The sequence below is a fragment of the Ailuropoda melanoleuca genome, chromosome 6 (assembly GCF_002007445.2).
Source record: "Ailuropoda melanoleuca isolate Jingjing chromosome 6, ASM200744v2, whole genome shotgun sequence".
In the NCBI taxonomy this organism is placed as follows: Eukaryota; Metazoa; Chordata; class Mammalia; order Carnivora; family Ursidae; genus Ailuropoda; species Ailuropoda melanoleuca.
In genome coordinates, this window is record NC_048223.1 from 53,198,156 (window position 1) to 53,264,614 (window position 66,459).

The following is a 66,459-nucleotide window of genomic DNA, read 5'->3' on the forward strand; positions in this document are numbered from 1 at the left end:
CTTTGTGTATGGTGTGAGAGAGTGGTCAAGTTTCATTCTTTTGCATGTAGCTGACCAATTTTCCCAGCACCATTTATTGAAGAGACAGTCTTTTTCCACTGGAAGTTTTTTCCTGCTTTATAAAAGATTAGTTGCCCAAAGAGCCGAGGATCCATTTCTGGGTTGTCTATTCTGTTCCTTTGGTCTATGTGTCTGTTTTTGTGCCAGTACCATGTGGTCTTTGTGATCACAGCTTTGTAGTACAGCTTGAAATCCGGCATTGTGATGCCCCCAGCTTTGTTTTTCCTTTTCAACAATTCCTTGGCAATTCGGGGCCTTTTCTGGTTCCACACAAATTCAAGGGCTGTTTGTTCCAGTTCTTTGAAAAATGTCATTGGTATTTTGATCGGGATAGCATTGAAAGTGTAGATTGCTCTGGGTAGCATGGACATTTTAACTATGTTAATTCTTCTGATCCATGAGCATAGAATATTTTTCCATCTTTTTGTGTCTTCTTCAATGTCTTTCGAGAGTGATTTGTAGTTTCTAGAATATAGATCCTTTACGTCTCTGGTTAAGTTAATTCCGAGATAACGTATGATTTTTGGTGCTATTGATCTTCTCAATAGATGCAGAAAAAGCATTTGAAAAAATACAGCATCCTTTCCTGATTAAAACACTTCAGAGTGTAGGGATAGAGGGTACATTCCTCAAGTTCATAAAAACCATCTATGAAAAGCCTACGGCGAATGGCATTCTCAATGGGGAAAAGCTGGAAGCCTTTCCCTTAAGATCAGGAACACGACAAGGATGCCTACTCTCAACATTATTATTCAACATAGTACTAGAAGTCCTTGCAACATTAATCAGACAACAAAAAGGGATAAAAGGTATCCAAATCGGCAAAGAAGAAGTCAAAATGTCTCTCTTTGCAGATGACATGATACTCTATATGGAAAACCTAAAAGAATCCATTCCCAAACTATTAGAAGTTACAGAGCAATTCAGTAATGTGGCGGGATACAAAATCAATGCTCAGAATCAGTTGCATTTCTATACACGAACAATGAGACTGAAGAAAGAGAAATTAGGGAATCCATCCCATTTACAATGGGTATTGGTTTTTAAAAAGGCAGTAACTTGGTGTGCCTGGGTGGCTCAGTTGGTTGAGCTCTTGACTGTGGGTTTTGGCTCAGGGCATGATCTCAGGGTTGTGGGATCAAGTCCCACATCAGGCTCCACGCTCATCAGGGAGTCTGCTTGAGATTCTTTCTCTCCCTCTGCCCCTCCCCACACACCTTCTCTTGTTCTCTAAAATAAATAAATAAATCTAAAAGAGAACGAAAAGAAAAGAAAAGAAAAGAAAAGAAAAGAAAGGAAAGAGGAAAGAGAAGGAAGAAAAGAAAGAAAGAAAGAAAGAAAGAAAGAAAGAAAGAAAGAAAGAAAGAAAAGAAAGAAAAGAAAGAAAAGAAAGAAAAGAAAGACAAAGTGCCTGATACGACTTCAGTCCTCTTTAATTTTAAGATTTGCTCTGTGGCCTAACATACGATCTGGCCTAGAGAATGTTCCATGTGCACCTCCAAGGATGGTGTATTTTGCTGCCGTTGGGCGGAATGTTCTCCAAACGTCTAAGTTCTTCTGATCTGAAGTGTTGTTCAAGTCCGGTGTTTCCTCTTTCGTGTTCTGTCTGGATGATCTATCCGCTGCTGAAAGGGGTACGGAAGTCCCTTGCTCTTACTTGTAGCTGTCTATCCCCCTGCAGGGCTATTAATATTTGCTTTATATATTTAGGTGCTCCCGGGTTGGGCGCATAAGCATTTACAAAGGTCCTATCCTATTCTTGGACTGACTGCTCTGTCATTACGTAATGACTGTCTTCCGCTCTGACTTGAAGTCTACTTCGTCCGACGTAAGTACAGCCAGCACTGCTTCCTTTGGTTTCCACAGAGCTACCCGTGCATGGCCTCCCTTTCAGTGTGTGTGTCCCGAAAGCTGGAGGCAGCGTGTGTTCTCTACATCCATTCAGCCCTTCTCTGTCTTTCAACTGGAGAATTCGGTTCATTTACATGGGATAGTTATAAACTTTCTATGGTTTTGTCCATTGTTTTCTGCCTGTTTTATAATCCCTTTGCTTCCTTCCCATTCCTTTGCTCTCTTCCTCTGTGATTTCATGCTTCTCTGTAGTAGTGGTATGCTTGTATTCTTTTCTCTTTACCGTTTTGTGTATTTAGTATAGGTTTTTTCTTTGTGGTTACCATGAGGCTTAAATAAAACATCTTATATCGATAATAGATTATTTTAGGTATATAATTTAAGTTTGAAAGCATACCTTTTACTCCTTCGCTTACATAGTTGGCTATCTTCCTGAATAAATTGCCCTTTGTTACCATAAATGTCTTAGCATGGCCAACTCTAGCATTGGTGAAGGGGTGGTATGGATGGAATATTCCAAAGTGTTCCATCCTCTTACGGGTTCAGGAGTGGAGAGCAAGCTTTTCTGCTTGCCGTACACTTTATCAGCCACTGACATCTCCTGGAGCTTCTATATGACAGGGTGGGAATATGTTTCATCTTAGAGAGAGAATCTTTACCAATAAGTGCTTAAAAGTGTAGTCTGTTGGGGGGGCGCCTGGGGGGCATAGCGGTTAAGCGTCTGCCTTCGGCTCAGGGCGTGATCCCGGCGTTCTGGGATCGAGCCCCACATCAGGCTCCTCCGCTATGAGCCTGCTTCTTCCTTTCTCACTCCCCCTGTTTGTGTTCCCTCTCTCACTGGCTGTCTCTATCTCTGTCGAATAAATAAATAAAATCTTTTTTAAAAAAAAAGTGTAGTCTGTTGGGGCCCTGGGTGGCTCAGTCAGTAAAGCATCTGCCTTTGGCTCAGGTCATGATCTCAGGGTCCTGGGATCGATTCCCGTGTCAGGCTCCCTGCTCAGCGGGGAGTCTGCTTCTCCCTGTACCTCTGCCTTTCCCCCTGCTTGTGCTCTCTCTCTCTCAAATGAATAAATAAAATCTTTTTTAAAAACGTAGTGTGGTAAGATCCCTCTGGTTTGCTGATATGTCAACCGGCATCACCACCATAAGAAAAAAAAAAGAAAGATAGTGTGATCAAACTGGCAAGGTGGTTCCTGGTTTTGCTGCAGCAAAAACGTCTAAAGTCACCTGCCCTTCTCTAGGCTCACTGAGAAGTTGGGTGAATACCCTCCATTAATCCTTAGAGTGTCCACCCATTACTTCCAGGCACCTATGTCTACAGATACATTCTACTGATCTGAAACTCGTGCCTGCCTTCCTCTCTCCAAATGCCCTCACTGGGCAATCAGCACAGTTAACTAATGCGGAAACACAGAAATGCCTTTATTGTCCCTTGATTGCTTAACAGTTACAAACATATTTGTTCAGTGATCATTTTTGTCACTTGTCCTTGATATTTATTTTCTCATAATTGCTACCCTGAGTTATGATCTGTAGTCCCTCAAACAGGGCAGCTAGACTCACCAGGTGAAGCCAAATTGGAAAACCCTAGAACGGAGACAAAAGATTGGCATTGCGGTGCTCTAGCCAGGGACCAAGAGAATGGAAAAGACTGCCATGAATAGAGGCCCACCCATAAAAGGATATCTAGATAGACAGCAACCCCCCTCCTTGCCTTGCCTTGGGTCGATTCCCTCGCCTCTGTGTCTCTCGCTATGGAGCATCTCAGATGTGATCACACTGGGGCAGCAACGGCTTAGCTAGGTGTTGCTGGAGAGACAAAGAACCTAGAGCAGAGCACGGGCAGCAGCGTGTGTGGACGGTGCTGGTCCACGGGAAACTCCAAATAAAGTCAGATAAAGTCAGTGGCTCCTCAGGGAGCAAAATGTATTTTGAGTAGTTAAAGGACTTCCCTTTATTCTGATTTTATGTTTCTTCCTTCTTCAGTAATGATAAAAATGCTTCTTTCTTTTTCTCTTTAATACGGTATTGGTAAGCATAGGTGGTTGGTATCTTTGGGGATACATTTTCTCCCATGAGATGGCAACCCTATTTGGCACATAACTTTTTTCTGATATTGTGCTAGTCCATGAAATTAGTATCCTTCAAAACTAACCAAGTGACACAAAGGAGTAGCCCTGTGAAGGGTCGTCGGATGGCTGAATCAACCTTGCCCAGAATGTGAGGACTGAGCCCTGACTTCTAATGGAGCACGACAAGAGGTCCCAGTTCCTCTCCTCCCATGCACCCCACCCCACGTTGCCTTGCATGTCTGCCCATGCCGTGGAAGGCATGTGCTCCGTGGATTCTTGCACAGACCACAGCTATAGGAGGTGAAGCTGGGAAGCAAGAGGGAGGGTACCTCCTCTTCTGTCTAGAAAAACTCAGGGTGTGGATTAGTCTGGGCTCTCCAGAGAGGCAGAACTAGTAGGAGATAGATGCATAGACATATAAGCTGCTGGGTGAAGTCAGGCCCCACCACCGAGGCTGCAGAGAGGTAGCAAGCATCTGCTAAAGGTAGTTGTTCCAGGTTCTTCGCCATGTTTGCTGGCCAAGAAGTAGACGATTCTGAGAAACATAATAGAGGAAATTCAGTCAGCCAACTCGAGAGCTCAGGCCTCACTAAGGTCTTTTTCTTCAGCTTCCACTTGAGGGTTAAGACAGGATGGGCTCCAGGATGGAGAACTCTTGACTGTCCTGTCATCAGCTCGGCCTTGCACTGGAGCCATCAGCCTTGCTCACATCAAGAGTAGGCAGGTACAAATAGTGGACTCACCACGTTTGACCTCAGCTGGGTTTTCTGTGACCTTGTGTATTTGTCAACAGCAAAACCAAACTGGATCTTCAGCCATATTCCCATTTCTTGCGAGGGACATATTTTATATAATTGGACATATTTTTTGGTGTTCCTCACTGAGAATTTTAACCCTCTTTTTTATTCTTTCTACAATAATTTCTAAACATACTTATTTTTACCTACTTTTTTCTTTACTTTCCTGTAATATAAAGGTTAAAATAAAGATTCTCACCTACTCCAGGTTTAAAATATGTGTGTGTGTGTATGTGTGTATATATATACATACACACATACACACACACACATAGTGAAAAAGAGAGATTTACTATCAGGAACTGGCTGACAGGATGACGGAAGCTGAGGATCATAATCACAGTCCGCTGTCCACAAGCTACAAACCCAGCAGAGAGCCAACCGTGTAATTCTAGTCAGAGTCCAAAGGCCCGAGAACTGGAGGGATAACGCCACAAGCTCCAGTCCCAGTGTGACTGGGCACCAGGAAGGCCGACGGTAGAAGCTCCAGTCTAAGGAGAGAGAAGACAATGTCCAGCGCACACAGACAGACAGACAGACAGACTGCACACGCCCTCTGCCTTCGCTTCTACTCAGACACTCAGCAGACGCGGTGAGGCCCATCCACACGGGGAGGGCAGTCCGCTCTCACTCTGTCCCCCGAGTCGGCTGCTCATCTCTCCTGGGGACACCGTCACACCCCCCGAGCTAATGCGTCACCAACCGCAGGGAACCCCACGGCCTGGCAAGCTGACGCACGAACAACGTGTCGCCGCGGCCCAGGGTGCAACGCCCGGCAACACAGTGACCCTGTTTATTTTCTCCACAGTGAGGTCAACAAGGATTCTCTGGAGAAAGCCCTTCCACAGCTGAAATGCCATTTCACGTGGAACTTACTGAAACCAGATGGCGTCTCGGGTGATCTAGAAGACAGAGTGTGTCACCAGATTGCATTCTTAGACACGCGGTCCAGAGCGATGGCGTACAACCTCTTGGCCTACATACAACACGTGAACGGCCGCGGCGAGGCGGCGCTGGAGCACCTGCGGCGGGCGGAGGCGTTGATCCAGCGGGAGCACGCCGAGCAGGCGGGAACCCACAGTCTGGTCACCCTGGGGTAACTACGCCTGGGTCTACTATCACCTGGGCAGACTCGCAGACGCTCAGAGGTATGTCGACAAGGTGAGACGCGTCTGCGAGAAGTTTTCAAACCCATACAGTATCGAGTGTCCCGAGCTTGACTGCGAAGAAGGGTGGACACGGCTGAAGTGTGGAGCAAAGCACAATGAAAGGGCCAAGGTGTGTTTTGAGAAAGCTCTAGAAGAGAAGCCCAACCACCCAGAATTCTCTTCCGGACTGGCCATTGCCACGTACTGTCTGGATAATAAACCACAGAAGCCATTCTCCATGGACGCTCTGAAGCAGGCCCTTGAGCTGAATCCCGACAATCAGTACGTCAAAGTGCTCTTGGCCCTGAAATTGCAGAAGATGAATGAAGAGGATAATGGGGAGCGGCTGGTTCTAGAGGCCCTGGGGAACACGCCTTGCCAAACAGATGTCCTTCGCAATGCAGCCACATTTTACCAAAAAAAAGGTGATCTAGACAAAGCTATTGAACTGTTTCTAAGGGCGTCCAAGTCCACTCCAAACAATGGTTACCTCTACCACCAGATTGCGTGCTGCTACAGGGCAAAAGTCAAACAAATTCAGAACGCAGGGGAATCTGAAGCTAGTAGGAGTGGAGAGAAGATTGGAGAGCTAAAGCAGTGTGCTATTGACTACGTGATTAAAGCTATTGACAAGGGCGTAGATCCGCTGTATGCCTATTCTGATGAGCTCCTGGAAACAGAAGACTATTATCAGATAGCTTGCAGTAAGGAGCTCCCCAGCACCCAGAGGCAACAACCCCACCAGCACTATGGCGACTTTCCGGGGCATCATGGGAAGTCTGAAGACACTGCTACCCAACGTGATTTGGAGGGTCTGCCCACAAGCACAAAATCAACAGAGGCAGGAAAGATGAAATACCCACCACAGAACAGAGCTGGAAATCAGCTTCCACAAAATGCACCGAATTCTTGGTATCTCCAAGGATTAGTCCACAAGCTGAATGGAGAACTGCAGCAGGCAGCCGAATGTTATGAGAAAGAGCTGGGCTACCTCTTACAGAACAGCCCCACAGGCATAGGCAGCCTTTTCCTGCCGCCATCTGAGCTTGAAGAAGGCGGTGAGGCAGCGGGCCGGGGCCCGCACAACCCCGCTCCCAGAGCTCCCGGAGCCCTGAGCTGAAAGGCAGGGGAGGGAAAGGAGCACAGTCAGGGAACCTGGGACGCCCCGGGACTGCTTTAGGACACTTTGTAGAACTGCTTCCTAGTATCTGTCTCCCCTTTCCATCTCAGCCGCATACACCCCTCTAGTCGGTGGGCCTTCCGATGACATGACCCGTGGACACAGGGCTTGGGGCCTGCGTGATGCTAAGTCTTAGCTGCGCTCCGTTCTTCAGATGTCCCCCATCTCTGCCCTTCTTACCGAGGCTCATAGCTGGCCGCTGCCTGCCAACAGCTCTCCCGGCCTCTGCCCCATTGCTATCTAGCCTTCTGGACCCCCTGAAAGACTAACCCCCTTTGGACTAACCCTGGAATGTTGCTTATGTCTTCCTCTTGGCTTCAGCCATGTGTTTATATGCATGCTCAATTGCGAGACTCCAATAAATGTGTGTTCTGGATAGAAATGCTACAATAAATTTGAAAATTTCGACTCAGGATTGAAGTAATTGTGTGGTTTGCATGTGTGACTAAGAGTGATAACCATTCCCCAGGCGTCTTTTCGGGCCTTTGTCTAGGGACAGTGGGTAAATGACAGAGCCACACCGTACTATTCTCCACATGCCCCGGCAGCTCCAAGGAGGAGCCAGCCTGCCCTCGACTCCTGTTCCAGGCCAGGGGCCTTGGCTGAGCCCAGGGCCCGGTCAGCAGCTGCTGCGTCTGAGCAGAAATACCTGGGCGGTGGCCTCCCTGACTGTGTATCAGAGGCACCAGGACGAGGCTGGTCGGAGGCAAAGATCTTCACCCTCCTAAGAGAATGCAAATATTCTAGTAGTCACCTCCCAGCTGGGGAGACCCACAGTGTCGTCCACCATGCAGCAACCGTCCACCTCTCCTCACCCCGCTTACAAGGCTCGCGTTCGTATGCTTTCCCAGTGGTATCATCTGATTGTGTGTGTGCAGGGGAAGATTGTTATGTGCCAGTTCTCAGACAAGACAGAGGGCCTGGCATTCCCATCTCCTATATGAGTGGAGAGTCAGAAACTTGACCCTTTCCTCGTACAGAAGGGGAATTCTGGGAAGGTGCTTCATAAGCTACTTTGGCTATAAAAGCAGCAATGCCCCCCAGCCCTGAACTGTCTGCTGGCTCCCGGAAGGCTGGGGGAGCAGCTGAGTGCCCAGAAGTGAACTGTTGATTCCTGGCCAGCCTTGGCCTAGAGTGGCACCGTCTCTCGTGTCCGGTTCCAGAGGAGTTGCTGGGCCCGCATAAAGAATATTACCATGGAAACCAACATTGACAGCTGGAAGAGCATGGGGTTGGGGGCGAGGTGGGGACTGGCTACAGCTACAGCTGGGGGGGCATATATGTGAGGAACGGGCTATCTAGAAGCAAACACACGTGCTCAAGGACACAGAGGTTTTAAATAGTAGTCGCGATCAGGGAGATCAGAGGTTTTGCCAACGGGGGTACCTGGTCCATCCCCAGGGGTTGCACACAGCTGACTCCCAGAAGGATTCTGGACTTCATCCAGGCTATCCCTCCAGGCTCAGAGTCCCGTCCACCTTCCAGATGGTGTTGAGGCTCCCAGAATTGCTATTGACCGGTCCTGACCTACATGGCGTACGCTGTGATTTCTTTTGCTGCCCAGGCAATTTTACTGAAAAGACGCCTCTGCACCTACAGTGTACCGTTGTCTGAGGGAACGTCCCCCGCACTTCCTGGTGGGGCCCTGACCTCACACAACGCGGCCTCCAGAGACCCAGGGGGTGTCGCATAAATTGCTGGTTTTCATGGACCTCCACTCCTCCTTACTACCTGGGACCATACCCAACCTTACCCAACTAGTAAGCTGGAGGGGACATAGAGCTCCGAGACCTACCCCATTTTACCAGCCAGGCAGAAGGGCGGGTTCACCTGGTGGCCACACAGCATGTCCCAGCAGATCCCAGGGCTGTCCACAAAAGAGACGATTGGAGGAGCGGGGGTCTGTCTCCCCAAGGCAAACCATGGACTCCTCCCCTCAAGCTTAGCCACTCAGTGCCTGGAATGAATGAGGCTCTCAAAAAATTTTGAGGAATATAGGAACACGTTGTCTCCACTGAGAACTGTGACACTGCCATTATTACCAGCTCAGGGTCACACCTTTCAAGACAACTTCTCCGAATCCTAGGAGAGGGTGCTGGGAAGATAAGACGGTAAGTGTCCCAAGCTACAAAACAGTAACAATAAAACAATAGCAGGCTTATGTCCTGGCCTCTGAACCACGTTCCAGGATCTGTGCTAAGCCCATTGCTAGCATCTAAAAACCAATGTGGAAGGTATGAGGCTCAGAAAGGTTTGCTAGCTTGCCCGAGGCCACACAGCTCGGAAGAGGTATGACTGGCACTCAAGCCCGTAACTGTATGAAACCAAACCACCCTGCTCCCGTGCATTTCTGTGCGTCCTGCCGTGCTATCTCCTGATTCTGTTGGCACAGGCCAAGAGGCTTCAGGCTCTGCCGCAAGGGCAGCTCAGAGCCCCGGAGTTGTGGATTTCTACTAGAATCTTCTCCTGTCATTTTCTCCACTTACTCCAAACTCCCCTCCCTCACACTGACTCCTGTGTGTGATTCCTGAGCGTTCTGGCTCTCCATCTTCCTCCTCCTTCCCACTGTGTTTGGCAATCTAGTGTCAGGTTTTTAAATTCACCCTGATATGGCAAATTCACAGGACCGTGACAGCAGTAATGGTCCTCAAGCTACATGCAAGGGATTCAGAATTCTGTCCGTGCAGGGCTGCAGCAGCCCCTCCAGGACCCCCAGCAGCTGACACAGGGAGCTCTATTTTGTAAGTCAGGGCTGGACAGCAAAGAGCCCTTAAACTCATGGCGAAGACGAGCCTCGGAATTGAAGCTTTTCCTCTGCGGTTCATTTTCGGTTCATTCTCATAGGAAATTGGGAAGGGTGGAGAGAGAGCCACACTCAGCAGTCTTGGCCTGTCTTCACTGTCCTTTGCTCCACTGGATGGAGCTACCATTCCCTAACAGGCTGCTACATCGCGGTTTCCAATGAGAATCCTGGGAAGTTGTCATCAGGAGTCCCCAAGACACCCCCCTAGGTCTGATGACTCACTAGAAGGACTCACAGGACTCAACATACAATCCTGCTCACGCATTAGACTTACTACCATGGCACAGGGAGAGTGCACGGGGTGAAGGCAAGGGGAACCCAGGCACACATTCTCCAGAGTTCTGTCCCAGTAGAATCCTACAGGATGTGCTTAATTCCTCCAGCATCGAGTATGACCACACAACTGAAGCTAGTTGGAGCCTCAGTGCCCAAGGGTTTTAGTGGGGACTCATCACACAGGCAGCCTCTGCTTAGCACATAGCAAAATTCCAGACTCCCAGGAGAAAAGCAGGTGTCGGCATTAACCACACTGTTTGCACAAACATTCTGGGCACGGTAAACCAAACTAATCAGCTAGGGAATGGTGGGAACATTCCCCAAATCCAAGTTCCCAGATGCCAGCCAAGGGCACACTTTGCAAGCAGGCCTTTCTGAGGATCTCAGTCTAAGGCCTGCTCTGTTAACCCTTTCCTGCAGTTCATCCCCCTGGTGTTTGCATGCCACCACGGACTCCACAGGCAGCAGGCACCACAGTACCTACCCCTCTATCCTTCCTTTCCCCAAACAGCGCTTTCACCATGTTTCAGTGAGTGAGGGTCCTTCAAGCGTGGAGGGAGGGGACCCACGAGCCCCCTCAGGTTTGCCAATACGCTAAAAGGACTCACATACTCAGCATGCCGTCAGAATCGCAGGTAAGTTTTAGGATAGCATAAGGGAGGAAAACAAATCTTTTTCCCCCTCACTCCCAGGTTGTCCAGCAGGGGCCCTGCCAATTAGGCTGACGAAAGAAAGATTGGCAAGAGAAAAACAGCTATTTATTAACTGGGACATCCACCCACACACGGGGGAGCTCAGGGATGTGTCACTCAAAGTGGTGGATGGAAGTAGGGCTTGTATAGTGCAGGGGAGCAAAATCTTTCTCCCTCTAATCCACATTCAGTGGCTGGGCCCATGGATCCAACTGATTAGAGCCAGGTGAACAAGAGGAAAAACAGTTTTAATTACAGACATACACGCAGACGAGTTCACGAGGAGGACGTGGCTTCCAGAGCTGTCAGATGATTCAGGCTTGTAGACCCCCATTCAGTGTTGCTGAGTCACTGGCAGACCTAATCCCCTTCAGCTGGTATTCAAACTGGGCAGAATGCATTTGCTGACATCATCATGTCAGTGGATTTTCCTTTTTTTTTTTTTTTAAGATTTTATTTATTTATTTGACAGAGATAGAGACAGCCAGCGAGAGAGGGAACAAGCAGGGGGAGTGGGAGAGGAAGAAGCAGGCTCATAGCAGAGGAGCCTGACGTGGGGGCTCGATCCCATAACGCTGGGATCACGCCCTGAGCCGAAGGCAGACGCTTAACCGCTGTGCCACCCAGGCGCCCCTCCTTTTTTTTTTAATTTTGTTTATTTATTTGAGAGAGAGAAAGAGAGCACACAAGCCTGGGGCAGGGGCCAGAGGGACAAGCAGACTCCTCGCTGAGCGTGGAGCCGGACTCAGGGCCCTGAGATCATGACCTGACCCAAATCAGACGCTTACCCACCCAGGCGCCCCTCGGTGAACTTTTCTAAGGCTTCCTGGTCTAGTGCGGTGTCTCCTGCCTCTGTGACCACGTGGAGCCCAGAGAGGCCAGAGGGAACTGAAGTGGGATGTTATAGTAGCAGCACCAAGCACCTGACCATCTGGAAGGACGTCGACCGTGTTGAACTTGACCTGAGCCCTGTGCTACTGGACAAACGCTATGGTCGAAAACTCTGCCCGCCCCCCAACTTTGGTGTCTGAGAATGTGGAGAGTTAAGCTAAGCTGCTCCAGGGCATTGCTGCCTCAGTATCCGTTTTGTCTTGCCAAGCAGCCTGAGGGGCGTCTTGCCCTGACATTAGGGTTCGTGTGCAAGCGCACGCCCTGGATAATAGCCTGCAGACTTATGAGCAAATGTAGCTTCCTGGTATTTGTCCCCGGCAGCCCGCCCTGCCTTAGCGACAGTCTCCCCCTCCCTCTCCCAGGCCTCCCCTTCTGCCCCCATCCCCTTAGATATGCCTCTGGGGAGCTTACCAAAACCCCACTCTTTTTGGTTTGAAGGGACCCATCCATCTGTAGGCCCAGAACCCCAAAGCATTTCACTCACGACCCACGATAAAGGCCTCCCGCCATGCCTCTCTCTGCCTGCAGTCTGCCTTGACCTCCCCATCATGTGGCTTCGGGACCTGTGAGGGATAAACTTGTCCAGTTCAACTTCTCTTGTGGTTTTTTGGTTAAACCACGAAGAAACACCCTATCCTGTATTACTTAGATAAAACTCGCCAGGGGCCCCTCGTTTATCCTCTGATGAGGCCAGACACAGACCCTCCAAATTCCCATTTATGTGTCTCATAAATGATCAGCTGAATTATTTGTCCCCATGATCAATCAGAACAAAATGCCTATAAATATAACTTGGCCAAATCGCTCTCTTTCCCCACAAGAGCCTGAAATTTGACTCCCCGCTGAGGTTTAACAAATATTGGAAGACCAAACAAGGCCTCTCCAAGCTTGGCTGACAACAAGGAAAGATTTCCTGATCTCGCCGCCCTCTCCCCTCCTCCCCAACACCTAGTTCCCAGCCTTGTTTATACCTCTACTTAAAGGAAAAGCCCTCTTCTGACTAATCTTTTAGACATTTGCAGTTCTTAAGACCAGAACTGTCTCCCTATTGCCATAATCACTTTCGCTTATCCTTAGGTTTTTTTTCCAGTTGATAAACTCAATTTTTAGAGCACTTTTAGACATGTGCAAAAATGCATGGGACATACAGAGTTCTAATACACCTCATCCCTCCTACAGATTCCCCTATTATGAACATCGGCATTCGTGTGTATATTAGCTCCAGCTGACGAGCCAATATTGACACATTACTCCTAACTGAAGTCCGTGGTTTACATTAGCATTCTTTGTAGTGAGCACAACAGCACGTATCTACCATTACTTTATCAGCAGAAGAGTTTTGTTGCCCTAAAAATGCCCTGTGCCCCAACTATACCACTTCCCCTAAAGCCTTGGCAAGCACTGATCTTTTTATTCTTCCTACAGTTCAGCCTCTTCCAGAAGGTCACGAAGTTGGATTCATACAGGATATAGCCTTTCTCGGATGCTTCTTTCACGTAGCAATGTGCATTTAATGTTCCTTCGTGCCCTCTTCGCAGCTTCATAGCACATCTGTTTTAACTGCTGAATAGTATTCCGTTGTGTGAATGTACCACAGTTTGCTCATCCCCTCACCCGCTGAGTCTTGATCACTTCCAATTTCGGCACCAACAGGGGTGCCCGATCAGCCAACTCACTGAGAGGAGATGGGCATGATCCAGCCTTGCACTTCTGCCTCTGTGAGTCCAATCCCCAGGTGGTATTTTGCCTGTCCTAGGAACAGTAAGAGGCTAGATCTGACCTACAGTCCGTGGAACAACTGATGACCTTGGGGGGGGGGGCGGGACCAGTGCCAAGACACCTGAAACAAACACATGCCTGGCTGGACACTACAGATGTTATCCACGTATTGGGGCACCTGTCATATGACATGTTCAATTTCTGGAATACCAATCGGGTGGTCAGCAAACACTTGCATGGTCACATATTCCTCATATCTGCTTCTGCAGGTTTTCTATGACTTGAGATACAAGTGCTGGTTTGGCGGTCCCAGGCTAAAGCCTTCTGGAAGACTTGGCATGGGCAGCCAGCATCCTGCACCTTTGCATAGCCTCAGAAACCTCCCCTCCAGAGCCAGGTGTGGTCACAGCACACATTCTTGGAAGTGTTCTCTGAGTAGGGAATCAGGGGACTATGATTCTGCAAAACACTTCAGTTGAAAGATGAGTTAACCCAAGAAGGTTTTTCAGGAAGAGAGAAAGAACCCTTCTTCTGTGGTTACAAAGCAACCAACATCAACTGCTCTTGTTACAATTAAATACTTATGAATCTGTCTCTCTGCCTAGATGGCAAGCCACCCGAGAAGAGGAAATATGTCATATCCATGTCCCAACAGACATGTAACTAATGATCACTCGTGGTTTGCAGACTTTTGAAATACATAAGGAGCTCATGGCAGTGAAGGCTGCCTTGGACATGCCAACAACCTGTTTGAACCACAGGCTCCCTAAACACCTATGGGCTTCCCAGAGCCTGGAAATGACATGAGTAGTGGAACTTGTGCTTTCCAGCCCAATTTAGATTTCTAAATTTCAACCACAACTGAAAATAGCTTCACCTCTTCTCATTTCTCTTAGTAGACACGGACCGCCTCCAAGTCCCAAGATATTTCAGACAAGTTTAAAACTCTTTGCCTCCTAGAACCTGATAACTTATCTCGTGTAAAAGCATGGCATGCTTATTGTAAAAGCATGCCACACAAGGTCTTGAGCCTAGTTCAAGTTTGTAAATGCCTGAAAATTGACATTGACAAAGCCAACTGAAATGAATGCTTGACAAGTAAAAATAAAGACACAAAAATTCAATTATACCTACAATACGAGAGAGTCCGCCAGAAATCTAAATTATGGTAGATCAAAGCCAGCCATTGAGACCTCTAACAGGGTATGAAAATTGGTGTACCTTTCAGAAAAGAGGAGTTCATGGTGGCTGAGTGTTTTCTCTTAAGGACGTGATGGCATGTATTTGCAAACGTGAGTATCTCCAAGGCAAACATCAGAGGTCAGAGGTGTATAGAGGTCAAAGCGCTTTGAACTACATTGCTTTAGCATGTTGTGTGAATTATTAAGGTGCACGTGGAGATGCCAAGCCGGGGGAAATGAAGCTACTGGCTCAGAGCCTCAAAGAAAGACAGGAAGGTCCCGGCAGTGAGTCCCTGACCACTCTGCCAGAGCGCTTCCACCTGAAAAGGACCTAGGGATCATCTAAGAAAGTCCTTCTCCAACTTTAACATACCAGCAAATCACCTGAACGTTAGCAGGGCTCTAGTTTAGTAGGTCTGTGGAGGGCCCGAGATTCCGGACTTGCTCAGCTTTAGTGGATGCCGCTACAGCTGCTGCACGGACCACGCTGAGAAGCCAAAGTCTTGCTCAGTGCTTTTTAGCCACAATTACTGGACAACACAATTACCTTGGAGTTCCTTCCTGCATTCCTCCCTTAATGAATGAATCAATCAGTCAGTGATAATTCTGATGCCTGGGCCTCCTTCACAGACATTCTGATTCATTGGACTAGAGATCAGCTCAGGTGTCAGTACTCGTTTTTATTTTTCAAAGATTCCCAGGGAACTTTCCGCTTTGCAGCCAGGGTTGCAAACCACTGTCCAAGGCTAACCTTTTTATTTAACCAATGAAGCAACTTGTAGAGTTTTTTTTTTTTTTAAAGATTTTATTTATTTGAGAAAGAGAGAGCACAAGTGGGGTGAAGGGCAGAGGGAGAAGCAGACTTCCTGCTGAGCAAGGAGTCCAACACAGGGCTCGATCCCAGAACCCTGAGATCATGACCTGAGCCAAAGGCAGACGCTTAACCGACTGAGCCACCCAGACACCCCTCATAGAGTTTAAATGAAATTGAATTCACCCTGGGGTGCCTAGGTGGCTCGGTCATTAAGTGTCTGCCTTCAGCTCAGGTCATGATCCCAGCATTCTGGGATCGAGGCCCGCATCAGGCTCCCTGCTCAGCTGGAAGCCTGTTTCTCCCACTCCCCCTGCTTGCGTTCCCTCTCTTGCTGGCTGTCTCTCTGTCAAATAAATAAATAAAAGCTTAAAAAGAAAAGAAAAGAAATTGAATTCACCCAGCCTGTCAGTCAAACCCAGAATCAGTCCTGGAATTCTGATATTGAACTCGTAGCTCAATGACTGAGTTTTGTACCTTCAGGCAGGAACCCTGTCCAGTAGAAAGGAGTTTTCCTCTCTTATTTCCATTGCTCTTTTTAATATGTGAATACACATGGGTGCACACACACACGTAGACACACTCATACACTTTATTGTCTGTTTCCTCTCTCCCTGATGCTGCTCTGTCCTGTGTAGTTGGTGGGTCTGTTTATCCCAAGGAGACACTGGGCAAGATTCTGCAAACCTGATCAGCTGAGCCAGAGCCCCACAGAACCAGGACTGCTGCCAGATTCACAGCAATCATGGGGCACACCAGCACTTCTCTGTCTTTCTGACATGTTGTCCTAGATGCCAATAGGTGAAGGAAACTAAGGGGCACAGACTTCCAGTTATACAATAAATAAGTCAAGGGATGTGAAGTACAGCATAGGAAATAGAGTCAATAATATTTTAAAAGCTTTGTATGGTGACAAGTGGACACTATCATGGGTGATTATTTCATAATGTATATAAATGTCAAGTGACGATGTTTTACACCTGAAACTAATACAATATTGCCTGTCAACTATACTTCAATAAAAATAATGTTTACACATAAAAGTTTATGCACAAAAATTCCAAAGCCATACAGCTGTCAGTACAAACAGCTCTTCTAAACTTCATGTCCATACCAGCTTACATTTCCATGCCTTTCAGAGTTGGTTTAGGGCTGGTGACTTGCAGAAAGTAAAACTCAACTGGTCTGCTAGAAACCTCCCATCTGATACAGAAGTAGAAGCAAAGAGCTGAAAGGGAGTGATCCGCCTTCCAAAACCTCGTCTCCCCCACACAGGTCAGCCCTTTCCAGGGAAAGGCTGGAGGCCAACTGCCCCAGAGACCTTGCCAGGCTCTGTGTAGGTGCATCCAGAGCTCCCTGAGTTGGACCCTGAGGTCAGAAGACCCAGACTGCTCTGGCCTGAAGCTCACAGCACAGCACCCTGTCTCAGCAACTGCACAATCAGAAACATGAGAGCATTCTCCAAATGCTGTGGAGCTATGGCTCCATATGCTCCAAATGGGAAAGGGCTCTGGCTGGAGGCCAGTGTAGACTGCCTGCTGCCCAGATGGAGCGACTTGGGACACACCATGAAAGCAACGCCTATAATTACTGAATGCTCTCAGTGCGACACGCTTCCCGTGTGTATCCCATTTTGTCTCACCACAACCCGTGAGGAAAGATCTAGTACTCGCCTGATTTTATAGGTAAGGGGTTAGAGCTTAGGATGGTGAACCAACTAGCCCACGATCGCACGGCCAACAGTGGCAAAACCCAGCACTGAACCCAGACGCTGTGATCCCAGGAGCTCAGGTGTCACTGAGCACCACTGGCGTGTGTGCCCCACAGCAAAGGAGGCAACATGGCTTACTATGTCTCACTGCGCCCAAGCCGGGAGGAGTGAAGGGAATCACAGATGAAAACAAATGTCCCATTGGCCCCATATCGAGAATAAAGATGATTCTATGATGGAGCTTTAACCTCTTGCACTCGGAGCACATAGCCCTAAAATAGGGGAGACGGCATATGTCTGGAGCATTCCCTGCCATCAGGTGATTCTGTCAAGTGACAGGTCTCGCACATGCTTTCTAATGCCCCCGGATTTCTCCCTCCACATAAAACAATGTTTGGCTGAAAGCCACGCTTCCCTTTAAGTGAATTTCTGCTCCCACAGTGGGCCAGCTTGGCCCTGGTTCCCTTCCTTCTGCCCCCTGGGTACTCCACTCTCCTTTTCCATGCTCCCATCTTGCTTACAGACTTTTACTGCTACTTCTATCTTTAGAGTATACTTCGGGAGTGGGAGTGGGATTCTCTGTATGTGGGCAGTCTTGAGACATGCTGACTTTGGGAAGAACACAGGGATCTAAACCATCTCCTGTGCTTATAAGATGTTAAGAGAGCCAGGAGCGCCTGGGTAGCGCAGTCGTTACGGCTGCCTTCGGCTCAGGGCGTGATCCCGGCGTTATGGGATCAAGCCCCACGTCAGGCTCCTCCGCTGGGAGCCTGCTTCTTCCTCTCCCACTCCCCCTTCTTGTGTTCCCTCTCTCGCTGGCTGTCTCTGTCAAATAAATAAATAAATAAAATCTTTAAAAAAAAATGTTAAGAGAGCCAGTACATTGGTCCAGGAACTAGGAACAGGCAGATGTGGTCTACCGCAAATTGCCTAAGTCCCTCCTTGGATGAGAGATAGGAAGATGTCTTTAACTCATCCAGAGAGAGATCTTGTACTACGTTCCTTCTCAAGCACACACTTTTCCTAAAAAAATCTTTTTTTTTTTTTTAAGATTTTATTTATTTATTTGACAGAGAGATAGAGACAGCCAGTGAGAGAGGGAACACAAGCAGGGGGAGTGGGAGAGGAAGAAGCAGGCTCATAGCAGAGAAGCCTGATGTGGGGCTCGATCCCACAACGCTGGGATCACGCCCTGAGCCGAAGGCAGACGCTTAACCGCTGTGCCACCCAGGCGCCCCTCCTAAAAAAATCTTTATACTGGAACGCATAAAATAGATACATTTCCTGTATGATATTCCTTTTCTGGGTAATCCTTCTTGTCTATATAACCGTCAACTTCAGAAATGTCAGGACACCCCTCTGTGCTGAAGCAATAATGCAGAAGTTCCCTAAAGAGAAAGGAGAAAGAGCCCCAGACATCCGGGAGCCAGCCCGACACTCCCAGCGAGGCCCTGCGTTGCTGGACAGCGACCCACAGCAAGGACCTGTGTGCTCCCGGAGCACCTCCACATCCCATCAGCACCAGACGAGGCCACCCTGACACCATGTCAGATCACGACAAAAACAAGGCCACTCCATAAACATGTCTGAATGCAGAGAAAAATATGAATGCTGTCCAGCAGGGTCCAAAAATGGCAAACACAGGGGAAGCTGTCTCCACTTTTCTTCTGACAGCATTAGGGATGCTCTCTCACAATGTTGAGAGGGGCCAGAGGGAAAGAAGGGTTTTGTAGTGTTGAGGGTGGGGCTAAAATGATTTTGATATTAGCAGAATTAATCTCTTTCAAGCTGCTGCTTCTAGAGAACACATAACCTACGTGTTGGCGTCATGAAGTGATTAGCATTTCTTCAGGGTTTTATGTCAACGACCACAGAAGCCAGAGAGGCAACAGATATTGGGAAGGCGAGAACCCGGAGGGGCGGCAGGGGGGGCTAGTATTTGACTATTCGAAGTGCTGGCTTCATTTCCATTAGACTAAACGCTCCTAAAATTACAAATAATTGTGGTCTATTTTTTCAGTGACAAATCAAATGGGAATCTCCTTGAAGAGAGCCTGGCTCAGCTGAGATGTCACTTTACCTGGGAGTTACTCATTGAAGACACCGAACTGCCTGACTTGGAAAACAGGATCTTCAATGAGATTGATTTCCTAGACACCAAATACAACGTGGGGATCCACAACCTGCTGGCCTACGTGAAACACCTGAAGGGCCAGAACCAGGAAGCCCTGGGGAGCCTGAAGGAAGCTGAAGACCTCATCCAGCAGGAACATGCTGCCCAATCGGATGCGAGAAGTCTGGTCACGTGGGGCAACTACGCCTGGCTGTATTACCACATGGGCAGACCGGCAGAAGCCCAGGCTTACCTGGACAAGGTGGAGAGCACCTGCCGGAAGTTCGAGGCTCCCTCCCGCTACAGGATGGAGTGTCCCCAGATGGACTGTGAGGAGGGATGGGCCTTGCTGAAATGTGGAGGGAAGAACTATGAACGCGCCAAGGCCTGCTTTGAGAAGGCTCTGGCAGTGGAGCCGGAAAACCCTGAATTTAGCACTGGGTATGCCATCACCATCTACCGCCTGGACGGCTTTAACAAAGAAACAGAGGTTAACAAGGCGTTCTGTCTGCAGCCCCTGAAAGAGGCCATCAGGCTAAACCCAAAAGATGCGTATATTAAGGCTCTCCTTGCCCTGAAGCTTCAGGACTTAGGCCAAGAAGCTGAAGGAGAAAAGTACATTGAAGAAGCACTGACCAACATGTCCTCGCAGACCTACGTCTTCCGATACGCAGCCAAGTTCTACCGAAGAAAAGGCTCTCTGGATAAAGCTCTTCAGCTCTTAAAAACGGCCCTGCGGGCCACCCCCTCCTCCACCTTCCTGCACCACCAGATAGGGCTTTGCTACAGGGCACAAATGATCGAAATAAAGAGAGCTGCCCACTGGCAGCCCAGAGGAAAGGATAGAGAAAATGTCCACAGGTTGGCTCACTTGGCTATAAATGAAATTCAAAAGGCTTTGATGATAAAGCCCACATTTGAGTTGGCTTATGTTGAACTGGCTGACCTGTACGCAGAAATAGGCCAATACACAAAGGCTGAGGACACTTTTCAGAAAGTGTTGTGCATGAAGACCATCAACGATCATCTACAGCAGGTGATTCATTACCACTATGGCCATTTCCAAGAACTGCACAAGATATCTGCAGATAAAGCAATCACCCATTATTTAAAAGGTCTCAAAATCAAAGTAGCCTCCAGCACCAGGGCAAAGATTCTCACTGCCTTAGAGAAGCTGGCTAAAAGACGTGTTCATCAGAATATCCGTATGGTGGAAAGTTTAAGCATCCTTGGGTTCATCCACAAATTGAAAGGGGAAGTGAGGGAAGCCTTGGTGTGTTATGAGAAGGCTCTCAGGCTGGCTGCTGATTTCAACACCGTGATTTGAACTAGAGGTCACCATTACCTGTTTAATGTGCTCATAGCTAAATAGAACAAACATCTTTGCTGATCGCTGCTTTCAGAAACATAGAACATGTTGAAATAAAAAACAGTTGATAGAACACAGACTCAGCTGCCCACTGACACCCCTCTTTCTTTCCTCGCTGATCCCCTCCCCTTTTCTTTCCCCTCTGTCCATGCATCTGTGAAAGGAGCATCCATTCTTCTAGAAGACATCCCTGTACTCATTGGCTAAGGCTGATGAAGGCTGTTTGGGGCACCTGCTACCTGCTAGACCAACAAGAGTCCTTTCCCCTCTGGCTTTGCATTTGGAAAGAGCACCTTCCATCCTCAGTCTGTCTGGTCTCCTGAACAGAAGAGTCTTACATAGGGAAGATTCAGCCCCTCCTGGGCTCACACACCAGTCACATGCCAGCGTAGCTGCATGCACACACCCGGTATCTGCAGGCACACACCCACAGGACACCCACACATTGGTCCAAAGACACTCCTGCTGCTTGGTTCACGCACTCAAGGCATGAATTCCCGGAGGCGGTGATCCTGAACCGAGGGCACAAGCTACTCATATACACATGCCTCCTGCATCTCCCCCCACACTGGCTGATTCTTGAGCTCACACAGGCGCATTCCTGCATATTTCTGCACATGTGCATTCTATATTTGGAAAATACCTGATACTACTACCCACTCAGAAGTTAAAAAGCATAGGAAACAGAAAACAAAAACAGAAAGGATTTTCTTTTCCATGTGGCCAGGGATGCTGACCTACCAGATCTGAAGGCAAAGCAAATGAGCAAAGATGAGAAAGAAAAAAGAGAAGGGACTCCGTGTTCCAGCCCCGGGGCCCATTTCCCAGGGCCTTCCTGCTGCCAAGACCTGCTGCTCAGTGAGCCAAGTCTCTAACCTCTTAAGAAACTCAAACTCTTCGGTATACGTTTGTCCAGCTACTGGCAATCACAAAGGATCTATGTGTTCCAAACATGTTGCCGGACATGTACTCATATCTAAGAAAAATTAAAACGTATTGAGGAAAGACAAAGGGAAAGCCGATTTAGGACATACCAGCTAAATGTGACAAATACATTAATGCAGTTTTTAAGGGTTTGCTGTGCGTGCATGATATAATCTTCTCCTGTTTCTAACTAAAATATTTTCTCCCAAAACATTCAGTAAAATTAACCACTTGATAAGCTAACAATGTCTCTGAGTGCATTTTATGGGTGGAACTTTTTAAAAGATGTGTATTCTATGTTTGGGTGGAAGTCGAAAAACACAGAAGCAACTTCTAGAGCAGTAGAAGGTCAAAGGTGGTAGAAGCCTTGGGAATATAAACACTACCGAGAATTTTTTTAAAATACTGGGTAGGGATTTACTTCTACAGGCCATGGGATTATAAGGCTGGTTTTTCCCTGCAGCCTGGAACTGACCAGTGTTGGGGGTGGTCATTCCGGGAACACAAAACACGTAATTAGCACCCTTCTCAACTTTATTGCTATTAAACGAAGAACGAATTTATCATATTTAACCTGCAAAAAGCTACTAGAGCAGGAATACTCTTTTTCTTGCACACAAGATGGGACTAAAGTCATCACGGTATGCATGCTGACGTGTCAGCTAGTGGTACTGACAGCTTGCTTACACCACAACAAAAACGAAGATAAATTAATGGATAGAGACCTGGAGGATGAATAGATATGGAATTAAGCAAATATAGTAAAACGTTACTGTAGCATCCAGGTGGTGAGAAGAATACCTACAACTAATGTTCGTTGTAAAATTATCTACTTAACCTCTGTTTGATGACGCTCAAATCAAAACTGTTTGGATAGAAAGGGGAAAAAATCTAAAAGGGAAACAAAAATGAGGCAAGGGAACCAAAATATATATGCGCTAGAGGATAAAAGCCCATGGAGAGAAAATATTCCAGGTGATTTGTTTGAAGCACCGGGTGTTTCTTTTCCCCAGACGTGGAACTTCACAAACACTCAACACACAACACACACAGGAGTCGGCTCCGTGGGACAGAGCCGCACCCCCGGATCTCAGCTCTTGGCCTTGTGGCGCAAGACGGGAGAAGCTGGCTTCTCTCTGCTGCCCTCAGGACCGAGGGGACCCACCAGCCAACTCCACGCCTTTCCCCTCTCAGCCAAGGAGAGCTGCCTTGGTCACCTGTGTCATGCTAACCATGACAATAAGTGGAGAAAGGAGAGGCCTGGCCCAACCATTACAGGGTAGGAGTAAAGGTAAAGAAGGGGTACAGTTTGGATTAGGCCATGAGGAGGTGGAGGTGACACCATCCAGAAGCATGTGCAGTTCTGGGGGGCCGTAGGGTGCGCAGTGATTGCGCCTCTGAGCTACCTTGTCCCTGGCTGAGCAGGAGGAGTAGGGGAAATGGATGGGGTGCAGTTTGTCATTGATGACATCCCCCAGTTTGGACCTGAGGGAAGCACCACCCACGAGAAGGGCACCCACAGCAGGCTGGCTTACCAACTCCTTGCAGGTTGCTCCAGTCCCAGAACGTCCATGAATAAACAGGAAGCTCTGGGCCACTGCATCGGCCACGTGAGACTTAAGCCATCCCTGCAGCGTTTCGCATACTTAGGAAGTACAGTTGCAGTCTGGCCAGTACCAATGGCCCACGTGGGCTCATAGACCAGGACAAACTTGCTCCAGTCTTTTGCGTTATCTATGGTGGCCTCGGTTTGCTCAAAAGTGACGACAGCTTCCCTCTCATGCAGCTTCTCCCCAGTGCAGGCGATTCTCCGCAGTCCCTCTACAATGGTGTGGGCCCCTTTCTTCCCTATCTGCTCATCTGACTCCCCAAAGACAGGCCATTTTTCTGAGTCCCCAGGACGGCCAGGGCTGAGCACCCAAGAAAGACCCTATCAGTCACTGGGCCGCAGTTCTCCCAGCCACTGCAGTCTTGGGATCTCGCTTCTACCAGGCCAAGGCTACGTTGGGGGGGTGGGTACACAAACTACTTAGGTGTCTGTCCCAGCTTGGCAGCGTTCAGAGTGGTGATGTGTTTCCCCAGATTCGTCTCACAGTGCTCCACACCATGAAGAACTTCCTGAGGGCACCATGGTGCTGGAACCAACACTCCAAAGGTCAGTATCACACCGCCCCCCAGTGATTTTCAGTACGCTGTATTTTTTGTTTTTTTTTTAATGATTTTTTATTATATTATGTTAGTCACCATACAGTACATCCCCGGCTTCCAATGTAAAGCTCGATGATTCATTAGTTGCGTATAACACCCAGTGCACCATGCAATACGTGCCCTCCTTACTACCCATCACCAGTCTATCCCAATCCCCCACCCCCCTCCCCTCTGAAGCCCTCAGTTTGTTTCTCATAGTCCATAGTCTCTCATGTTTCATTCCCCCTTCTGATTACCCCCCCTTTCTTTATCCCTTTCCTCCCCTACCAATCATCCTAGTTCTTATGTTCCATAGACGAGAGAAATCATATGATAATTGTCTTTCTCTGCTTGACTTATTTCACTTAGCATTATCTCCTCCAGTGCCGTCCATGTTGCAGCAAATGTTGAGAATTCGTTCTTTCTGATAGCTGAGTAATATTCCATTGTATATATGGGACCACAACTTCTTAATCCAGTCATCTGTTGAAGGGCATCTCGGCTCCTTCCACGATTTAGCTATTGTGGACGTTGCTGCTATGACATTGGGGTGCATATGGCCCTTCTCTTTCAGTACGCTGTAATTTGTCTATTTTTAGAAGGATACAGCTTATGGACGAAAGGAACAGCAAAAATAAAAAAAAATCTTAAACTCTACTCAGCCATCATTTTGAAGGTTGTTTTGTTGACTTTCTTACTCTAAGGCATTGTGGTGCATTGTGGAATAGATCATATGAATATCAGCATCACTTAGACATTCAGTTCAGGAGAAAAGATACACAGATGTAACGTCAATTAGGTTAAGTAAAAATCTTGTAAACTTGAATTTGTAAGATGAACTTGTGGTCTGTTTTATCTTTAAAATATACACACTATGCCAATGTCACTTTCCTGGCTTTGACACTGTACTACAGTTACATAGGAATGAGCCATAGGCAGGTGGGGGGAGCGGAGCGAATGGCATACAAGGCTCCTCCTACAACTTCCTGCGAGCCTGTAATTATTTCAGAATAAGCCTGAAATGTCAAAAAGGCAACGATACAAATTCAGTTAGTACTTGATTATGCTGCAGTAGGCCAAACTGGGGGTCAGGGTGGACTGAGAGGACAAGTGAAGGGCTGAAGATGTGAAATCCATCAGACCGTTCACAACAAAGGATTTCTGTGTCTTTGAGTTCCTCTCCACGGATGTGATTCCAAGTATTTGGGAATAATCCCAAAAGCCAAGAACATGCTTTTCGCACAGTGGTCCAGACACTCAAACTTCCATTCTTCTTCCATGTCGTCCTACGGATCAGGAGGAGACTGTGGAGGTGATTGTCCGCTGTGCAGGTGGGGAAATAAGGCACAGAGTAATGAAGACACTGAATCCGGGCCACGCAGAACAGGAAGTAGGTCCAGGGATGGAGTCCCCGGTCCCTCAGAGAATCCCAGTTATACAGTAGATTGCAGGGATCATCTAGGGCCTGCTTCCTGCCCCGCTGTGCATCAAAATCACCTGAGGATTTCTGTTAACACAGAGACAGGGGTGGGGGCCCATTCCCAGACTTCTCAATTGGCCCAGGATGGGGCCTAGTTGGCATTCTTCTCCTTTTTATTGTAAGGATTTTTTATTTTTGTGAGATTGAGAGCGCCAGCGAGAGGAGAGGCAGAAGGGGAAGCAGGCTCCCCATTGAACAGGGAGCCCGATGCGGACCTGAGCCGAGGCAGACGCTTTACCCACTGAGCCGCCCAGGCGCCCTAGTTAGCATCACTCTTAAAACCCCCTAGATGCTTCTAGTGTGCAGTGAGGGTTGAGATCCAATCATCTATTCCAAATCACTGGTTTACCAGCTGAGGAGACCAATTCTCACAGAGGTGAAGCGACTCGTCCCAGCTGGTCAGTCCCTCGGAGCTGGTCTGAGACTCCTGGTAATGGACTCATCATCGCCTAGTGGTGAAATTTCATTTTCTGAAAGTTTTGTTTTCTCCAGCTCTTGTTTTCTTTCTCAACTGTAAACACACACACACTCACTCACAGGCGTGCATGCGTGTGTCCTTTGTTGGCTATTTCCTTTCTGCTCTCTCTAACGTCACTCATGGGCAAGGTTCTGAATATCTGTTCACTCTGAGCCAAAGCTCCTCAGAACCAGGACTGCTGCCAAATGCACAATAATGACAGGCATTCTGTCTGCTTCTCTGCATGCTATCCAGTGCGTATGGAAAATTACAAACCCAATCGCCTTTCTCCGCAAGAATTCCAAAGACACCTGTCTCCCAAAACAGGAGAGCTTTTCTAATTCATGTATTTTGGCATTTGCTTACAGCCTGAGCATTTGTCAGAACATATGCATAAACCTGTCTTATGTATTGAGAAGCTTTTATTTGTGCAGAACTTTCTGGCTAGTTTAGGACACCTCCGAGGAAGCTTATATTAATGGTGAGCTGGACACTCTTATGTCAAACCACACCTTGCTCTTAACTCCTGCCCAAGTGATCAGGGATTAAGAGGCTTTCTTGGTATTTGACTCATTCCTTTCATTCCTGAACCAGGTGGCTTGCTTATTTCTGTCAGGCTGAAACCAAAAGCAACAGAATCCTGACCACTTCAGTAAGAGTAGGTTTTTATATGTTACAGTAGATTCCTTCTATAGTTAGGAGACTAACTGAAAATGGGGTTACCTCCCTTAATCCCTCCTTTCCTACACAGCCATCCAGAATCCAGCCACCAACCTCCATGACAGACAACAGAGGGCTGAAGCTCTCCTGTAGGGTGGGAGGCAGATCTGGATCCAAACACTGGCTAGTCACTGAGTTTTTACACCACTAGGAACGCCCCTCAAGATGGTGCCAGGTCCACAGTCATTGGTAATCGGGTTTCATTCAACTCTGTACTCACCTGGAAACACCATGAGACACTGCACACAGTCCTTGCCCCTTGACTCTTGATGGTGAAGCCGTGGACGAAAGGCACATCAGAACCTTCCGTCTCTCACCTCAGTTCTCTATTCTCTCATGTCAAACACTTGCTGTTCTTCTGTCTCAATAAGCTTCTTCTGGTTTTATTATTTTCAGGCCACACAAAAAAACATGGACGACAATGGTACCCAAACGCCTATGTGACAGGTCTGACATACCCCAGATTCAGCTTTCCAGGGAAGCAAGTCTAATGGTCTCCTCTTAACAAATTTCCTTTTTTTTTTAGGATTTTATTTATTTATGAGAGAGAGACAGACAGAGAGTGCACAAGCAGGAGGCCGAGGGAGAAGCAGGCTCCCTGTTGAGCAGGGAGCCTGATGCAGGACTCAATCCCAGGACCCCAGGATCATGACCTGAGCCGAAAATCAGACACTTAACTGGCTAAGTCACCCAGGCACCCCTCCTCTTAACAAATTTCAAGCTGATGGGCAAAGAGATATTTATCCATCATAGAAAGGCTCATTTCCGATACAGCGTGTCCCACAGAGGAGAAAAAGAGGTGTATGCAGGAGTTGTCGTCCTAAGGACCATGTCCACATTTGAGCAACAGGGAGACTCAGGGAAGGGGATCTTGGGCATCGTCCTTAGCCAGATGCATCAGTGGGTCAGTTGAGGAAAGATGTTCAGGAGGGAAGGCTTGGTCAATCATTTCCAGTCTCTGAGCTACCGTCACAATATTTTGGGGAGAAACAGCAAAAAGAAATAAATGCGTGACACAAATAGTTTGAAGATGCTGAATAGGGCACAAATTAAGACTATGATTAACAGCACAAAAATTTGCAATCCTGAGGATAAGAGAGTTCTGCGTCCAGTAGGAAGTCAGCTAAAAATAGGTGAAATTAAAATCAAACCATTTTGATGTAAAACATGAATGTCTCTTTAAGGATTTAGCTCATCTGAGTCATTTAGGGGTTCTGCTTCCACCTGTGAAGAGGTATTTATCCATGTACAACATGAGGTGTTAGCAACGGCACAGAGCTTTCCTTGAGCTACAGATAAACAGTCTAATGCTATTCTACTACCAAGGATCACTTGCGCTAGGGAATGTAAAGCTTTTTTGGGGTCTCAACGGTTCAGGCGGTGGAGCGAGCTCTTCTGTTAACAAGGTTTCTCATCATAACTTCTAAGTTGGCCATGTCTACTTCAAGCCATGAATTTATGATTCCAAGGTATGGGTTAAACCGATCCCCAGAATATCTGGCAGGAAGGTCACAGCCTTGGCTATGACCACAGCTGTTGTCTTCATTTTCAGAAAGTTCCTCATCAGGGTAATCATCTATTATCGATAAGGCCCTTTTCCTTCTTGAGTAAGATTCGGGAGTAGTGGTTGTAGCCATTTTGAGAAAGTTAAAGAGGATGTTAAATGCCAAAAAACACAAAAAACAAGAAAAACACGTGCCACCAATGCCTTTCCAACTATCAAGACATTCATAAGCCCAAGACTGGTGATCATATCCACAAACAAAAATATACCCCTCGGGTGCATACATCAAACCAGCAATGCTGAGTATTTAGAGAGTCATTAACAGGCAATGGAGGGCAGGTGGGCTCAAGCCAGGGCTCAGTTTCGGGGAGTGGTCATGAGATCAAGCCCCAACTGGGCTCTGTGCTCAGCATGCAGTCTGCTGGAGTCTCTTTCTCTCTTCCTCTCCCTCTGCCCCTCCCGCCCCCCCACTCGGGTGTGCCTGCGCACTCTCTCTGTCTCTCAAGTAAATAAAGTCTTTTTTAAAAAAAGAACAGACCTATAATCTAAGAAAATGTTTTTGGTAGTTATTTTTACATATACTGATTAGAATTTTTAACTCTTAGAATTCTTTTTTCCTAGTGAAAACTAAGAAAGCAACAATAACGGCCTGGCAAATTTATAAACACATTTCATAATTTCTAGAAGTATAGTCCTCCTCATAGTAATTTTAATTCTTTTGTCATAAAACCTATTTATTAATAGGACTAAATATATGTAAAGTCTATATATACACAACCTCTCTGTAAAAATTAAAAACCAAAAAAAAAACCTTATATAGAGAGACTTTTATAGAGACTTATATAGAGATTATATATATAGTCTCTCCGTAAAAATTAAAAGACAAAAGCAAATAAACTTATGCTTAGAGATATCTCAATGTATTATCTTATTAGGAAATGACCTAAATATTTAATGACTAGCCATCATCTAATTTAACTCAGCAAAACTCCAAGGTTTTAAGTTACCAAAAAGATTTGGGCACACTATTTCTGAAGACATCAATATTGCTAGAAAGTTAATTTATAAAGTTTATCTTACTTATATCTATTTAATTCACTTGTTCTTAATAATTATGTTTAGATGAGTCATGAACATTTCACAAGACATTAAACAGCTAACTGTTATCTTTAACTTATCTCTCTTGCTGACAAATTCCATAACAGAGGTAACATGACCTTGTATGATTAGTAAACCCAGATAGAAAAAGTTGCTTATCCGCATTACATCTAATGCTGCTAGCTCTGAAAACATGCCAGTTTTAATTAAACCAACAAACTTCAGTTAACTTTTATTTATTAAAGTTTAACCCTAGGGGCTCCTGGGTGGCTCAGTGGGTTAAGTGTCTGCCTTCAGCTCAGGTCATGATCTCAGGGTCCTGGGATCAAGCCCTGCAATGGGCTCCCTGCTCAGTGGGGAATCTGCTTCTCCTTCCCCCTTGGCCTCTACCTCAGTTTGTGCTCTCTCCCTGTCTCAACTAAATAAATAAAATCTTAAAAAAAAAAAGATTAATCCTAGGGCACATGAACTTATTTGGATTAACTGCTATTATATTTTTGAGAGTTGTTAGGAATACTAAATCTATATAAGCACTTAATATTCTTTTTTTAAAGATTTATTTATTTTAGAGAGAGAGAGAGAACGAGCAGGAGGGGCAGAGGAAGGAAAGAGAATCTTATGCAGACTCCCCGCTGAGCGCAGAGCCTGACGTGGGGCTCGAACTCACCACCCTGAGATCATGACCTGAGCCAAAACCAAGAGTCGTACGCTGACCTGACTGAGCCATCAGGCGCCCCAGCACCTATTACTCTTTCAGCCGATTAAACAGAGCCACGGGCACCTAGAGAACTGGACAGAACTGGACAGTGCCCCTGCACAGCTATGAGGGTCAAGTCTGAGAAACAAGGAGCCTTAGGCCACTACCACAGAGAGCACTAAAAATACTGTCATTAAGGCCTAACGTGTTCTGTTGGAAGTCTCAAGATGCTCGCACAGACACTTTCTCTGTTCCAATGAACAAGGAAGAGGCTAGATACAGGCTCTTACTGTCATTGGCCATTCTCAGGAAGGGTATGCAAAACAAAGGCAGAGTAGAGCTAGTAAAACACAGCCTCTCGGACAATCGCATCGAATTTGGGTTCAGACTCCAGTTTAGAGATATGTGCAGAATTTTATACTATGAAAGGAACCCTTTGTTTCCAGATGAGCCAATAGAGGTACAGATCTGGGGCGTGAGCTTGGCAAGTTCACAGAACTGATGTTCACAGGCATCCCTGGCCCCGGGCTCAGTGGACTCTACACGCCTGGCAATGCCCCCCTGCCCGCTCTCCACAAGGTCATGCAGAGCCCGAGAAAGGAATTAGTGTGATCAGTGAAACTCCTTTCACCAGCCTCTTCTCTATCGGTTTTTTCAAATAGAACAAAGAAAGCAATCCCTGTTTCATTTTCCCCAAGCAGGAACTCTGCTAACTAGTTTCAGTTTCCACTTTCAGTTTTTATCTTGGTTTCCAGTTTAATTTGATAACAACACGCCTACAGCTTACATCATTAACTGTTGATCTTATTTAGCCCCGTGACGGGGCTTAAGTCCAGAACATCCTGAAGACTGGCTGGGTCTCTGAGGAGCTGCAGAACTGCTGTCTAATTCACCGCAGCCATGAGGTAAGGATTTCTCTGCTTCTCCGCCTTTCAGTCTAAAGTTTTGGAAAAAATGTTAATCAAAACCATCTCAAGAGACTTCGTTGCAGTAATGTCAAGTTCTCGTACTCTTCTATTTGAGCATCTGCTTGTGGACTGAGTGTTCATTAATTCAGGCATTTTCCTTTGTGTTACCATCACCCTGAGGCAGCTTACCTCATAATAAGGTCCAAAGAAGCAGAGGGATGCAGGAAAAGAGTTTTCTAGGGAGGGAGGAAATGACCCCCTGTCTCTGAAATTCTTTTCCCTAAACTCACTACTGTCTGACCTAGGGAAGGAACGGAAAGTTGGACTGGAAAGAGACAATGCTTTCTGCTGGCTCCTCACTATGGGGGCTAAGTGTATGAGCCACAGTCCCGGGTTCTCTCAGATTCTTGAGAAAACTTCTGTGGACATGGGGTAGCAGAAGCTCGTGGCCTGGACAACAAGACCTTCTTCTGTAGGCCTCCGGTCTCACTGTCTGCACTGCTGGGCGCCCACGGCAGGTCTTCTCAGTCTGACGGGATTTAAGATGAGCAGATTACCTCTCTGCTAGGGAAGCCAGTGGTCTGCAGATCCTTGATATCCTGCTGGCCACGGGGCTTGACCGGAGCTGTGTACTTAGAACATTCACATCTCTCTTAGCTAAAGGCCCTAATGTGGGAATTTCTATGTTGTCCAAACTGAATCTTGATTTAAATCACCCTTGATATCAACAGACTAAAAAAATTTAATTAATATTGACTTGCAGATTTCCCCTCAGTGCTCCAGTGGACAAAATTTTGAAGGGACAGAAGTTCCAGAAAGTGCCTAATTACAGGCCTATGATCAATCCTTCTCCCTAGTCCATAGACTGATGGAGTGGGTTATCACTGATAAAGGAAATGATAATAATAATAATAATAATATAGAAGTAGCTATCATTTCCTCACTGCTTATTAAGTGCCAGCCTGTCTTCTTAAAGTATTATGTAAATTATTATATTTAACCCTCAAAAGACAGCAATGAGGCAGGTACTCAGATCATACTGATTTTACAATAAAGAATCTTAGATTTAGAAACGGTAAGGATCCCAGAGATGACAAATGATAGAGCTGAGACAGGGACCGGCATCTGTATTCAGTGATACATTTAACCTTTAAACCAATGTTTCTTTCTTTTTTTTTTTTTTTAAGATTTGTTCATTTATTTTAGAAAGGCAGGGGAGGGGCAGAGGGAAAGAGAATCTCAAGCAGACTCCCCAATGAGTGCAGAGCCCAGACCCTGAGAACATGATCTGAGCTGAAAAGAAGAGTCAGACACTTAACTGACTGAGCCACCCAGGCGCTCCTAAACCCATATTACATAAGGTGTACCAGTGAGGGGTTCATGAGATCATTTCAGGCTGCATACTAATTAGTTTTTATGTTTTAATGCTTTTGTGTTTCTTTCAATATGTACTAAGGAAAAATATGTATATGTCACCTGTAGAATTTCTCTTCAGGTTAGTAGCATGATTTTTTATTGTGATAACATATATGTATGATAAAATTAGCCATTTTCACTATTTCAAGCATACGATTTTGTGGTATTTAGTACATTCACGATGTTGTCCAACCATCACTAGGGCAAGAACATTTTCATCACTCTGAGGAGAAGCCCCATACCCTTTAAGCAGTCATTGTCCACTCATCCTTCGCTCCAGGCTCTGGCAACCATTAATCTGCTTTCTCTCTGTGGATTTGCCTACTGTGGATATTTCCTATCAGTGGAAGCATGCAAGAAGTGGCTTTCTGCAGCTGCCTTATTTCACTCAGGATAATGTTTTCAAGGTTCATCCATGTTGTAGCAGGTGTGAGAATGTCCTAATATGATCAGGCTGAATAATATTCCACTGTACGTACATTCACTTTGTTTATCCATTCATCCCTTGATGGCCGTTTAGGTTGCTCCCACCTTTTGACTATTGTGAACAATGCTGCTATGAATATAAGTATGTAAATATCTGTTCAAGTCTCTGTTTTCATTTATTTTGGGCATATATCCCAGAGTGGCACTGCTGAATCATATGACAATTCTATTTAATTTTTTGAAGAATCATCACCATTTACCATGGCAACTGCCCCATTTTACATTCCCGGTAGTAATGCACAACAGTTCTAATTTTTCCACATCCTCGTCAACACTTGTTTTTTCTGTTTTGCGATAGTAGCCATCCTAACGGTGTGAAGTGGTATCTCACTTTGCTTTTGATTTGCATTTTGCTAATGACTGGTGATGTTGAACATCTTTCATGTGCTTAAGGCGGCCTGTGTATCTTCTTTGGAGAAATGTCTGTTCAATCCTTTGCCCATCTTTTAGTCAGTTGTTGTGTTTTTTTTAATTAAAGATTTATTTATTTGAGAGACAGAGAGAAAAAGCATGTGTAGGAGGAGGGAGAGAGGGAGAGGAAGAGAGAGAATCTCAAGCAGACTCCCCAATGAGCAGGGAGCCCAACATGGGGTTCGATCCCAGGACTCTTAGATCACGACCTGAGCCAAAATCAAGAATCGGATGCTTAACCATCTGAGCCACCCAGGTGCCCCAGTTGTTTGTTTTTTTGTTGTTGAGTTACAAGAGTTGTTTATATAGTCTGGATATTAATCCCTTATCAGGTACGTGATTTGCAAATAATCTCTCCCGTTTTGTGGACTGTCTTTTCATTGTGTCAGTAGTGCTCCTCGATGTACAAACATTTCTAATTTTGATGAAATCCGGTTTATCTCTGTTTATTTGTGTTGTCCATGCTTTTGGTGTCCTAACCAAGACTGCCAAATCCAACATCATGAAGTTTTTTCCTATTTTCTTCTAAGATTTTTGTAGTTTTGGTCCATTTTGAGGTTTTTGTTTTTTGGGATACAGTGTAAGGGTCCAACTTCGTTCTTTTGCATGTGCATATCCAGCTTTCCTGGCACCATTTGTTTTTTTGGGGGGTTGGGGTTTTTTTTTTACAGTTTTATTTATTTGAGAGAGTGAGCAAGCATGAGTTGGGGGGGTGCAGAGGGAGAAGGAGAGAGAGTAGCAGACTCCCTGTTAAGCAGGGAGCCAGATGGACCCAGGACCCTGAGATCATGACCTGAGCTGAAGGTAGGGGCTTAACTGACTGAGCCACCCAGGTGCCCCCCCGCCCCCACACCATTAGTTAAAACACCTTTCCCCATTAAATGGTCTTGGCACATGTATCAAAAATCATCTGGCCATCTTTATGGATTGAATTGTGTTCCTCTGGTCGTATGTTGAAGCTCTAACTCCCACTGTGACTGTATGTAGAGATAGGGCCTGTGAGGAAGTACTAAGGGTTAATTGAGGCCATAAGGGTGGGGTCTTAATCTGAAAGGGCTGATATCCTTGGAAGAAGAGGAAGTGCACTGGCTCTCTCTCAATCCATGCACCACAGAGGAAAAGTCATGTGGACGTCAGTAAGATCCCTTATCAGGACACAGATCAGTGGGCACCTTGATTCAGAACTTCAATGTATGGCTTTTATTATGTTGAGGTAGTTTCCATCTATTCTAGTTTGTTGAGTGTTTTTACCATTAAAGGGTGTTGAGATTTTGTCAAATGCTTTATCTACATCAGTTTAGATGATCATATGGATTTTTTCCTTCATTCTGTTCATGCGTCGTATTCAAGTGATTGGTTTTCCTACATTGAACTATTATTTCTTGCATTCTAGGAATAAATCCTACTTGGTCATGGTGTATAATCCTTTTCAGATGCTATTAAATTCAGTATGCTAATATCGAGGGTTTGGCATTAATATTCATAATGAAAACTGGTCTGTAGTTTAATTTTTTGTTTTTGTTTTATTTGGCCTTGGTATCGCTATTATATTGGCCCCGTAGAATTTATGAATTAGAAAGTGTAATGTTCTTCCTCTTTAATTTTTTGGGAGAGTTTTAGGAGAATTGGAATTTTTATGAGGGTTCCAACTCCTGGTTAAATCTCCATATGTGATCTTCCAGACCTGCCATAGGAAAATACAAAGGCTTCACCTGACAGGCCTCATGAGGGACAGCTGCCTCCCCCATCACCAACGTGGCACAGCCAGTGAAATGCAGCCTCTGAAGGAAGTTGCAGTCCAAGACGCAGGCCCCTCTGGCTCATCACGCTCTTCACATATTTGCAGTTCCTGACCCAGGACCCCTCATTCCTTGGTCTCTTTATCTGAGGCCTTGGGTAGAGGTCTTCCTTACGTACCTCTGCTGAGACAATGTGACAGAGGGGTGGAGAGGGAAAACTGGAAGACACGTCTCCCCACTCTGAGTCAGTACCCAAAATGCTTCCCCCAACTTCAGGGTTCATAAATAGCCAGAGACTTCTCTGCGGGGCCCTTGGCCATATCTGCGCTGATCTATGTGGCCTGCAACCAGTATGCCACTCTGTGTGGGACAGTGGAACAGCAGAGTTGGAGTTTTCTCCAGTTTTAGCCTCTTACTTGTATCATCACAGTAATGAATAAAGGCTTACTTCTTCCCTTTGGGGCTGGTTGCTTTAATTGGCTCCCCCAACATCTGGTAGCTCCGCCTTGCTCCTGACACTTCAAAAGTGTGGTAGAATTCACCAGTGAAACCATCTGGCCTGGAGCTTTTCTTTGTTGGGAGAGTTTTTAAATTTACATAGGCACATACCTACGTATGTTGCCATCTAGATCACCATCTTATATTTTATTGTCCGAGTTTTTTGCTTTTTTGCATTAGGGTCATTTAATTAGAGTACAAGATGGGAGACTTACTCACTGAGAATGTACTCCACCCTGTGTGTCTCGTTTGCACAGGAAGTGTGGAGTGACCAACGTAACTGTGGAGACCAGAAGCTAACACAGACAGGCCCACATCTTTACTCAGTAAAAGTCCACTGTTTCTCACTTGGCAGCCTTGGACATGCTGAGTGTTGTCTTCTCAGTTCCCTTTCCCCAGTGAAGTTGGCCTGTTGGGCAGTGCCTGCCTGTGCTAGATGATCTTGACTGTCTCGTCCAAAGACTGCCAGGATCAATTCAGTATCACGAGTCAGATCAGTGCCTCCCCACATTCCCCAAACCAACTTTACCATTTGAAACCTTGGTTAGACTTCTCTATTCGGGAAGTCCATACATATCCTACACAGAAAGAGTAAGAGGATGTGTTCTTCCCCTCACTTAACAAAAGAAATTGCCTTACCTAGAGACCAAATGGAGAACACAGGGAAAGAACTCATGAACTTGAAGATAGAATGAGAGAAATTATCCAATCTCATACTAAATTTAAGTAGCAGTGCAAACACCAGAATGGATGAACCCAAAGAAATCCAAGACACAATGCAGTCAAAATTCTGAAAACTAAAGACAAAGTAGGGGACAGAAATGACACCTTACCTATAATGGGGAGAAAAACCCACAACTCTCATGGCAGCTAATTTCTCATTAGAAACCATGGAGTCTAGAAAAAAAGAGGCTGAAGGAAAAGAACTTCCAACCCGGAATCCTATATCCAACAAAGATATCCTTCTAGAATGAAGATGAAATCAAGACATTCTCTGATGAGGGACACCTGGCTGGCTTAGTCAGTGGAGTGTGCTCCTCTTGATCTTGGGACTGTGCATTCAAACTCCACAAATCTCTGTTGGGTGCAGAGATTACTTAAAAATAAAATCTTAAAAAAAAAAAAAGACATTCTCAGATGAAGGAAAACTAAAAGATGTCCCCAGAAGATTTACCCTAAAAGAATAGGTAAAGGAAGTTCTTCTCCAATAAGCAAAAAAAGGAAATAAAAGGCATACATCTCAGAAAGGAAAAATAAAACTGACGCTGTTTACAGATGCCATGATGGTCTACCTAGAAAACCCCATCTATAAAACAACTCCCGGAACTAATGAGTGAGCCCATCAAGGTAGCAGAATATAAGACTGATGTACAAAAACCAATTGTATTTATGTATACTAGCAATAAACATGTGGAAATTGAAGTTAAAATACAATATAATTTTAGTTGCTTCAAATAATTACTTACTTGTAAACACAACATAAAATGTATAGGATTTGAATGCCTAAAACTACAAAATGCTTATGAAAGAAATCAAAGAAGGTCTAAGTAAACAGAAATATAGCATATTCATGGATTAGAAGACTCAACATAGCAAAACTGTCAATTCTCCCTTAAGTGATATAAAATTCCTATCAAAATTCCAGCAACAGGGTGCCTGGGTAGCTCAGTCAGTTAAGCATCTGCCTTCAGCTCAGGTTGTGATCCCGGGGTCCTGGGATCAAACCCCAGTCGGGCTCCCTGCTCAGCAGGGAGTCTGCTTGTCCCTCTCCCTCTGCCCCTCCACCACCCCATATGCTTTCTCTCACATGCACACACACAGTCTCTCTCTCTCCCCCAAATAAATAGTCTTTAAAAAAAGAAATATTAACAAAACTCCAGCAAGATTTTTATAAATATAGACAATATTAATCTAAAATTTACATGGAAAGGCAAAGGAACCAGAATAATAATTTTTAAGAAGAATAAAGTGAGAGGAATCACCCTACACAATTTTAAAAGACAGTAAGTGAAATTATATGGTATTGTTGTAGGGATAAATACACAGCTCAGGGAAACAGAATAAGAAACCCAGAAATAATCCCACATAATTACTGCCAACTGATTTTTCACAAAGGTGCAAAAGCAATTCAATGAAGAAATAATAGTCTTTCTTTTTTTTTTTAAAGATTTTATTTATTTATTTGACAGAGATAGAGACAGCCAGTGAGAGAGGGAACACAAGCAGGGGGAGTGGGAGAGGAAGAAGCAGGCTCACAGCAGAGGAGCCTGATGTGGGGCTTGATCCCATAACGCCGGGATCATGCCCTGAGCCGAAGGCAGACGCTTAACCGCTGTGCCACCCAGGTGCCCCTGAAGAAATAATAGTCTTTTCAACAAATGATGATGAAACAATCAGATACCCATAGGCAGAAAATGAGCCAGCACATTAATCTTCCTACATTATGCAAAAGTTAACTCCAAATGGATCACAGATATAATGTAAAAGGTGAAACTATAAAACATGTAGAAGAAATCACAGGAGGGCCCAGTGGGTGGCTCAGTCAGTTATATATCTGTCTTCTGCTCAGGTCATGATCTCAGGGTCCTGGGATAGATCCCCGAGTTGGGCTCCTTGCTCAGCCAGGAGTCTGCTTCTCCCTCTGCCTGCCACTCCCCTGTTTGTGCTCTCTTTCTCTCTCTCTCTGACAAGTAAATGAATTAAAACCTTTTAAAAAAATAATTAATTAATTAAAAGAAAAAGAAAGCATAGGAGAGAATCTTCAGTGCTTGCTGCAGAGTTCCTGGACACAATACCAAGAGCATGATACATGAGAGAAAAAAATCAATAAACTACAGTTCATCAAAAATAAAAACTTTTGTTCTTCAAAAGACCTTTATCTTTAAAGGATAAAAAGACAGGCTACACCCTGAGAGAAAATATTTGAAAACCACACACCTCACAAAGGACTCACATCTAGAATCTATTATGAATTCTTGAAACCTGAAAATGAAAAAACAAACAATCCAATTAGAAACCAGGCAGAATATATGAACAGGTATTTCACCAAAGACAATGTGTGGATGGTAAAGGAGCACAGGAAAAGATTTTCAACACCACTAACCCTTAGGGAAGGGAAATTAAGCCCACAGTGCCGTATCACTAACCCCTATTAAGAGAGCTAAGGAAAAAAAAATTTTTAAGTGAAAATTCCAAATGCTGGTAAGAATGCAGAGAACTGGATCCTTCATGCATTGCTAGCAGGACTGTAAAACGATACAGTCACTGTGGAAAATAGTTTGGCAGTTACTTAAAAACATAAGTACACGCTAACCATATGACCTATATGCCACTCCTGGGCATTAATCCAGGGAAATGAAAATGTATGTCCACACAAAAGTCTGCACAGCTGTTCATAGCACCCTGATCTGTAACAGGCCCAAACCGAAAACAATGGAAATGTCCCAGAATCCATGCATGGGTAAACTGACTGCGGCACACCCGTGCCACAAAATATTATTCCCCAGTGAAAAGGAATGAACCATTGAAAAACTCAACAACTTGGATAGATGTCAGGGGCATTACGATGAGTGAAAAAAAAAGGAATCTCAAAATGTCACTGTATCATTCCATACGACATCCTTGAAGGGACAAAATTATAGAGATGAAAACAAGTGAGCATAGGCTAGGGGTTTTTGGCGAGGAGAAGGGAGGGTAACAGGCGTGATTCTGAAGGGATAGTATGAGGGAGATGTCTGCGATGATAAAGTAGTTCTGCGTCTTCATTGATGTGGCGGTTCCATGGATTTACTCACGTAATGAAATGACACAGACTGACAGATACTGTCCCAATGTCAGTATCTCTGCTATGGTACTCTCGTTCGGTCGGGCACAACCCCTGGAAGAAACTGGGGGAAGGTACGCTGGACCTCTGTATTCTCTTTGCAAGTACCAGTGAGTCTATAATTATTTTCAAATAATAAGCAGGGGGAAAAACTTGGTTGAACAAATATCATCCCTTTTAGGTGGCCTTCGTTTGTTGCAGAATCTACAGACTAAGGTCCTGAAGTGAATAACGTTTTGTAAGGTTCTTCCTCTCTAACTGGTTTCTGTCCTGATTATAGGTACAAGAACATAGGACACTCATTATAGCACATAATACGTATGCTCTAAGTGCTCCACAGAAACAGGCGTATTTATTTTCACCCAACTCCAGACTCAAGTGTGGTCAATCTATTACTATCCCCATCTTACAAACAAGACTCTGAAGCAGAGAGGTGACCTGGTGGAAAGTGGTGAAGCCGGTGTATGGGACCAGGCAAACTGCATTCAAAGTCCGTGCGATCCTAGAAATACACGCCTCTAAGGCATGCCCTTTCCAAGGCTAAGTTCTAAAAAGGAGGTGTTTTATCTGGCTTCTTTCTATTGATTGTTCCCCATTCAACAAAGAAAATGTTTTTGTTTTTACAGTGAGAATGCGGATGAGGTCAAAGATAAGCTGGCTCAGCTGAGATGTCACTTTACCTGGGAGTTACTCATTGAAGACACCGAACTGCCTGACTTGGAAAACAGGATTCAATGAGATTGATTTCCTAGACACCAAATACAACGTGGGGATCCACAACCTGCTGGCCTACGTGAAACACCTGAAGGGCCAGAACCAGGAAGCCCTGGGGAGCCTGAAGGAAGCTGAAGACCTCATCCAGCAGGAACATGCTGCCCAATCGGATGCGAGAAGTCTGGTCACGTGGGGCAACTACGCCTGGCTGTATTACCACATGGGCAGACCGGCAGAAGCCCAGGCTTACCTGGACAAGGTGGAGAGCACCTGCCGGAAGTTCGAGGCTCCCTCCCGCTACAGGATGGAGTGTCCCCAGATGGACTGTGAGGAGGGATGGGCCTTGCTGAAATGTGGAGGGAAGAACTATGAACGCGCCAAGGCCTGCTTTGAGAAGGCTCTGGCAGTGGAGCCGGAAAACCCTGAATTTAGCACTGGGTATGCCATCACCATCTACCGCCTGGATGTCTTCAGCACAGCAGGAGAGGCTAGCGAGGCGTTCTGTCTGCAGCCCCTGAAAGAGGCCATCAGGCTAAACCCAAAAGATGCGTATATTAAGGCTCTCCTTGCCCTGAAGCTTCAGGACTTAGGCCAAGAAGCTGAAGGAGAAAAGTACATTGAAGAAGCACTGACCAACATGTCCTCGCAGACCTACGTCTTCCGATACGCGGCCAAGTTCTACCGAAGAAAAGGCTCTCTGGATAAAGCTCTTCAGCTCTTAAAAACGGCCCTGCGGGCCACCCCCTCCTCCGCCTTCCTGCACCACCAGATAGGGCTTTGCTACAGGGCACAAATGATTGAAATAAAGAGAGCTGCCAACTGGCAGCCTAGAGGAAAGGATAGAGAAAATGTTGATAGAATGATAAGATTAGCCGTATCTCATTTTCAATTTGCTCTGGAACAAAAGCCCACATTTGAAATTGCTTATATACACCTGGCAAGTATGTACATAGAAGCTGGCGACTACAGAAGAGCTGAAGACACGTATCAAAAAGCGTTCTGCTTGAAATCACTGGAAGAAGAAGAACTCCAAAAGATACATTTCCACTATGGTCAATTTCAGGAATTTCAAAAGAAATCTGAGGTTAATGCAATTATCCATTATTTGAAAGCAGTAAAAATAGAGAAAGCGTCATTTTTTAAGGATAAAAGTATGAATTCTTTGGAGAAATTGGCTTTAAGGAAACTTCGTAGAAATGCATCTGATGTAGAAAGCCTGAGCATTCTTGGGTTCGTCTACAAGGTCAAAGGAGAGATGAATAAGGCCCTGGAGTACTATGAGCGGGCCCTGCGGCTGGCTGCTGACTTTGGGAACGCTGAGACAGGATCCCTAGCCGTGGAAATATGAACGGCGTTCACATTTTGTTTGATTTTTAGGTAAACATGTTAACTCTAATCATTTTTTCTGCTTGCTGCTTTCAAAAACATATTAAGTAATCCACTATAGTGATGTAAGTTTTTAACATTTATACTGAAACCCGATACAATATTGTTTGTACTCAACAGTGGATAGTGAAACAGATATGTATACATTTCTGTATGTGAGAGTGAGAGGAACCATTTCTCTGTGAATGTTATCTAGTAGAAAAACAGTTTTTTGAGTAGATTGGTAGCAAATAAAGCACTGGACTTACATAAAATAAAATGTTTAATTCATTCATTTTATCAACATATAGTTCTCAGTGTTAGATACCGAATATGGTGATGTGGGGGAGGAAAAAATCTTTTTACTCCATCCATCTTAGGTTCACTGGCCAGGACCCTGTAATGAGACTGACAAGGACAGATGAACAAGAGAAAAACAGGTTGATTAACACATGCATCTCCCATACACATGGGAGCGCCCAGTGACGAGTAGCTCAAAGGGTGGTTAGAACTTGGACTTACATGGCATCCTAACAAACTAACATTACATTTAGAGAAGGGATAAGAAAAAGGAAAAGAACCTTGAGTTTCTAGTGTGGCAAACTGTAGGAACGTAAATATATGGGGGAGATTAATGGAAAATAAGAGCTAGTTAATAAGGTTTGTCATGTAGATTTCTCCGGTAGTGACTTGGGCTGATAGGGGCCTAGAGTGGTCTCAGGCATCAATCAACTTCTCTCTCTGGGTAGAGAGGGTAAGGACACCTTTACAAATTTATGTACTGCTTTTAGGCAGATAGGGGGGTTGCAGAGAGTTTTCCTTACATCTGCTTCTTAATTGCCTTCAGCTGAAAATAATCCATGTGCCAGGCGCCTGGGTGGCTCAGTCATTATGCATTTGCCTTTGGCTCAGGTCGAGATCCCGAGGTCCTGAGATTGGACCCACATCAGGCTCCCTGCTTAGCCTCTCCTTCTCCCTCGGCCCCTCTCCCTGTTCATGTGCATGCACCTTCTCTCTCTCTCTCTCATAAATAAATAAATAAAATCTTTAAAAATAAAAATAATCCGTATGCCAACGTGGCATATTTTGGGGTGGCATACTCTGTTATCCTTCAGTGAAGAAAGCAGACACTTCCCCAAACCTCCTGAAGTTCACAGTCTACACAGACAGTAAAACAAGTGCACAGTCAATTAAAAGTCAGCTTCTCCAGGAAGATGTCTGGAAGTTAGTTTATTGCCAAATTATTCCAAGCAGCTTCTCTTGTTTTATGCCATTTGAAGCACGATTTATTCAGTTGTTTTCTGATCTTGATCAAGACATAGGAAAAGGATACAAAATGATCTGAGAGACCATCAGTAACAATCACCTTTGATTATGACATTTTATTAAAAGGGGTTGTATACCGAGCAATATTTTTAAAAGGATAAAATAAGGAAACCATGTGACTTTTTTCGTTCTTCTATTTACTTGGGGGGTGGATGTATTAACTTCCTACTGCAGCTGTAATAAATTACTACAAATTTGGTGGCTTAAAACCACAGAAATTTATTCTCTTACAGTCCTGGAGGTCAGAAGTCTGAAATGGGTTTCGTTGGACTGAAATCAAGGTGTTGGTCCGGCCACGCTGCCTCCAGAGGTTCTAGGGGACAAGCCCTTTTGTACCTTTTTTCAACTACCAGAGGAAAGCCTGCACTTCTCGGTGGGGACCCTAATCCACAAGGATACAAGTCCTCAAGGAATTCACAGACAGACTGCACAGGCCTTTGGATTCCTACCAGAATTCTATAGGAATTTAAGGGACCAGACTTTTTATCATTGAAGGGCAAACATCAGTTACAGAGAGGCAATCTTCCCCATTAACTTGTAATTAAAATCAGAGACTTACTAGATGGAACAAAAATGCCATCTTACAGTGCTTATGTTTGGGGCAGGAGGCCAGGTGGTGCTAAAAATGAGTCTGACCGCTGCCTACTCTCCCAGAGAGAAAAATACTGAAGGTAAAATACTTGTTGGATAATTGGTTGATTCTCTACTAGGCAACTCTTCCCAGGTACTGCTATCCATCATTTGCCACCAGAAAGCAGAGCTTATTCTTGCAAAATTAGTCTCTGGATTATGTGATGTGTTTGTGTGAGGTGTTTGACAACCTGCAGAGACCACAGTTATTACAGTGTCTCATAACCTAATACCATCTCTCTATCCCCTCCCTCCCTATCCTGGAGGAGGTCTCTGCACCCTCAGGGCTCAGCAGCTCTCATGTTTGCAATAGCCTGGATGTTTGCAGAGAAAAACAACAAGCAGCAAAACCAGAAAAACAGATGCTTTTTGGTATTGAAAACACATGCTTTTTTGGTATTGAAGCTTACACATGACTATCTCCAGGCATTACCAAGAAGTCTCTTTAAATTGACAGCTGACTTCCAGGAGCTGGCTACTCCCATGGAAATGACTGGCAGAACCTCAGCTGGTGTCCTTATTTAGAGTTCCAAAATTTCTCCAAGTGCCTAGGGAATGTCTCTCATGTCCCCTAAATCAGGCCAAGCCACAGCTCCTGTCATTCACTACTGTGAAGGTGCCCCCAGGCCAGATCTTTGCTAACTGCTGTCAGCACACCACTGCAAGCTTCAGTTCCTTGAGGACCCTCCCTGGCCACCAGTGTCTCCATTCTCATGATGCTGCTGGTGCTGGAACTGCATTGGGAATGAGGGCCCCTACCCATGGCCTGCCCCAGCTTGAATGACCCACCCTCACTCTGAATCCACAGCTCTGTGGCTTGCCCCCAGCCAGACCAAATGTAATACAACCACCTCCACTCCGCAGTCCCACGCCGAAGGGAGTGGGCCTTCTCCAACATTCCCCTTGGTATCCTCCCTTTTACTCAGGCCTCCTCATGAACTCCAGGACTGTCCCCAACTGCTCTCCATCTGTGTTCAATTCTTTCTCTCCTACCTGAAATCCAGCTCTATCTCTTCCAGTTGTGAGGACTAACTCAATGAATTCAAACAAATACATAGGGTATAATTTATAGCACGGATTCTCAAGGAGGGAGGGTGTGAGGGGAGAAGAGAAAGTTGCCCTGAGAGGGGAAAAAAAAAGTTGCTTTTGGCAACTTACGATTTTGTTTGTCACACCTGCAGGGTGCTACTAACATTTAGTGGGTATGTGGAAGGACACTGCTTCCATATCTCACGATGCCGGGCAGCTTCCCACAACACAGAATCATCCAGCCCAAATGTCAATAACGCGACATTGAGAAACCCTCTCCTACACCTATTTCTTGAAAGGGTTATTACTTAAGTTTTGGTTTCCCAAGCAGATTTTAGATCAACTGCCATGTTTCACTTTCTATTTCCCTTTGTTGGTAGCTGCTATCTTTTACATGTTGATTAGAATAAATTCAAAAGACAAAGGACTACTGATTTTCCCAAGAACTCACCCATTCCAACAGTCTGTGAAAAAAGATCAATATTCAAATTCCATCTAGTAATTTTGGCATGTTCAACACCCACTCGACAGCCAGGCTTGTTTCTTTTCGATCCTGAAAATGTATCTTCCTTTGAAATTGTATTTACAGATGGCTTTTGTGTTTCTGAATTTAAATTCCTAAACAATATAAGTAGGTAACCAGGAACTTTTTTCCCTTCCGTGTTTACCTCTGATTACTTAGTTGCTATCCATCTAAACCATAATAAGCAAAGAGAATCTCTCGGCCCAGATATGGTTAAGAGAAAAGAAGGGAAAGCAGCAGAAATGAGGCAGAAAACAATGCACTGAAAATTTTTTCAAGCACTAGAGTGCTATTAGATTTTTCTACATCCTTGGTAAGGAGGAAATTGTGGGTTTATTTTTCACCCACAACAAAGTCTTCAGCACCTTTTCTAAAATGTGGCTTCCTGGGTCACCTGGGTGGCTCAGTTGGTTAAGCATCTGCCTTCAGCTCCGGTCATGATCCTGGGATCCTGGGATCCTGGGATCCAGCCTCACATTGGGCTCCCTGCTTAGTGAGGGGTCTTCTCCTTCTCCCTTCCCCTGCTCCTGCTCTCTCTCTCTCTTTCTCACTCACTCTCTCAAATAAATAAAATCTTTACAAAGATAAAAATAAGTAAAATGTGGCTTCCTGCTTCGGTTAAACATTACAATAGCCTTCAGGCCCATGACAGTATCTCTCTGATCTCATTTCTTATGACTTTTCCCCTGCTCTTCCTACTCCAACCACACCATCCATGCATGGCAAGTATACGCCCACCTTCCAGAGTTTGAACTTCCTTCCTTGCCCCATAACCACGGTGCTTTGAACTTTCCTTGCCTGAACTTCCTTCCTTGGCCCCATAACCACAGTGCTCACTTCTTCACCTGCTTCAGTTCTTTACTCAAATGCTACTCAGTGAAACCTTTTCTCCCCCACATATTTATAATGGAAAACACCCTGCACTGTAACCCTCTCCGTGCTTTTTCTCCATAGCACCATCTGACACACAATGCTTTATTTGTTCTTTATTATCTTGATCTACTCCCTCCAGAAATTAACTCCCTGAAGGTAGGTCCCTTGTCTGTTCTCTTCTTTGCTGTATTGATCATGTCGGGCACAATGTCTGGCTCTCAGCAGTCAACATAATTCGCTGAATCAATGAACGAATGATTAAAGTCAAAGGGGACAAAAATTTTAGTGTATAAGGTATTTGGCGTTTTCTGCTTAGATCCCCAATACCACCCCCATCTTTATTAGAAGTATTAAGCAAAGCAGGGTTGCCAAGGGCACAGAAGACGAGCACTGTCATTTAACTCCGCGAAGCGGTGCGGAAATCTCTCAGCAAAGCCATTCGGCAATAGCTGTCAAATTCTAAAATGTATATTCGCTTTGACTCCAAAGTTCCTAACTTTACCCAACGGGAATAATGGCACAGGTGCACAGCAGCGCACCTGTATTGTCTGTTGAATTGAGGTGGAAAGCAGGGACTTCTTTCCGTTTAGAATGCAAAGAGATAACAAAGAACATCACTGCCACACTTTACAACAAAAATAACACAGAACAATCTCCTGTTGTTTTATTTTTTTCAAAAGATTTTATTTATTTATTTGAGAGAGCGCGCGCGCACAAGCGAGTGGGAGGGACAGAGGGAGAAGCAGCCTCCCCGCTGACCCCAGGACCCTGAGATCATGACCTGGGCAGAGGCTCAACCGACTGAGCCACCCAGGTGCCCCTCTCCTGTCATTTTATTAAAAAAAAAAAAAAAGTCACTCCAGTGGCACGCAGACTCGGCGAGGCATGCAAGACCCCAGACCAAAGTCCAGAGGCCCCCGCTGCAAATCGCACACGGAACCACCCCCAGCTCCGCAAACCTCTTCCCCAGGATCTTGCAGAAGCTCGCTTCCTGGCTCTGGCCTCCGCCTCGTCCTGGAGCAGGGTGACCACCTAGTTTCGTTTTCCCGCTGGGGTGCGGCTCTTACAAAGGCGAAGGCCCGGGGCACAGACCTCGAGCAGCAGACGCCCGCGGGAAGCGCACTCCGGGCACGCCCGCCTGCGCCTGCGCTCCCGCCCGCGCCTCACGCGCACTCCCCCCCCCTCCGCTCAGCAGCCCCGGGCCCCCCATCCTCCACAAAGCCCGAGGGGACGGCCGCCTCCTAGGACGGCCCGCCGCCACCATGAGATGAGGCTTCTCTCCCCTTCTGCTCCCAAACTCCGCGTAGGCCTCGGACTCCGTGGCCCGCGCAGCGCCACGGCCCTTCCAGGGGTCGAGCCCCGGGCGCCCCGCAGCGGGCGTCGGCTTGGGGCGCCCCTGCGAGCCCGGGTCCCACCGGCGCTGGCCTCCCGCTCCCTCCCGGGACTGTCGCTGCCGGCTTGTCACCTGGATCTGCTGCTACTGCCCTGGTGCCTTTCTGACTTAGGGGTCTCAGCTCGTCCCCTCCTGGGAGCTGCGTTCTTGTTGACCCCCCCCAGTGCGGGATATTGTGCGGGTGTCTGTAGCTGGTCTCCTTTACCAACTTAGGGGCAGGGCTCCTTTTCTTCTCCCGTTTGTGCGCCCAGGCGCTGGCACCCTGCCCTGCACCTGATTAGTGAACCGTCCGCATTCATCAGAGGGATTAGAGGCTAAGTTCTTGTTCCAAGTCCTGACTCTGAACACCCACTCGTTGGATGACCCAAAGCAACATTTCTTAAACTCAGTGAGTCCGTTTCTTATCCGTAAAAACGAATGATGTCCAAATCTTAGGGCTGTGGAAAGAGTTAATCAACTGCTTATCATGTGAATATTTTCAAATATTATTATTATGTGAAGTAAAAAATAAAATTTAATCAGTGCCCCACTTTTAACATATGCAGGAAGGGAGGGGGGTTTCAGGAAGGTGCCTGAAGAAAGGAAAAAGGGATGCACTCTGTGTATGCAGGATGGCCTGGAAGCTGGTGGACCCCACTGGGGAGTGTCCCCCCAAGAACAAAGAAAGATGCTCCTTCCTGGCTAGAAATCAAAATTGCCTAAAGATAAATGTTGCCGCTTTCAGACACAAGAGCCTCTCTCTGCCGGCTTCCCAGAGACAAAGTTTAAAAACTAACTGGACAAAGTTAAAAAGTAAAACTTAGCAGGGCATCCGGTTGTGTACAAATTCCAGAGTTGGGCAAAGCACTTCAGTAACTGACTGAATGTACCTTTGAGATCTCATGGCCACAATCACATTCCCCGGGACAGCCCTCCTCAGCCTCCTTGGGCTGGGCTAGGGCCGACCTTCAGGACAGAAGCAGAGGGGCATTGTACTGGGTGCATGGGCAGGCGGCTGGTAAGCCCATATTGGCAGGGATCTGGGCAGGCTGTGAAGGGGTTGTCCTCCCATGATTTTGGTGCACTTGCACCAGAGAGAGAAACCACTAGCCACCAAGGGATAATCATACCAGGTTTCCCAGTCAGGACCATAGAAGACAATCCAAAACCTATTTCCAGAATCCAAACATAGGGCTAGACAGCATGCCAAGACATAAAGCCAAGCGGGATAGGGAAGACTAAATGGGAAAAAGTCTGGAGCCATTAGCAGGAAGGTTAGAACTAGCTAGCAGGAATTCCTCATCTGGAATCCAGGTGCTTTTTATGCTAAGCCTAACCTCTGGGCTGGACGTGCCAGAAGTTGCCAGTATGTATCTACATTTTCATTCATTCAACAAATATTTATTAACTGAGCTTCCATTATCTGCCTAGAATAATAGATGCTGCGGACACAGAGGTGAAAAAATTAAATCACAATAAGGTCTCTATTCTCATGGTGCTTATATTTAAATGGGAGAAATAAACAATAGCTAAGTGAGTAAATAATCAACATAATTCAGAAAGTGATAAGAGCTCCAAGGAAAATAAAATAGTGTAATGGGCTAAGAGAGTGACCTAGAATGGAGGGGGCCGTTTTAGATAGCTCTGCCCCAGCAGCCTCTTGGGTAGGGTATATTTGAGTGAGTAACAGGAAAGAGCTAGTCATGCAAAAATTCAGAAGCAGAGCATCCCAAGTAGAGTAAAAACAGCAGGTATAAAAGTCCTTAAACTTGATGTGTTTGAGATAGAAGAAAAGTCAGTATGTCTCAAATACGGTGAATGAGGAGAGTAGGAGAGAAAAGATCAGATGGGTAGGCAAGGCTGGGTCCTTTAGGGACCTGTGGGACATGGCAAGGGCTGGATTGATACCTAAGGGTGCTGGGTATCCACTGGGAGATTGTAAGCAGGAAACTGACATGATCTGGTTTACAGTTTCAAAAGTTTACTAGGACCCTATGGGGAATTAAGACAGGAAGCAGGGAGAAGAGATTTTGGCCCCAGCCCCAAGGAAAGGCGATTGTAGTTCAGACTAGGAAAACAGCAGTGGAAATGCAGAAAAGATTTGAGATGTGGTAGAATTAACACAACTTTGTACTGGATTGGTTGAGGGGTTAAGACAAGAGGAATGGAGGGATTGAAGATTACTCCTAGGTTATTTGCCAAACAAGATCGGGAAGACAGGAGGAACAGAATCAAGGAGTCCAGGTTTCTGTACTGGATATGTTTATTTCAGATGGCAGCTGAACTTCTAATTGAAGATGTGAACTAAAAATTCCTTAAGTCTGAAATTCAGGGGAAAGATCAGAAGTTGAGGAAGTATGTTGAAAGGTCATCAGGTTGTATGAGGAAGTCTTTATTGGATTGTAAGAGTAAAGTATTTTAATGCATTTCTCTTGATGATAATTTTATCTTTGATAACTAAGATCACTGCCCTTCCTTCGGGTCACTTTTTTTTTTTTTCAAAGATTTTATTTATTTATTTGACAGAGAGAGACAGAGAGAGAGAGAGAGTACAAGCAGGGGGAGCAGCAGGCAGACAGAGAGGGAGAAGCAGGCTCCCTGCTGAGCAGGGAGCTGGATGAGAGGCTCGATTCCAGGACTCTGGGATCATGACCTGAGCAAAGGCAGGTGGTTAACCGACTGAGCCACCCAGGTGCCCCCAGATCACTTTATTTACCTAGCTCTGTTGTTGTTTGAGAGAGCCACTAATCATCCTTCAAGAAATAAATCCCTCTGCCACTTCTTATCTAAAGCACTCTGCACAGCAAGTCCTGGTGAGAAGTGGCTCCATCTAACACAGCTGCAACAATGTAGAATGTTGGGACTTTTGACTGAGAGCTCATATTTGAAGCCATCACTTTCTTCACCTGAGATCTGGAAACACCTGGCTTGTCCTTCCCCCTGGGCAGCCACACAGATGTCTTAGCTGTTCTTTACGCTGCTCTAGAATCCCTTCACATTTTCTTTTTAGGGCCTCCCCAGGCAAAATGAATTTTAAATACATTATATATATTCTGTATTTTAAAGCAAACTATTCTAAAAACAACTTCCGATGTTTATGTTAAAGAGGTGGTACAGCACTATGGTTGAAAGACATTAGCTTTAAGCACTCTGAGTCAGGCAGGACGAGGTCTGAGTCTGAGGTCAGCCACTTTATAGCTGAGTAACCACAGGCACGGAGTTTAAACTCTGTCCCTCAGTCCCCATCCATACAATTGTGAACATACTAAAATGTTATAAAAATTAAATGTAATTTAGAAGTGCTTGGCACACTGCCTGGCATGCAGTAAACTAGCGAGGAATGGCAGCGTACAGTTATATGCGGGGGTTTGTTTTGTGTTGTTTTCCAGTATTCATCTGATTGATTCTGGATAGTGTATTATAAATGGTGCAGCATTTGCATTATTGAGCTGAATATCAGTGAGCCCAGGTCATATGCATGAAGTTGTTTTTTCAAATCTATCTGTATTTGCCATTTTATGTAGCTCTTCACCTTGAATAAAATAACAATTTGAGTTAAAGGAGGGCTCTAACTTGTGCTGGAGGCCTTTTATTCTATGAAGCCAGACAGGCCCAGTATCTCCAGTGTCCTGTCTCATACAGGAGCCATGAATCATATATGGTCATTTAAATTAATTAAAAGTAAAGGAAATGTAAAATTCAGTTCCTGAGCCATCCTAGCCAAATTTCAAGGGATCAGTGGTCACTTGTGGCTAGTGACCATCACATTGCACTGCACAGATAAAAACATTTCCATCATGGCAGAAAGTTCTATTGGCAAGCTCTGGTCTAGCACCTATAATCAATAAAACGTGGCACCCATAGATATGTGCGTATGTACCCAGAAAGAATGACAATAAATATGAAAATTACAAAACTGAAATTAATAATTTACAAATTAACTTAAATGTGTACTAAAGATAATATTGTCATTAAGGTTTAAATTTAGTTTTTATAAAAGTTGGAAAACAATTCGTGGAGTAGATTAGATTGTAAGAATAAAATGGTTTTATTTGTCCAATTGCTACTACTGGTTGTGCCACTAACCCAGTTCTCTAACTCTTGTCACTTTTAGCTATTAAGACAGCCCCTTCCCCGTTCCCAAAGACTCAGTCCCATGCAGTTTAAAACCTCAATCTTGTATGTGATTCAAAGCACTCTTCTCCTTCCCAACTCCCGGCAAATATTGATGAGTGCTATGCAGGACAGGGAAGTGAGATATACTAGACTTCAGGATGACTGGCAAGGTGGGGGTGCAGCATTAGCTAGAGTGGTTAGGAGTACCCCTCTTTGAAGAGCTGACATTTGAGCTGAGACCAGAATTATGAGGATAAGTAATCCCTAGAATTCTCTTAGGAGGAATTCACAGAGTAAGGGTGTAAAAAGCAGGTGCAAATGCCCTGAGGTAGGTAGACTTGGCAGAGGAAATAAACCTTTTTTAAAGGCCAGTGTGACTGGAGCACAATGAATGAGAGGAGACTGCACAAAATGAGGCTAGAGAAGTAGACATGGGACAGATGATGAAGGGCATGGCAACCACGGTTCGGAGTTTGAGGCTGGAGATCAAGAGTTGAGTATTAACGACGTATAGCTTCCTTCTGCTTCATGTTCCATCTTTCTTGCAGTTATCCTCACTCTTTCCCATAGGCATCATTCTCTCCCTCGATACTGGATCATTCCCAATGGCTTATCATTAAGCCATTAAAAACTTCATGATTAAGACTTCTTTTGACAGTTCCCCCAGCCTCCCTCCAGATGGAGTTCTATTTGTCTATTCCCTAAATAGTAAAATTCCTTGAAAAGAGTGGCCTATATTCCCCATATCCACTTTTTCACCTCCTGTTGTCCCCCCAACCAGTAATGTTTTCATCCCTGCCTTTCTAGTAAAATGCTCATCAAGGTCCCCCACAGCTTTGCTCCAGTGCAAACAGTGATCTCTTCTCTGTCCTCAATCACTCAACCTCTTAGGGTCATTGTACATATCGATATCCATCTGTCCTTCCTGAAATAAATATTTCTTCCTTAGGCTTTCATGACATCATGGATTTTATTTTTTTTAATATTCTGCTTCACCCATCCCCTCATCCACCTCTCCTCTGGCAACCACCAGCTTGTTCTCTGTATTTAAGAGTCTGGGTCTTTTGTCTCTTTTTCTTCGTTCATTTGTTTTGTTTCTTGAATTCCACATATGAGTGAAATCGTATGGTATTTGTCTTTCTCTAACCTATTTCATTTAGCATTAGACTCTCTAGCGCCATCTCCATCCATGTTGTTGCAAATGGCAAAATTGCATTCTTTTTTATGGCTGAGTATACTCCATTGTGTATCTCGCCATCTTCCCGATCCATTCGTCAATCAGTGGACTCCCGGGCCCCTTCCATAATTTGGCCATTATAAATGATGCTGTGATAAACATAAGAGTGCATGTATCCCTTTGAATTAGTGTTCTTGTATTCTTTGTGTAAATATCTAGTAGTGGTATTTCTCTTTTAAGTTTTTTGAGGAAACTCTGTTCTCACATCCCTGATTAGTAGTGGTGAGCGTCTTTTCATGTGTCTCTTGATCATCTGTATGTCCTCTCTGGAAAATGTCTTTTCAGGTCCTCTGCCCATTTTTAATCAGAGTATTTTTTTTTTTGGTATTGACTTCTATAAGTTCTTTATATATTTTGGATATTACCCCCTTATCAGATATATCATTTGCAAATATCTCTTCCCATTCAGTAGATTGCCTTGTCATTTTGTTGATGGTTCCCTTTCTTGTGCAAAATTTTTTATTTTGGTGTAGTCCCAGTAGTTTAATTTTGCTTTTGTTTCCTTGCCTGAGGAGACATGTCTAGAAAAATGTTTCTATGGCCGATGTCAAAGAAATTACTACCTATATTTTCTTCTAGGAGTTTTATGGTTTCAGGTCTCACATTTAGGTTTTTAATCCATTTTGAGTTTATTTTTTAATTTTTAAAAAGATTTTATTTATTTAGAGAGAGCGTGTGCAAGTGCGCAAGGGGAGATGCGGAGAGGGAGAGAAAATCACCAGCAGACTCTGTGCTGAGCATGGAGCCTGATGCGGGGCTGGATCTCTCGACCATGAGGATCATGACCTGAGCCAAAACCAAGAGTCGGTCATTCAACTGACTGAGCCACCCAGGCACCCCTATTTTATTTCTGTGTATAGTAAAAGAAAGTGGTCCAGTTTCATTCTTTTCCAAGTAGCTGTCCAGTTTTCCCAGCACCATTTTTTGAAGAGACTGGTTTTTTTTTTTCCCTTTGTAAATTCTTGCCTCTTTTGTAGAAGATTAATTGACCATGTAAGCGTGGGCTTATTTCTGAGCTCTCTGTCCTGTTCCATTGATCTCTGTGTCTGTTTTTGTGCCAGCGCCAGACTGTTTTGAAGACTACAGTTTTGTAGTAAATCTTGAGATCTGGTTTTGTGGTACCTCCAGCTTTGTTCTTCTTCCTCAGTCGGCTTTGGCTATTCAGGGTCTTTGGTGGTTCCATACAAATTTTATTATAATTTGTTCTAGTTCTGTGAAAACTGTTGGTATTTGGACAGCGACTGCATTAAATCTGTAGATTGCTTTGGGTAGTATGGAAGTTTTAACAATATTGGTTCTTCTCATGACACCAGTGCTTTCCAGCTCCCTCACACATTGCTCTTGCTTGGCTTCCTTTCCTGCCCCTACCCTGCTTGACCTGGAGTGTAGTACAGCTTTGTTCTGACCTTCTCTGCCTGTGCTCACTTCTTGGGTAATTTCATTCTAGAATTCATGGTTTTAAAGTTGATGTGCGGGGCGCCTGGGTGGCTCAGTCGTTAAGTGTCTGCCTTCGGCTCGGATCATGATCCCAGGGTCCTGGGGTCCAGCCCTGCATCGAGCTCCCTGCTCGGCAGGAATCCTGCTTCTCCCTCTCCCTCTGCCCCTGCTTGTGTTCCCTCTCTCGCTGGCTGTCTCTCTCTCTGTCAAATAAATAAATAAAATCTTTAAAAAAAAAAAAGTTGCTGTGCATGCCGATGATTCCGTTTTATATCCCTAGTTCTAATTTCACTCTCTTCATTCCCAGTACTTTCTTCATTAATACCCAGCTTCATTCATGGCCTCTTCACTTAAATGTCTAGTCAACATCTCAAAAGTAACATTTCTAAATAGTCCTCTCGAGTTACCCACTCAGTTCCTGAAGTCAAAACTTAAGAGTTACCCTGGATTCCCTCTTCTTCTGGTCCACCTAACACCCAACCCATCAGAAAGACCTGTCAGATCTGTCTCAGACATAACCATCCAGACCTCATTACCCTCCACTGCAACCCCAGCACTGGCCAGCTCGTGCTCCCCTTGTGGCCCCTCAACAGCTGCTTTCATGCCTTCTTCAGGGAGATTTGTTCTAGCCATGCTATTTAAATTTTAACTATCTGACCCCTGACAGCCTCCCATTTTTCCTTTTCTGCTTTAATTTTCTCCTTATACTTCCTACCCATCTCACCTACTCTATATTTTCAATTATTTTCAGGTCTTCTTATGGCACACCCTCCCCAATGCCGACTCCTTATTAGAATATAAGATACATGAAGTCAGGGCTTTTTCTTTTTTTTTNTTTTTTTTTTTTTTTTTTTTTTTTCTGTTTTGTTCACTGCTGCATCCCAACACTTAGAACAGTGCTCTGAATAGATGCTCTGTATAAATATTTGTTGAATAAATACTTCCCTATCAGGTTCCAACTTCCTTTCTTGACCTCTCTATGGTCCATTCTCCACAGAGCAGCCAGAGGGATTTTTTTTTTTTTTTAAAGCCTGGATCAAACATTCTCATTTCCCTACTTAAAAATCTCCCTGTGGTGGTTTCCCATTACAACGAGAGTAAAATTAGTATTCCTTCCCATGGCCTGCAAGCCCTGCACCTCTGTGCCTGAGACTACCACGCCTCAGGTCCCACTCTGCCCCTTTACTGTGTGTCGGATACGCTTCCCTTTCTTCTGTCACTTGAACACTCCGAGTCTGTTCCCACATCAGGCCTTTGCACCTGCTGGCCTCCCAGCCCACACCAGGCTTTCTCGACCGCAGTCTGACGGACACTGTGGGCTCGGTAACTCGTGGTGGCTGCAGCCCCCCATGTGCTGCAGGATATTCAGCAGCCTCCTGGCCTTGACCCAGCAGATGCCAGCACCATCCCTCCACTGCAATGACCACAGTGGTCTCCAGGTATCACCACATGTCTCCAGGGTGGGCAAAAGCACCCTGGTTGAAAAGCAGTGGCCTAGACCATTCTGCCCTCAGACCTTTTAGGACTGCCTCTGTTCCACTGTTGAGATCTTACTATTTCAATTGTCCCTTCTACATGGGCTGTTCCTTCACAATCAACTGAAGTACCTCCCCCCGCCCCCACACACCACCACCACTTAATACCATTACTCTGATTTTTTCTTTTTTTAACACTCCTCACTATCTGGAATTATGCTGTCCATTTGTTTCCTTGTTGATTTGTTTCCATGTTTCTTTTCTTTCAATTCCTTTTATTCCCACCTCTTCTAGAATGAAATTACCATGAAGAAAGGGCCTTTTTTTGAACTTACTTGCTCGCTGCTTTATCCATTACAACTAGAATATTGTCTGGCATGGATGACATGAGGTGGTCAATAAATGTTTTGATGGAAATAGTACAATTCCCATAAACATTTATACAAATACATGTGGGGGTGGGGGTCCTGTATGCAGTGGAAAGGGAAATATACATGCATGTTCTCACACACAGTGTACCCTGTTCAGCCCATAAGCAGGGCACTTCTCTGTTTGAGAGAAGCCTTAAGGAATTTTTTTTTCTGTATATTTCTTAACTATGGCCAGTGGCAGATTTAGAAAGTCTTTCCTGACTGCCTCACCACTGCCATCAAAAAAACAAAAAAATAAAACTAGGAATATTAATCGGGACTTTGTCCATTGCAGATAGTAGAAACCTATTCAAACTAGCTTAAACAAAGAGAGAGTTATTTCTTCAGGTGAAGAGAAGTTCAGGGGTAGACAGGGTGATCCAGGCAAGGCTGCTAAGTCACTATCTTGCGCCTTCTGTCCTTCCTCCTGTTGAAGCTCTGCTTTCTACTCTGTTAGATTCCTTCTCAGGCACGCTGTCCTAAGTTTGGAAAGATGGCGCCCAGCAAATCCGAACTTATATTCTACCAGTTTAAAATTTTTAGGAGGAAGAGACATAGTTCTAGTGAAGTCCCATTTCAGTGAAATGGTATCTTAATTGGACTCTCTGAGTAAATCACTGGGACCAGGGAATGGCTGGAGTACCTTGAGCCTTCCCAGACTGGAGTGAATGGTGGACAACCCACCTCAAATCACGTGAACCGAGAGCAGAGGGAGAGGATGTTCCAGAAACGAAATCCACGAGGAGGGATCCTCACCAAGTCGAAGCCGCAGACGTCCGCAGCACTGGACTGTGTACACTTCCTGGGTCACTTCCATGGGCCTTGGCTGCCATGCTGAGTTGTGACTGTTTCCTTACAAGCTCTGTATAAGCAGGGCTGTGTCTCCTTCAGGGTTCCACCCCCAGGGTTATCTAGAAGCTCTTGCACATAGAAGGCTGCCTGTAATGAATATTTCCTATCCCTTCCTTTCCCCTTCATCTTCCTAGTTTCAGAGATCCTCTTTCTACCTCAGACTCCCTGCTCAGCGGGGAGCCTGCTTCTCCCTCTCCCTCTGCCCCTCCCCCTGCTTGTGTGTGCGTGCTCTCTCTCTCTCTCTCTCTCTCTCTCATGAATATAAATCTTAAAAAACAAAAAAACAAAAAACCTACTGAGTTTATTACTCAGCCTCCTTTTGCCTTTTCCCTATCTTCTTTGAAATCTGTTACTCTCCTTTTTCTCTTCCTCAAACTTCTGCTTTCCCCATCTCTTGGTGGACTGTTCCTGTCTGTTTGTGGGCCTTTTCTCTCTGTGGGGTTTCCTTCCTCCCTCAGCAAAAATGATATATTGGTACAGCTCCCAGGTCTCCTTCAGTGCACTTCTTTTTCTTATTTCTCACTATTCTTCTTTCCAATCCTACTCATTATACAGACATGGAATTTTTGTGTTATTGACTGTTTATAGATCTATGATTCTTAATTTTCAAGGCTAGTAAGCAAAACATTTAAATTTCTGTAAAAATAGGTGGTACTTGTCGGTTAGTGACTGCCAGAAGGAAATCAATACCCTGCCATCTTTCCGGAACTGGTTTTGCAATAAATAATGAGAATTTAATGAAATATTTCTAGGATATAGCTGTACACAGAGGAAACTAATATAAAGTTATAAGGGCCTAGTGCTTCAACTGTAAATTCCAATTGAAGAACAATTTGGTTGCTAAGCAGAGAACACTGTTTAAGGTTTAAAAATGGACCTATTTCTTCAAAAATTTAAAAAGGATTTTATCTTTGACAGTGAAATTCCTAAGGACCCCTTGAAGGCCATTCTGTCAGAGTTAAAATGTCACTTTACGTGGAATTTACTTAAGGAAGACATTCTGTTTGACATAGAAAATACCATTGGGCAGCAGCTTGAATTTGTCACCACAGAATCCAGACTTACTCTTTATAACATACTAGCCTATGTGAAACTCCTAAAAGGCCAACATGAAGATGCCCTAGAATGCTTGGAACAAGCAGAAGACCTCATCGGCGAGAGCACTCGGACAAAGAAGAAGTGCGATGTCTGGTCACTTGGGGAAACTATGCTTGGGCGTATTATCACATGGACCAGCTTAAGGAAGCTCAGAAGCATTTAGACAAGATAGGGATCGTCTGTAAGAAACTGCCCAGTCCTTCCGACTACAAGTTGGACAGGCCTGAGATTGACTGTGAGAAAGGGTGGGCACTCTTGAAATTTGGAGGAAACTATTACCACACGGCAAAAGCAGCTTTTGAGAAGGCTCTGGAAGCAGAACCCGACAATCCAGAACTTAACATCGGCTATGCCATCACAGTGTACCGGCTGGATGATACTGACAGACATGGGTGTATAAAGAGCTTTTCTCTGGGCCCGCTAAGGAAGGCTGTCGCCCTGAACCCAGGTAACGCCTACATTAAAGTTTTATTGGCGTTGAAGCTTCAAGATGTACAAGCAGAAGATGAAGGGGAAAGGTATATTGAAGAAATCCTGGACCAAATATCTTCCCAACCTCATGTCCTTTGCTACGCAGCCAAATTCCACAGGAGGAAAAATTCCTGGGATAAAGCTCTTAAAGTTTTGAAAAAGGCCTTGAAGGTGACACCAATGTCTTCGTTCCTGCATCACCAGATGGGACTTTGCTCTAGGGCGCAAATGATCGAAATCAAGGCGGCCACAGACAACAGATCAAAAGGGGAGGATAAACTGAGACTGGACAGGCTTATTACAATGGCTATATCTCATTCCAAAGTAGCTGTGCAATGAGACTCCAAGTTCCCATTTGTCTACACGGAGCTGGCCAACATGTATGTCGAGACAGGCCAGTGTAGCAAAGCTGAAGAAGTTTTCCAGAAAGCCCTTCATCTGGAGAACATAACCGATGATCACAGACATCAGATCCACTACTACTATGGCCGCTTATAGGAATTTCACTGTAAATCATAAAGTACTGCCATCCACCATTATTTAGAGGCCTTAAAGATGAGCGACCAGTCCTCCCTCTGTCCCAAACTGACAAGTGTTCTGAAGAAATTGGCTGTGAAGAGACTTGGTCACGATGCTTCAGACGTGCAGAGTTTACGTGCCTTAGGGTTTGTCTACAAGCTGGAGGGAGAAGAGAGGCAAGCTGCTGAGTACTAAGAGCGGGCCCAGAGGATAGATCCAGAAAATGCGGAGTCCCTAGCGGCTCTCCGTGAGCTTCAACTTTCTATTTAGTTAGAAAATTGCTAGGAAATTTCTTTGAAGCTTTTCTTCCCATTTTGGGCTCATATATTTTTGTTTATTGTTTTAATCCATCGTTAATTACAGAGCCAATTTTTATTGAATGTTTACTGTATACCAGGCATCATCCTAAATGTGATGAATCTTTGGGTGTTGTTGTTCTTTCTAATTAAAATACTGTAATCCTTTTGGAAACAAAAACATTCCAGATGTTGTAGCTTTCAAAAGTGGTATGGCCATTATGACTATATCCCCTTTATCTCTGCTATTTATAATAATTTTTGGATTAGGGGCACTTGGGTGGTTCAGTCGGTTAAGCGTTTGACTCTTGATTTCAGCTCAGGTCATGATCTCAGGGTTATGAGATTGAGTCCACGTCTGGCTCTAAGTTCAGCTCGGAGTCTGCTTGCCCCTCTCCCTCCCCCTCTGCGTGTCCCCCCAAGTATCTCTAATAAAGAAAATCTTTAAATAATAATAATAATTTTCTTTTTTTTTAAAAAGATTTTATTTATTCTACAGAGATAGAGACAGCCAGCGAGAGAGGGAACACAAGCAGGGGAGTGGGAGAGGAAGAAGCAGGCTCATAGCAGAAGAGCCTGATGTGGGGCTCAATCCCATAACGCCGGGATCACACCCTGAGCCGAAGGCAGACGCTTAACCGCTGTGCCACCCAGGCACCCCAATAATTTTCTGATTAAATTTTGTCAAATTTCCCATACTGCTCACTTATGCAGTGAGCATAATCCTGTGTAAGCCTTTGACCCCTAGGTCAAGAACGCTCTTTCAGGAGTGCAAAATTATATGAGTTATGCTCTTAACTATGCAGCTTGCAAAAGATGGATCCTATCCAGTTCTGACTCAAGAGGATATTTAACCATTAACCTGACAGTCACTTAAAGAATCCTTTTTGTTGAAAGAAAAAATTCATAATAGTAAAAAGTCTGCCATCTATGATGACTTCAATAAAAGGAGAAAAAAACTAAAACAGGGGAAAGGATTTCTTTAAATATAGAACTTTAGGAGCCCATGAGAAATCAGAAGTATTATCTCCCCAAAATGTTCACTGCATAACTAGAAGCAGTTTTGAGGAAAAAATGAACAATGGAAAATCGTTGTCTCAAGTTTCTCTGGTCTTTTAACTAGAAGAATAAACTTAACCTAAATGGAATTAATTTTATTCCAACTAAAACTACAAATATTTTAGGTTAAAATTATTGAGACAGAAAGCAGATTGAGAAAAATGATTTCAAAAAAATGGGTAAAGTTGATGTCCCCATTCTACATCCATAGATTACCGAGGTTTCAGCAATTGGTTTTGGGTCTGGGCTGGGTGTTTCCCCCCAATTTCTGGCCTTTGGTTAACTCCTTGACTATTTCAAACTTACTTCTGTGTAGCTTTGTCTTTCACCTGAAGGTTTCAGACTGACATGTTTTCCTGTAGACCTTCCAGGAATAGTTAAGCCCTGTGTTTGGTTTGAGTATCCACCTGAAGGGTCTACTGCTTAAGAGCTCTTGTCCCTGGGGGGTTTTTAAAATCGAGATGCTGCTGACAGTGGCTTCTCTAATGTTTCTTTGATTGTCATCTACACTTATATTTACCACTGCAGTATCAGTGGGAAAGTGTGCCGTGTGATTTGATTCTCCGCACTAACACTGCCTTAAGACTACTGTGTATTTTTTATTTATTGTTACTATTTTTATTTTTAAATTTCTGTTATTTTATTACAAAAGTAATATAAAAGTAATTCTCATTGTAAAATTTTAAACAAACAGAAGCATATGAATTTAAAAGTAAGAGCACCTCTTACCCCATGGCAACCTGTTAACAATTTAATATGTATCCTTCAAGATGTTTTCTATGCATACTCAAACATACAGCTATACTGCAATGTATTTCATGAATAAGTTTTTTTAAACGTTTGATTTACTTAAGGCTTTGCTGTTTTTGTTTATTTTACTGATTTCATTTGTTTATTCAAGAAGGAAGAACAGGGAAGGGAATGATCTTTACTAGAGTATTTCATAAAGCCAGGACTAAAGTCCTCACTTGTCAGAAGAAGCATTTGTCACATTTTGCAGGACATATTTTATTTGGCAGCAAGTCATTTTCCCCCATTGGGAATAATGTGTAATTGAGGTTATGTTCCCAAATAGGGACTCTGCACACAATAAAATACAATTATGATATCAAAACAATAATATAGCTATAAGCCTCTATATTTAAATATTAGACTTGAAAGTCTATTAAATGACTTTAAAATTCACTAGATATTAAAACACTGAAGAATTGGCTCATATGATGATGGAAGCTGAGGGTCATAATCACGGTCTGCTGTCCACAAGCTACAAACCCAGCAGAGAGCCAACCGTGTAATTCTAGTCAGAGTCCAAAGGCCCGAGAACTGGAGGGATAACGCCACAAGCTCCAGTCCCAGTGTGACTGGGCACCAGGAAGGCCGACGGTAGAAGCTCCAGTCTAAGGAGAGAGAAGACAATGTCCAGCGCACACAGACAGACAGACAGACAGACTGCACACGCCCTCTGCCTTCGGTTCTACTCAGGCGCTCAGCAGACGCGGTGAGGCCCATCCACACGGGGAGGGCAGTCCGCTCTCACTCTGTCCCCCGAGTCGGCTGCTCATCTCTCCTGGGGACACCGTCACACCCCCCGAGCTAATGCGTCACCAACCGCAGGGAACCCCACGGCCTGGCAAGCTGACGCACGAACAACGTGTCGCCGCGGCCCAGGGTGCAACGCCCGGCAACACAGTGACCCTGTTTATTTTCTCCACAGTGAGGTCAACAAGGATTCTCTGGAGAAAGCCCTTCCACAGCTGAAATGCCATTTCACGTGGAACTTACTGAAACCAGATGGCGTCTCGGGTGATCTAGAAGACAGAGTGTGTCACCAGATTGCATTCTTAGACACGCGGTCCAGAGCGACGGCGTACAACCTCTTGGCCTACATACAACACGTGAACGGCCGCGGCGAGGCGGCGCTGGAGCACCTGCGGCGGGCGGAGGCGCTGATCCAGCGGGAGCACGCCGAGCAGGCGGGAACCCACAGTCTGGTCAACCTGGGGTAACTACGCCTGGGTCTACTATCACCTGGGCAGACTCGCAGACGCTCAGAGGTATGTCGACAAGGTGAGACGCGTCTGCGAGAAGTTTCCCCATCACTACAGTACTGAGTGGCCACTGGCTTCCTCAGTGACCAGAGCTGCCAGGGTCCTCTGCAGGGCGGGTCCCTGGGAACTGCGGTCCCCACTACTGCCCTGTGCTGACACTGGTGGCTCCTGCTCGTCCTTGCTCCTAGCCATCTGTACACGTCTTAGCTTTGCCAGTCTCCGGGTGGAGCAAAACCAAAGTAGGTCCTTTGCATGCTGCCCTGAAAGGCTCAGAAAGCTGGGCGCTCACCTGGTTCCTCCTTTCCCAGCAAGAACCCTTTCTGGCTGGGAGTTCCCTGTTAGCACTGAGCAGCGCCAGCCGGGGCAGGGGGATTCAGGGGACAAAATGAAGCTGTTCTCCTTCTCTTTTTGAAAAGTGACTCTCAGGGTTTTTTCCTACTGTGGCTGAATTTTGGTAAGTGGGCACCTGAGCTTTGCCAGAGGTGTTTCCATTCATGAATAAGGTGTGTAATTGTGGATCTCAACTGGAGTAGGCAGGATCCCCTACTTCACCATCTTGGTGACATCACTCTCCAACAGTTTTGGGTTTCATTTTCAAATAACTCATCAACTACAAAACTGTCTGATGCGCATCTACTGACTGGTAAATGAACCTACGTATTTTATTTTTAAGTCTTATAACAACCCCATAAAGTAGTTACTGCTGTCATTCACTTTTTAGTGAGGGAGAAACTGAGGATTTGGGTGGTTAAGTCACCTGGGTAGACTCACAAATGTGTTGAGTGGTAGAGTCCGGACGTGTATGCAGACCAGACTGATTGCGAAGTCCATGCTCCTTGACAGTGTCTTACTACAGACCACTAAGTCCCCACAGCCCCAGCTCTTATCGGACAGCCTGTAACAGCTCTCCTCAGTCACAATCACGAGACTCACTCCCTGGCACATGCAGCTGAAGAACAGACCTTCCGGGATGGAGGCCCATACATTTCATGGCATATCGGGAGCTTTCCTCAAAGGAAGTGAGAGAGGCGATCACAGCTCATCCCCTGCTGGATGCCAGTCCTCATCCTCCCCTACACCCTTCCCACCACCTTGAAACAGCAGACACTTGGCAAATCCTATCCTCAAAGGCTTTTCTCTGAAGGTAAATCCTAGGCAGGCTCAAAACTACACACATTAAACACCCAACTGAGAAGCATTTGGAGATTGTGACCATGACCCACTGCAATCCAACTACAACTCTTTTTCTTTCTGACTACCAAATTCCACAGAACCCAAAAGAGCACAAACTTCCTCTCCAGTTCTCTGTCCAGAACCAGGTGTCCAAAGGATAAAGGCTGGAGCCACCCGCATGCAACTCAGGAGGCTGGAGACAACATGAAACTGCACATGCGCAGAGCAAAGAGCTGTGCCTTCCCTTCCTGATGTCATCAGATTCTTTACAGTTCTAGATTCAGTGCCCATTAGCCTATACAGCCCCTCATTTAGAGCTGGCCAAAACAATCCCCTCTCCCTGGAGGGCTTTAATCAAAGTGGGCTTTAATCATAACCTGTGTCTATATTGACAGAAAACTACCACAAACAAAGGTATATCAGAGATACATCATTTAGGAACACAAGTAAAATATTTAAGAAAAGCTGAAAACAGACTCCAACAATTAAAAAATGTCATATCCATGATCATCGAGATTTCTCTTGGGCTGCAAAATAGGTTTGCTTGGGAAAATTATATAAACATTAAACAAAATGGAAAAATTCTAAAAAGAAATATAATCCAAAAGAAGACACCCCTCCTCTTGGAGCTAACTTTAAGTGCAAGCTCTGGCATTTTTATAAAGAGAAAGATGCTTTGTGGGTATCCCTTTTTCGAATAGTACATAGTAAAATCTTTGTTGGTAAATATATTTTAACAATGTAAAATTCCTCCTTTATGTCCATGATGATAATATAGTCCAGAGGTTTACATGTTCAGAGGGAAAAAAATCTAGACATAAATAAGAAATGTACAGTCTGTACGAAGGAAACTATTGAACTTCAGTGAAAAATAATTTAAAAGATTTGAGTAATAAGAGGTACGAATCATTTTCCTAAATAAAAAGATGAAGTATATTATGGTACAATATTCCAAACAAAATCTCCACAAACTCTCATATTTTCACATTTTTGTGTTCTGTTGCCAGGACAAATGTAAATTTTACATAGAATACGAGGCAAACATTGTGTTAAAAGGCAGACTGAAGCTGAACCAAAGTGTCTTTAATAGCTACAATAATCTAAATATTTTAGTTCTGAGTTGTGAAAAAAAAATTAAAGTCCTAATATCATGTAAGAATTTAGTATGTAGGGGGCGCCTGGGTGGCTCAGCCGTTGTCTCCCTGCTCAGCGGGAAGCCTGCTTTTCCCACTCATGCTCCCCTTGTGTTCCCTCTCTCGCTGTCTCTCTCTGTCAAAATAAATAAGATCTTTAAAAAAAATTAAGTGCAACCCTGCAAAAAAAAAAAAAAAAGAATATAGTATGTAATAATGGTACAATTCTCAAGAGGTAGAAAGAAATGGGCCTCCCGGGGTAACTGATGGTGTCTCTAGACAGCTAGAAAGAGTAGATGTTTACTTCCTATATTGTAATGAATACACACCTGTGTGTAATTATAAGTATTCCTAATTGAAATATACAATTTAAACTGTCAAAGTTCAAAAATCATGAGTTTCATAATTTTAATGTTGAGAATGCAGGACACCAAACAGCAGACAAAACTTATTTAAAGGTTTGAATTTATGAAAGATTGACTTCAAAAAGAATCCTTCTGTAGACAAATTTTACAGTGTGCTCCAAAATAATGAGAAAGGGAATCATATTAATGTGGAATAATGTTATAAAGTGAAAAAAGCCATTATGTATAGTTCTCATTATTGCTGTAAACAGAGATAAAATACATACATTCTTATTATGAAGAGCACAAAAATCAAGAAAATATGTAATATTCTTTTATGACCAAGTATTATAAAATGAGCACCTCAATTAAACCAAGGCTAAGGAACCAAGGCATTGCAGGTCCTACTTCTGCATACACAGCTGCAGCCAGCCCTCATGGGGAAGCTGGGGAGCTGAGCAGGGACAGCAAATGCCCAAGTCATTCCTCCTGCTCTTGCTCCCCCTGGTGGGCCTGCCCCTGCCGCTACAAGGTCGCAGTGAGGCCTTTGAGCTCTGCTCCAGAGGAACCTTGTGCCCTGGCGTCCAGGAGCCCAAGACCTCTCCCCCAAACCCACTTGCTGACCTCCATCCCCATATGTGTGGCTGCCCCAGGAATCCCAAAACACGGACCCTGCGTCCATCTGCAGCTCGTGTTTTTTAAAACCCAGCCTGATGTAAAACAATAAAACTAGAAACGTAATGAAGAAAGAAAGAAAGAAAGAAAGAAAGAAAGAAAGAAAAAGAAAAGAAAAGAAAGAAAGAAAAAAGAAAGAAAGAAAGAAAGAAAGAAAGAAAGAAAGAAAGAAAGAAAACAAATAAAATGAAGCTAAGGACATGAGTCAACACTAACCAAGAAACTGAAGATGAGCAGTCAATAAAGAGCGTTAAATTGCTCAATGTCTCGAGTTTACGGCTGGAGTTAAGATGGCAGAGGAGTAGGGAACCCCTTTTTCAGCCGGTCCCCTGAGTTGAGCTGGATAGGTACCAGACCAGCAGGAACATCCACGGAATCAGCCTGAGACGCAGGAAGATACATCTGGATCTCTACAAATGAACATCTCCAGCGCTGAGTATTGAGGTACGAAGTGGGGAGCCGTGAAACCGCGCACAGATATCGGAAGATAAACAGAAGGGGGAGGGAGCCGCCATGTCTGGGTGCCGGGAAGCGGTAGCCACCTGCACGGGGGAGCGGACGGACCGTGGACCCGCACGCTTGAGACAGCAGACTGAGAACGGGAGCTCCGGGAGCACGTGGGGCGGCTGGCAGCCGGCGGGCCACCTGCACCGGGGAGCGGGCGGACTGCAGACCCACACCCTGGAAACCGCAGACTGAGTCCGTGAGCTGGGAGCGTGCGCCACCAAGCATCTCACGGAGCTCCGGAGCTCTGGTGTGCTCACTGGATCCAGGCTGAGACCGGGAGCTCCGGGAGCGTGCGCGGGGCGGCTGGCGGCTGGAAGGCCACCTGCACGGGGGAGCAGGCAGACTCGCGGTCAGCACCCGCGAGACACCAGACTGAGACCGGGAGCTCTGGGAGCCCGCGCGGGGCGGCTGGCGGCTGGCGACTGGCAGCTGGCGGGGTTGGAAACAGAAAGGACAGAGACGTGCCGGCCCTGGAAGTGAGGGCTGGGACACCGGCTGTGGGGCGCACAGCCTGAGATGCTGCAGGGTTGAGCAGCACCAACAGAAACAGAGTTAAAGTGGCCAGAACATCAGTGGAGAACGATCCGCGATNTCCGCGATCCCTCTGTTCTGAGACAGAGGCTGAATTTCAGCCGCTGCTGCTCTGACTCTCAGAAGAGGCACAGCAGACCACCAGGAAAAGCCGCCAGAGAACAAAAGCCCGGAAATACCGGCTCACAGTGTGCCCATCCCCATCCCCCCTCGCAGGGGACACG

At 45.1% G+C, this 66,459-nt stretch overlaps 3 protein-coding genes and 1 pseudogene across 5 annotated transcripts in view; all 4 read left to right on the plus strand.

The window, feature by feature from the left end:
- Nucleotides 1-7,528, plus strand: part of IFIT3 (interferon induced protein with tetratricopeptide repeats 3) — an 18,886-nt gene extending 11,358 nt beyond the window's left edge. The window contains 2 exon segments of the mRNA XM_034662409.1: nucleotides 5,589-5,871; nucleotides 5,873-7,528. Of these exon segments, the coding sequence (XP_034518300.1) occupies nucleotides 5,589-5,871; nucleotides 5,873-7,048 (1,459 nt within the window). The 3' untranslated portion in view covers nucleotides 7,049-7,528.
- The window catches only part of LOC109488883 (interferon-induced protein with tetratricopeptide repeats 1B), a 33,229-nt gene extending 11,388 nt beyond the window's left edge, over nucleotides 1-21,841 (plus strand). For 2 of the 3 annotated variants that reach the window (XM_019794275.2, XM_034662411.1), the window contains exon 2: nucleotides 19,213-21,841. In XM_019794275.2, the coding sequence (XP_019649834.2) occupies nucleotides 19,213-20,632 (1,420 nt within the window). In that variant the 3' untranslated portion in view covers nucleotides 20,633-21,841. Of the gene's footprint in view, nucleotides 1-14,752; nucleotides 14,782-19,212 lie in introns of those variants that run through there. The other variant, XM_034662410.1, reaches the window with a different exon arrangement.
- An 8,674-nt stretch (nucleotides 21,842-30,515) lies between these two features.
- Nucleotides 30,516-41,381, plus strand: LOC100475782 (interferon-induced protein with tetratricopeptide repeats 1). Its single transcript, XM_019794276.2, is given in 3 exon segments — nucleotides 30,516-30,646; nucleotides 39,649-39,753; nucleotides 39,755-41,381. Coding segments are annotated over 3 exon segments (1,440 nt in total). The 5' UTR covers nucleotides 30,516-30,641; the 3' UTR covers nucleotides 41,085-41,381.
- A 15,871-nt stretch (nucleotides 41,382-57,252) lies between these two features.
- LOC100476033 lies at nucleotides 57,253-58,849 on the plus strand (annotated as a pseudogene).
- Nucleotides 58,850-66,459: the final 7,610 nt, after the last annotated feature.